The sequence below is a fragment of the Nestor notabilis genome, unplaced genomic scaffold (genome assembly GCF_000696875.1).
Source record: "Nestor notabilis isolate BGI_N333 unplaced genomic scaffold, ASM69687v1 scaffold8776, whole genome shotgun sequence".
Lineage (NCBI taxonomy): Eukaryota > Metazoa > Chordata > Aves > Psittaciformes > Psittacidae > Nestor > Nestor notabilis.
Window position 1 is genome coordinate 35185 of NW_009931444.1, and position 56851 is coordinate 92035.

At 43.8% G+C, this 56851-nt stretch overlaps 2 protein-coding genes across 2 annotated transcripts in view; one reads left to right on the forward strand and one right to left on the reverse strand.

Annotated features, from left to right (window-relative positions):
- LOC104406805 (transmembrane 4 L6 family member 1-like) overlaps positions 1-3008 on the reverse strand; it is a 10889-nt gene extending 7881 nt beyond the window's left edge. Inside the window, exon 1 of the mRNA XM_010015900.1 lies at positions 2833-3008. Within this exon, the coding sequence (XP_010014202.1) occupies positions 2833-3003 (171 nt within the window). The 5' untranslated portion in view covers positions 3004-3008. The remainder of the gene's footprint in view (positions 1-2832) is intronic.
- Positions 3009-19113: 16105 nt separating this feature from the next.
- On the forward strand, positions 19114-53189 carry LOC104406806 (hephaestin-like protein 1). The gene is made up of 20 exons (XM_010015901.1): positions 19114-19226; positions 29406-29650; positions 30430-30642; positions 32451-32630; positions 33610-33864; positions 34916-35084; positions 35831-35967; positions 36138-36269; positions 38887-39098; positions 39533-39683; positions 41033-41245; positions 42816-43029; positions 44787-44926; positions 45743-45883; positions 48981-49087; positions 49533-49755; positions 50493-50632; positions 51397-51556; positions 52831-52908; positions 52987-53189. The coding sequence occupies exons 4-20, from the start codon at positions 32507-32509 to the stop codon at positions 53187-53189; spliced, it is 2799 nt and encodes a 932-aa protein (XP_010014203.1). The 5' UTR covers positions 19114-19226; positions 29406-29650; positions 30430-30642; positions 32451-32506.
- The last annotated feature ends 3662 nt before the right edge of the window (positions 53190-56851 follow it).

Below are 56851 nucleotides of genomic sequence, written 5' to 3' on the forward strand. Positions count from 1 at the left end.
TGCCTCGCCTCTGCCCACCACTGCTGGTGGAGGCATTTCAAAGAGCAACTCAAGACAATGAGTACTTGTGAAAGTAGGAACCGGTCTCTATAATGAAAGAAGAAAATACCCCACCTGCCCACCCAAAGAAATTAACAAAAAAAGGTAAAAGCTGTAAAAACATCTATGTCTCCAACTGCACGTTGGGGAGATGTTGTCCTGTGTAGGGCAGGGAGAGCACAATGTCCGTGGTGGATGAAGCCCAGGGAATTTATGCGTGTAGTGACTCTCTCTGTTAGACTGTGTAGCACAGTGCTACGAAACCTGCTCAGATTTGTAGGCCCCATAATTTGTTTCAAAGGATTTGCTCTCTGTTGCCTTTTATACGCACCCCAGGGGCAGCCTGCAACACCACAGCTGGAGGCTGCAGATGTAGAACACTGAGGTTGAAAATTCATTCCTCTTCCTGGAAAGAAAAGAGCTCAGAAATACTGCAGGTGGCCCCCAAGGCAGCCTCAGCTCCAGCATGCCACTGTCTGGCACTCAGAAGGAGAGCTAATATCTCTGCCCATCAAACCAACACTCCCTATCCTCCAGGGCTATCTTTCTTCTTTGGAGGTTTCCCATCTAAGCTGCGAACACCTTTGTATCATCTATTAGCCTGGCTGAGGATGAAGGGTTTGTTTGGAAGTCTGGTTATAAACTCCTGCCTTTAGACGTGGGAATGAGAATTTGCTAGATTCGTCTGTTAGTAAAATGAGGGCTGTGCATGAGCCGCTGCTCAGTCAGGCATTTTCGAGTGTTGCTTCCCATGAGGAAAAGTGTTCCCATGACACACAGAGCCAGTCTTTACACCCTGAAGTAAAATGAGGGCTGTGCATGAGCTGCTGCTCAGTCAGGCATTTTCCAGTGTTGCTTCCCATGAGGAAAAGTGTTCCTATGACACACAGAGCCAGTCTTTACACCCTGAACTTTTAAATAAGGAAATGGAGAGGTTTTCACGTCATATAAATTTCCATTAGGGAAGCAGCAGAGGAGGAGGAAGGGTGGGGCTGGCTGCTCAGCCAGGGAGCGAGCCGAGCATCCAGGCTCTATCAGTCTGCAGACGAAGCTCCGAGGTGGAAGCAGGTTTTCTCACTCACCAAGCCAGGGCAGGCTGTTATGAAGTTTCCTCCACAGCCCTGGCTCTGGAGGCTGTTTCCTGGTTACAGGGAGATTCTCCAAAGCTGGGCAACCTGTTGGCATAACTTTCTGAGTTTCCTTTGAGGAGAAGCTGGGTGCATGGGGGAGAACATTGCAGCCTGCTCTGTCCAAATTGTGGAGTCAGGATACAGACCAGGCTCCAGTCACTGATCCTTACTTAGCTCCCTAGGAGGCCTGGAAGCCAACCTTCATTTTTCCATGCTTCCAGCACCTGGAAAATGGAGCTTCTCTTCACCTGTGGGCATTTGTCATGCCGTCTTCTGGAAAACACGCACACTCAACAGCATTGTTGGTGGATCAATAATTACTCCTCATGCTGTGTTTTGAAGGTCAATGCAAATTTTTCCTCCCCTCTCACTTGCTGTTCTCATTTTTGATGTATGAGGTGGTGGCCACAGGCAAGTCTGTGTGAAAGCCTTAAAAGAAGGCACGTTTTCAATGAGCCTGTGATGCTCTCATGCCCAACATCTGCCTCTCCTTTCATTGAACGCCAACGACTCCTGGGCTTGCAGTGATACGAATTTTCCACAGGTCTCTCCTGTAGTTCCACTTCTTCCTTCAGGCTTCCTTCACAAACTCATGCTTACATTCAAGCTCAGCATGAGTAATAGGCCCAAGCAGTAACTGGAAGATGAAGCAGGCAAGCTGCTGGTGGAGAACAATTTACTGAATGATCTTATACCATGTTTCTGCTTTGGGAAATATGACTCTGAACCACAACCACTGTAGCTTTTACATAGACTTGGGTGGTAGCTGCATCATAGGCTGACTGTGAATGAGATTTCCTTTTTTCTAGGCTAATTACTCTGAAATTCATTTTTTGGTGTGCAGGTAGCCAGCTCTATGCCAGTGTACCATCTGCCTGGGCTGCGTAACAGCCAGTACTTGTCATAGGCGTGTTACACTCTCAGCTTTTCATCTGCATTTAGGTGGGTAATTGGAAGAGCATAAAGGGAGCAGGCTTTCTAATGAACTGGAAAGGTCAGTGTTCCCAAACATGCTCCCTTCTAGTTATGGATATTCACATAAAAGCCATCTCTCCTAAGTGGTGGGATGGAGAACAGGTTACAGAAGAGAATAAACAAACCAGATCAAACCAAAAAGGAGGTAAGTGGGTGTGTGGGAACACAGGAAGCATTTGGGACGTAAGACATTTGCAGCTCCACATTTGTTGTGTTGACTGGGTCTCTAACAAACACCTACTGAAACATCAGTTTTGCCCTTAATGGGTTTTTTGTGAACTAAGTGATCATAGAAGCAGTTAGAGAAGTGATGAAGGATGCAGACAATAGTTAAAACTCCCTGCCTCCAGCTGAGCTTAGGACCTCAGGTTTGCTTTGACTCATGCAGGATGAACGCCCATGTCACCCTTCTCCACAGTGAGAAGTAAGTCCTATTGCTTCCTCCTGACTTGGAGTCTTCATATTTATTTCAAGAATACCTTGTATGCCTGTGATTAGAGACCTTTTCAGTCTTGAATGAACTTTGTCAGTCCTGCACCAAACTTCCCAGTTAAGCTGGTCACATGTTTATGCAAAACACATTTCTATGACTTTTCTTTTGTTAACAGAGTTTTTCTTAGCATTGATTTTAAAACAAAATAAAACAAAGCCAAATCCATAAGGAACAGTAAAAACGATTTTCTCTTACCAGTATCCCAGCTCCCAGAATGCCATGGAAAAACCAGACCAGATCGGTTATCTCACTGAGCTGCAGAACTTGTCCATTGGGGAAGTACAGGAGGATGTTGCAGACTATGGCACACGCTGCCAGTGGGAACAGGGTGATCCCAATGCACTTTGAACACTTCCCTGTACACATGGTAGCTCTCTCCTGAGGAAAGAAGCAGGGAGGATTGGGTTACTGCAGCACAGGGAGCACGGGATTTCAGCAGTTTCTGCTTGAATGAAAGAAGGATGAGTTTTGAAGCAAGAAATGTTCCAGTGAAGACACAGGTAATTGTGCTCTACAGAGCCTGTTAACCCTTCAGACACTTTATTTAAAATGGAATTACTAAAACCTGGAACATTTACTTGAATTTATTTATATTTGCTAGGACTAAACATGTGTTGATATGAAATAAACGGAGTTTCATTTTTGTTTTTAATGGACAATTGCCTGTCCCTTGCAAGAATCAGTAACAAAACCATGGCTGCATAAACTGATGTCCTGGCTAGCAGACTTGATGGTGGGACTAAGTGGAAGGGAAGGTGGATGCACTAGGTTGTCTAGGACCACTGCCTTGGGATGCTGATTTGGTACCTCCTGCACTGAAGGTCTAGAAGAGCAGGAGATGGCTGACAGGAATGCACAAAATGTTCAGCCTTGCCTTAGTGCTGGAGCAGGCAGGAGGAGCTTCACCAGGGCCTATTCTCTATTTCAGTCAAAAACACACTGTCAGCAAGACTTGGAGAAACTTTCATTACTGTTTCCTGTGTCATGCTTATTCTGCACATAAGGGTAGATAAGACTGCTGGTTACAGGACTGTTTGGCACCCACCCTCAAATATCTGAAAAACTAGAAACATGGCTAATCCTATTTGCTAAGGGCAGGTCACAAAGCCATCCCACCTCATTTTCAGAGATCTGCCACATTGTGTGAAGCAGCAGTTCATTGTTTCACAGCAGTAAGGTTCTTTTAGAATCAAAGAATCATCATAAATAAGAAATCATTGAAAGAGGTCTCTGCAGGTCTCCAATCCTAATGGGACTACTACCAACACTAGGTCACTGTGCCAGCCATGGCTTTGTGTAGCTTAGCTTTGAAACCCCCAAGGATGGAGCTACCACCACCTCTCAGGGTGATCTGTTGCAGACCTGCCTCAACCTCCTGGTGAAAAAGTCTTTCCTCATGTTCAGTTTGAACCTCCCAAGCTGTAACCACGGCTGTTGCTCCCATGCTCTCCAACCACTCCATCACCTCTGTCACTCCCTTCCAATTTGTTGTAGGCTGCTATTACAACCCTCTTCACCATAGTGAGCAACCTCAGCTCATACTGCACCCACACTATGACCTATAGCTGAAGAGAAAAGGCTGATGAGTACAGAAGTGGATCCACAGATACTTCTTCATATCAGGTTGGAATTTTCAGACTACTGGGTCAGAGATTATCGAACTTTCAGACTTCCCTTAGGTTTATGGCACAAACTGATCACAACTTCTTCATGATATTTTATCGTAATAAAAGCATCACTCCAGCTCAAGGCTTTCAAATGCATGAAAATATAAAATATCAATCTGTGTGCTTCTGTCCTCATAGAAAGCTGATGTTTTGTGACATAGAGGCTTTGCTCTCATTTGAGCAAGTTACAAGGAAGATGATCTGCACACACGCCATTTCAGTACCCACACATGTTACACACGCAGCCATGCACGCACACATGCCTACGTTTGCTATATGCAAAGAGTTTTTGTAATAACCAAGGCAGTGAACAGTGAAACATCCCTCAATTTAATCATGTGCATTGGCTAATCTTGAAAGTTGTGTGACAGAAGTTGGTGTTGAAAAGGTATTAAGTAGGCAAGGATTACAGAAATCAAGCAAGGTTGGGTTCCCAAGCGAAAAAGCCCAGGTGAAAGACAGTATGAAGACATTTGAGAAAGCCAGAGGTAGGCTGAAACTGGCTTCATTGACAAAACAAAGACAGCAAGAGGTGTGGTAAGTCATGAAGACAGACCATTGTCCTCAGACCTCTGTAACTCAGAGGGAAAGCAGAAAGACTTTAAGGATGCCGTATATTGCTGTAAGGTAGCTGAGACTGCCAGAGACTTGAGTTTGCCTTTCTATTGCAAAAAATTTGCATTGTTCTCTGCTGCTACAGGTTTAATAACAGCACTCTGCTTATGTGCCTTTTCTTCTGAGCACTTTACAATCACATTATGCTTTTTAATCCAGCTTTAAAACAAGCTAACTGGCATGAAGCTATTCCAGAAGGGAACATTTTTAACAGATGCTTCGTAATTTATGGTCATTACCTATTGTTTATATAGTGCTCAAAATTGGGCAGGGCATTTTGCAAGCCACTGGAAAAAGCCCCAGCTCAAACAGATAATAATCTAAGCAGACCAACAATGTGCAATTGAAAGATGAAGCAGGGAAGGAGTGGAGGGGAAATGGAAAGAAGATTGGCTATTTCACCCATTTTCTCTCATATATCCAATGTATTTGTGAACTTTTTACATTGACTTTTGCCTGTCCACTTTCCTGTCTCATTCCAGCTTTTGCTTTTCCATGTGCTTGCCCAATCTCACCTACATCCCCTCCCCAGAGAGAAGCAAACAAGCACAGGCACAGCCTGACCTCCTTCTACAAAAGCTAAGTCTTGTAGGTGAGTTATAAACTCTCTTCTGCATCTTTCATACATAGCCAGAGGGCCTTTTTCTCGCCCGGTGTGAAGCAGCATGACGCTGCTTTGGCTGGAAGAACTGGGGTTTACAGCCCATTCTCTCTGACCTATCTCAATACCACTTCAAACTGCAAGGAGAACTCACCTAAACATCAATCACCAGACCTAGTGAGCTCCTCTACCACCACAATCAATGCTGCTTTGCTACCTGTGTACATCAGAGGATCCGACAGTGTTATTACAGCTTAGGAAAACACTCTGAATTGCCACAAGCATTCAAAGCACTTTATTAATTCAGCAAACAAAAGCACTTTCTACAGCTTCGTTAAGCAAGGTGGCTAAAGAAAGCTTCAGATTTTTAACTAGAGTTTTGGAAAGTTTTGCTTTTCAGTGCTGAGGGAAGCATGTAAATATCTTTGCTTACCTTCTACACGGGTCTAAGTTGTCCTCCAAGTTCCAGAGTTCCCTGCAGCTGGCTTCAGGCTTTCCAGCTCTTCTCTCCTGGAGCGTGGCAGTCTGAGGGTGGCACAGCAATGTTTTCGAGTGATGGCCTCCTTTAAACAAATAGCTGTTGCTCTTCAGAGAATTAGGAAATACCCTAAATTATCCCTGGTTGGCCAGCTGGAGGTTGGCGTGTCACCCAGTGTTATCGATTACTTTCAGGCAGTGTTCCAGTGGTCAATGCCTTGGCCCCCTGGGACACACAGCTTGGAGAAGCGGAGACCTTTTTACTGCTGCAATCATTTCAGCCATGCGGTTTGACAGAAGAGGAAAGGCAGGAGATGGTAGTGGTGTAAGTGGCTGAAGCATGAAGTGGTGGCACGGCAAAGTCTGGCCATCGGTGTGGCATCATCTTCTGCACAATGGGGTTGTGGCTGTTAAAATGCAGCATTGCATTTGCTGCAAAGCATGGGAGCAGTGGGTGAAGAGAGTGGGGATGGGAAGGGAAGGGAAGAAAATTCTCACTAAGTGCAAAAAAGAGAGAGAAGGGCAGAATGGCTGGAGAGAAGGGAGAGGTGTGACCAAGGGAGGAAGCAAGGAAAGAAAAACACAGCTCCAAGGAGGTGAGAGTAGGAAGATGGAAGGGAAATGAAGATTTGCTCTGGCAGAGGAGAAGAGAAAAATAGAAGAGACACTAGGGATGGGCCAAGAAATTAAAAACTCAATGAAGAGCATGAAGAAACATTAAAATTAAACTGGGAGCCGACTCATACTGAGAAAAAGGGACTTTTGCAGAAAATATGATAGTAATAATCATTGAAATATGTCCAAACACAAAACAGTATAAACATATCTATTAGTTGGTAGGTTAGATTTGGCCCCAGTCATGCTGGGAATATGCTCAGATCCTTGTCTTCAAACGAAAACATAAACACCCCCCTCTGGAAGGCACCTGCTGTTGCCTTGTTCTCAACATCCAGAAGGAAGGATGACTTGACCACAAAAATATTAACGAAAGGGGCACATGACTGAAAGTAAAGATGCAAAATATTCCACTCTCCACTGTGCCATGTCTCATTTTCATTCTCTAATGTCACTACAAAAGATTGGTTGTACAGTCATGTATACATGACTTAGGATGTCCATGAAGCAGATGTAACCCTAGGTTGCATTTATTCCTAGTGAGAGAAATAGACACTTTATTATTGTTAGCATTAGTATTAAACACAATTCTCTTACTGTTTCAAGAATATCTTTAGAATTGCTCTCTACTGAGTAGAATCCATATTCAGTCTTTGATGAGATATGGACTAAAAACTGCTTGTTGTGAGGTACAAAAGGAATGCCAAAAAGAAGAGGAAAATGAAAGCCTGTGTTAACACCGTAGGGCCTGACAACCACTTGTTTTCCTGAAGTGATAGACACATCCTAAAGTAATTAAAAAGATCCCAAAAACCAAAACCCCAAGCTCTAAAGCACTTAGAAAAACTGAATTTTGTCTGTGAGGTGTTTAGTGGCTAAGCAGAGTGTGTATGATTGTGTACATCTGTTTTTCCCCCTGCAATATTGACTTTGACGGCAATGAAAGCATTTTGTGTTCCACTGATCAATGCCTCCTGATTGTATTGACTTACTGTACATCAGTTCTGGTCCTCCTTTTATCTCTATCCTTTTAGCCATAAACTCTTTATTAATTTTCCAGTTACACATAGTAGCACAGGTACCGAGAGTGGAAATGTAAATATGTGAAAAATCCTGTTCATTGTGCTAGAAATGAAAACTGTTCCAGCCCTACGATTTCCCTGGGTAGTGTACACGTGAGTTAGACACTGAAGAATTATAGCCCCATGCAGGTTTTTGAAGGGCATATCTGACTGCCCACTTACTCTATTAATAGATCTGCCCCATTTGGAATGGAGCTGCAGTACACTAACAAGAAAATGCCCTTTTTGCTGTTGGTATGATGTGTAAGAGGAGCCAGGCAGCTCTGCTCTCAGTTATAAAAGTACAAATGTTAAGTGGTTCCTCTGAAGTAAAAACTTTACTCCAAACACACAGTGACACTCCACTTGATTTAATTTATTCCCTGTTGGCACCGTGACTCGAATTACCTCTTGCTGCTGTTCCTTGTGACACTTTGCTGTTAATGTTTTCTTCAGCTGAGAGAAACAGAGGTTGATTCTCCTGAGGAAGAACCAGGAAGCAAACTGCTGTTAGGAGGCTTTTTCTGAGATGGGCTGGCTCTGGGAAGGTGCACGAGCATGGGCATTGCAGACAACCTGCCCCGCTGGCTCTCTGTGCTCCTGCAGCAAGTACCTGGGTTAACATGCCTGCCTGTATCCAGGAGTGTGCAGGTGCCCTGTTAAAGTACAAGCATCAAGTGGAACTGGTAGCAGCAGTGCTATTCAGGTTTTCCTTTATCCAGAGTATCACAGACCCGTGTAACACCAGCCAACAGAGAGCTGATTGCAAGGCAAGAGATCCCAGGAAGATGAGGAGCAGATCAAGGCAAATCGAACTTGACTCAGATCAGAGATAGCCATAACACCTAACATTGAATAATTAAGTGGTGCAGGTTATAGTGCTTATATTGAGAATATATATGAGTCTGAAGAGGCAGAAGTGAAGTTGAACTGGACCTCTTCTGAAATAGGCTCTGCACTCTTTGGGGATATATTAACTGCATGGTACCATCACACATGGGTGGCCCTAACACACAGAATATGCGGACATGCACTTCACAGCTTAAATGTCACATGGATGGATCCTTCCTACTCTTCAATTTTACCTCTTTTTCCAATTTTTTTCCTTCTTTCTTTTCCCTTGTCTCATCTATTAATGCATAACTCCCTTTCCTAGATACATAGACTCTCTCTGTTCTCCCTGAGATGACGTCCTGCTGAGCACAGATTTCCCCCTCTGATGGCAGCACACACATTATTGCCTCTGTGGACACTAGTACCACTACCAGGAGATATCCCTTTGCGAATAAACCTTGTGGTTATCAGTGACTCCATGAGCCTGGGGTACTCCAAGGCTGCACAGCCAATGCTTTGCAGAATCACCTTCTGGGATGAGGGGGAATGGTGCTGAAATAACACCCAGTGAGCTGTGCCCATCCAGCAAAGTATTATCCATTGCTTGTGTGCATCTATGTTCACCTAATTTATTGCAAAGCTCGTTTTATTTCATTACCTGAGTGTTTTGTCCAGGGACAGCACTGTGCCAGCCCCAGTGTTTTTTAAGATGTCAGTGAACCATGACCTGTGGCCAAAGGTTGTTTGTGTTCCTAACACAGAACACTGTCACTATCCAGTATTAAAATAATTACAGGTTTGTGCTTTCATTTTGCTGGTTTCGTGCAACACTTCATTCTGGTTTTGGCTGAAAGACATTTCTCATCCCTGGGTTTTGTCAGTGGGGTTTGTCCAAGTATGTGCTCAGGGTGCAGGTGAATTAGCAGCTAACAACAGTACCCACTGGAAAATGCCCCTGCTTACCCCACCAAAAGGGAGAACTGTTACTTCTGGTGCGACTTCTGCTCCCTTCCTAACCTGCCCTGAAGTGTCTGGGTCTCTCAGGAAGCCTTCAGTAATGAAGAGCAGATGTTGGAAACATACTAAAAAACAGAGGTTTCGTCAAAAATGGCTCACTGCATTTTTTGGAGCTGTTTGACAGGAAGGTTTTTGTAGTCCATGGTGGTGGGTTTGATTAGACTGGGAGACACGTGGCTTGGCCAGATAGCCTGTGAGAGATTAAAGCTGAGGCACCCGGAGCAGTGACTCCCACCAGGATGAAAGAGGAGGGCAAGAGCTGAGAGGTTAGAAGCAATCTTTGTGTTTTGTTATTTCAGGGGTCACTGTCCTCTCATTAGCCATCCCCAGATGGATCTGTGCCAGAAGAAAAACAAAAAGAAAATCAATACTAGTATGTGCATAGCTGTCATGTTCCAAACATGTACATAAGGCCAGGTTTGTAGCCAGAATTATTGCTTGCTAGTGAAAGTACTTCCTACTTGCTTTGCCTGCATCAGAGAAATATGTGGAAAAATTGGATAAGTCTTTGAAAATACATCTGGTCTTCAGATCCTAAGGTTTTTTACCAGCTGGTGCTGCCTGGTTGAAGAAAGGATAATCTATCCCCTTGCTGACCCTGAAGTTGTTAGTTTGAGCCCACTGCGGGACAGAACAGCGTTTTAAATCTCCACATACCTTATGTAGCAGAAGGACCCACGGCAATTAGGGCAATATTTCCCAATGTGGGAAGTGCCTTTGGAAATTTATTAGCCCTGCTTGGGTTTCTGGAAGGAATTGTCTGTGCGACTGCACACACAAGCACATCACCAAATTTTCCCCCAAATGAAGCAATCTCCTTCTTCAAACTGTTTATACTTTTCTGTTCCTATGTCCTGGGCATTTTCAAGGCTTTTTCTGAGTGTGAGGGGATGCTGGGAGGGTGGACTGTAGGTATTTTTGTTTGTTGTCTAAAATAAGGTACCAAAAGTGGACATAAATAAAGGTCCTTTCTGAAAAGGTGTGCACTGCCTGTCTCCATCCTTGGAGATATATAACGTCCATCCCTGCAGTGGTGGCTGCCAAGGAGTTCGGTCCCTGGTTCTTGTAGCACAACTGGCTTGAGTCTACAGCTCCTCCACATCTGGTATGAGGAAGACATCAAAAAGCTAGGCTTAAAAAGACAAACAAACTGTCCAGCATACGCTGCTGCCATCCCTCGCTGGTGCAACCCATTCTTTATGTTAGGGTGCAGGCATAAACTGAGCTAAGGGCAGGACGTGCATTAACTCTGCGATGACACCAGGTCTCCAGAGGATGGAAGAAAGGCAGAACCCGGGGAAGTGTTAAGAGGGAAGATACTCGGTGGAGGCAGGATCATAAAGCAGCGAGGTGAGACATGAGCCCACACACATCAAGTAAATGGAAACCTGGAGGGCGTCCTCTGGTAGGTACTGTGCAGCGCTGGGGCTTTGCGCCTGTCGTGTGCCCTGCCGGCAGCACAGGGAGGCAATGAAACATGAAGTCTGTGGCCATTAGAGGGAGCAAGGACGAAAGACGTGCCGGGTGGTGGCTTGCGTTAGGCAACATCATCCCACGATAAGCTCCCCCCAAAAAATAGAGTTAATATTCACATCTGGAATTTAATGAACTGGATGTTTTCCCTTGGGAAAAAGCAAACAAGAAAGCCAAGGTTTGATGCAGCAGTCAGAGGAAAGTTCGGTGATTGCTGGATTCATCCAGGACGTTGCAGATCCAGCTACAACCTCCTTCCACTGATGGGCTGAAACTGTCCCTTGAAGGAGGTGAGGGATGCAGATGCCTGACTGTTTGCTAGCCTGGTACTCGCTAGCACTTGAATCAGCCTCTGTGAACCTTCACACTCTGAAGATGTGAGTTGTGGTGAAGATGTGCTGATTGGCACATGTCACCCCATAACACTCCAACCCCACTACACCACTGGCTGTGGTCATGCTTCCCACCCCTTCCACTGAGCCACCACCAGCCCTTTTGCAGCCACACAGGAGATGCTTCAGCATCTGGCTGGGAGCCACTTGGGTTTCTTACTCCTCTACCCACCTGCCTGTCTAGCCAGGCATTAGATAAAGCAACAAATTACTGCAGAGCATCTCATCAATGCATGTGAACTCCTCTGTGGTGTGCGCCCAGCAGCTGATTGACAGCAACCTGTTACTGCCAGGGGTTTGTCTCACACATCCAAATACTTCAACACTTGTTCTTTGAGAACTTTGACTTTTTATCTACGAGTGAAACATTTTCAGTCCTTGTGGCTGCAGAGAAAAACTTGGAAGCTTGATCTGCTCAGAAATCAGAGGCTAAATAAGGAGAATTAGTATTTACTACCTTTGGTAAAAAACTATTCCTTTTTTTGAGAGCCTGACCTGTGATTTTTAAATACCTCAAGAATAGTGATATTGTGGCTTTTGTCTACCAGGGCACTTTTTAAAAGCAGTTGTTGCAAAAATAAACCCAAACCTGTGTGTGGGAAGTGAGTACATGCTTTGCTTTTCTCTGGGTTTGTGCTCCTTTCCTCGCTCTTTGTCTGTTTTATCTGGCTGGTAAGATTAGGATCACTGCAGGGCAGGGTGGGTCCCTGTCTGTGTATTTGCACTGTGTCTTGCCACTTGTAAAGGAAGCGAGTAATCATCACCCTTGCTCCTTTCATGTCTACTTGCACAATAGAAATAATGAATAGTAATAGCAATGCTTTGCCTATCTGCGGCTCCTTTCATCTGAAGACGTTGAAGTGCTTGACAAGCATTAGCTAAATTAGCTTCCAAATACCTGGAGAGGGAGTCAGGTATAATGATCCCCACTTTGCAGATGAGCACACACGAGGAGAAGCAAAGGTTAACTGAGTACTTACAGTTAGTCAGCTGAAACCATGTTTCCTCCACTGGAGGTTGCTCAGCACTTCTGAGGCTCAGGCTGTTTTCTCAGGTGGGGTCTGCTGCCCACTTTTTACTTCCAAAACATACAGACTGTGGATCTGTGTGATCTGCCCAAATCCTACAGAAGCTGAAGGAAGCATTTCAGGCGCTGTGATTCATGAAGTTTCCCATCCAAACTACTAACCTGGCCTGGGAAAGGAGGAAGCTCTGCTGACCCCATGCTGGCATCACTGTGAGCAGGCAAAGCAGGGTAACTTAGTCCTCATTTCAGAAATGTAAGTGGGCTCCAGTGCTGAAATACTCCAGCTTGGTCCCAAGAGTGGTGCAGCCACATTTGCATCATTCTGCCTTTTGCTTTGTAACCCTTTTGAAGGGGGATCTGCATCTGGGTCTTGTATGATGGTGTGGGCTTACCAGGCTGGATCCCTGCCACAGTGTTCACAAGCCATTATTTGTAAAGAAAGATGCCAAGAGCCTTGACCCATCCCTGGGGTCTTACAGTTACCTTGTCTCCTGTATGTCTCTGTTAAACCAAAGATGCTCACACCTCTCAGTATTGTACCTAGCAGGGGAAAGGAGAGACTGGACAAGAGCTTGACTAGGGACTATGTATGATTCAGTACAAACTCGGAATGATAGAATAAAGTCAATTTATGTTTTGGAAGACCACAGCAAGCTCTTAAAACAGTAGGTGGGTTGGTAGAAGGGAGAGGGGTTTTTCCACGGACTATGGAATTTCTAATTCTGTGGAAATTATTTTCCTTTTTAATACCAGACCTGAAAGGTTTCCATTCTAGGAATGGTACTCTGGCTGTAACACAAGCTTGCTCAACTAGGAAGCAACAAAAATCACTTAAGAGCAGTAGGGCTGCTTTTTATTGCAAAGCTTCACAGACACAGATGAAAGACACTGGAAGTGTTGGCAGCCACCTGCAGATCCCGTAAATCGCACCATTTCACCGTAGGCAATCATCCAAGCTTCTACAAGGTCATGGCATTTTCCCCACTTTCTCCTTTTCAGGCAGAGAAACTGGACAGAAGAAGTGGTCCGGGCAGCAGGTAACTTCTGTTATCTCCTGCACTGCACAAAACACCCTCCCATTTAGTGAGCAGACCCCAAGCCAAGTGTCACCTGCTTGCTGGGAATTTGCAGGTTTATAACACTGCTGGGTCTGGCTTGCCTGGCAGAGGTGAGTTTGCAGCACTTTGGAAGCTACCTGTGCAGATGCAATCACATCACTTCTTTCGTTTCTTCCTGTAATGCTCAATACCTTCCCTTCTGCTACCTGCTTTAAATAGTCCTGGTTAGTTTTCCAGTGCTAGGGTTTCTTACCACAGCTCCCTTATTTACCCATGGAGAAAATGGGGCAATGATCTCATAAGGAGGAAAGCAAAAAGGCCACATTTCCTCCAGAGTAAGTAAGTAGGTCAGTGCAGCAAGACATGATGGAAGAGGATTGCGTGATGCCCATAGGACAGCTGGAGGAGGCTGGGCAGGCAGTAGAGCTGCTCAGAGCAGAGCTGAGGTAGATCTTAGCACTGGTCCTCCTGCTAGCAGGCAGCAAAAGTGGGTGTAAAAGGGTTTTGCCATGCAACTGGGTCACAGCATCACTCCCACAAAGCAGAAGTCCATTGAGACCCTGGTGTCCACCACTCATGCTCAGAAGGGAGGTGCAGGGCTGTAGGTAGGAGGGCTGTCGCCTTGCTTCCAGTGCTGGATGGGGAGCCGGGAGACCAGGCTGTTTTACTGTCAGAGCACTTAGACATTACCTATCCTTTCTCTTTCCTTATTTGTATAATAGGGTTAATGAACACTCTCTGACCCATAGAGATGATGTAATGTTAGGCTCTTTCATGTTTGTTAGGTACTACAATAGGTAGCAACACTGAAACCCATAAATAATGTACCTTGAAGTTCTGTTGAGGTATTAGCCTTGTTTTAACAGTGCAGATATTACATGAGTTACCACATGCAAGCTTCTCCTCTTAATTAGGATCAAAACTTCCCTTTTTTTAGCTTTGCTTTAATGGCTTTTGTGGCTGAATGCATTTCACTTGCCCAGCCTATTTGGCAATTTAGTATAATCTCTTCAAACTTGCAGCTCCTTTCAGTACACTGTTAAATGCCTTCCTTCTCATTATTTACAACCTTTGAATTTAAGTGTCTTTATTTTCCAGTGTATAATTAGTTTCTCTAAAGTCTGAATTCAGCTATAGGATTGTCCTTTGTGTTGGTGTGGCATATAGGATTTTGGCTCAAGGCCATAATGGAAAAGAAAGGATCTGTGGGCTGCTGCTGTTATCGCAGGACCCCTCTTTTCCATTTCACACCTTGACTCAAGATTTGTCTACAACTGTCATGTACCAAAGTAGCTGTTCTGCAAGGAGAGTGTCTGCATAGAGATGTGCAGAGAAAATTATTCTGCTCTGATGATCTCCAGGCAACCACTGTGGTAAATGCCCAATTGTGACCCTGAGCAGGGTGCATGTATTGAGCTCAAATGGCTGGAAGGCAACGGTGGAGAGCCATGTGGGCTCTGACGTGGGAATCCGGAGGGCTGGGTTCAGTCTCCATCCTGCCACAAAGACTTCTGGGCAGATGTGAGTCAGTTCCACACCGGGCCACCTGTAATATGGGCTACAGCTGCCCTTCAACATCCTCACTGGTTGCAGATCCTTGTTATTCTTGGCATTATAGCAGCCTTCTTGTCTTTCCAACAGTTTCAGCACTCAGAGTTGGGCTGCTCCTGGGAAGTGCTGTGTATGGCAAGGAAGCCTTTCTCATCAAAGTCCTATCCAGAATTGCAAATAGATGCCTTGGAGAGCACCTGTTTTTTGAGATTTCCAACCTACCAGTGTGAACTCACAAGATCAAAGTAGTTCAGATACACCTTGTATGACTATCCAAGATTATAACATGAGGTTTACTTTCTGCTCAGAAAATGATTAGAAAGTGCAATAGAAATTGTTTTTCACAAATGTACAATGAGGCTTTTGCATTTAATATGTGTTTGTGGTTGAAGAATGTGGGAAAACTGAGAAGGAAGAGTATGGCTTGGTTAAAAGACTGGTGAGAAATTTATGAGGGTGTAACTCAGTTCCCAGGTTTACCACAGGCACTCTTTGTCACCTTGGGATGGTCACTACAGACAGAGCTCCATATTGGTGGCAACACCAGCTAAGGGTAATCTTATGCTGGAAACAGCCAGACTAATTGCCCAACCTGGACTGCAATGAACACACAAACCAACATAGCAGAGGGACCAGGAAGGAATGTCTATGAATGGGATCTCTACTGTTATCAAGAAGAAGCAGAGGGAACAGTGTAGTCAATCTTCTTGAACATCAGCTCGTGGTCTGCTCAATGGAGAATGCAAGGTGGGTTTCAGTAGTAGGCTGTCTGAATAAAGTCCTTATCTGTGAACTTATGTCACCTAATTTCAAGGAACTGCAGAAGATCAGCACATCTAGCATCTCTCTTCACTGACCTTATGACCAACACAAGGTTAACTTAGGTATTCTAGTTGGCCCAAGTCTGGGCTTAGTTGATTAACTTAAGATAATTATTGCAATCATTCCAGATGTGCTTAAAAAGAAAGCTCCACTGGTGATGTTTCAGGTCTCATTTACAAACTGGTGCTCAAGATGTTTGCTCTTCAGACCTGTGAACATGGCTCCTCATTACAAAACTTCGAAATGCAACCATGCACTAATTTTAGCCTTCAGAGGGACGGAAAGTCTCAGAGGAGCCAGTATCTAAGCCTTTTTCTGAAAGGATCCTGAACAAAGTGACACACTTAATCCCATTACCTCACTGCTGGAGGGGAGCTTCCCAGAAATTTTCCTTATGCAAGGGCAAAATAGCTGTTCTTTCATCTTTTTCTGAGTCATGCCCACAGCACCTCTCCGGAATGTAAATGTGCCTGGGTTAAATGATGTGACAAGGTGATTAAGTGTTAATGTGTGGATGCAAAGGGTATACAAGTTGCCAGATCTAGTAAATGCTGAAGCCAAGCTAAGGCGTTTACCAGACTTACAACACATTGCTGATATAGGGTGCTAATGCCCACAGATTATTCCTGTTACACAAATAAGTTTTACAGTAATAGACAAAGAAATTAACTTCCTATTTGAATTTTGGATTGTTATTCTAGCAAGAAAGCAACCAGGATCCAATCCTGGGCACAAGAGAAGCAATAGAAAAACTAGGACATAGCACTATTATTATTTAAATGACTATAGTGAAGTCAGGTGCCAGCTCAGAATTGGACACTCCCCCTTCCTGTTCCCCATTAGCTCAATGCATTTGAGTTATGTGAGTCCATGTATGTATCTATTTATGTTTAACATATAACAGAATTCTTTAGTTACAAAAAAGCAAACAGGCAGAAGGTCATAGCAGAACTGTCTGGATGAAACTTGCCCTGTACCTGGTCTTTAAATATCTCTAATTCTATGCAAATGGCTGATTTAGCAACTGAACTCTATACGATTTCATTCAAAGTGCATGTTACCCTCTAAATAAGCATATTTCCTATTCAAATGCAAAATCCTTACTACTTTATGACAATGAGTATTTGCATAACAGGCACCCAGTTCAGTAAACTTGGGTGCTTGAGTGACTGAGATGAAGTCTGTAGCTCACCTGGGCTTGGGACAGATAATCTGGGCAACAGAAATAATCACTACAGGAGGCTGCAGGGTCCCAGCGAGGACCTGTTAACCTCCAAGTGCCACCTTGGCCTTTCCACAGCCTCATAACCCACCAGCTGACCCATCGGTCCCACCACAGCTTCATGTTTGAGAGCTGTGCCTCTGCCTGTCCTGCAGTCATTGTCTTTCATTTTGCTTTCTTAATGATGCCTTTTAGAACCACAGTACTTTTAGCTGGCATCGTTTGAGTAACCAAATGACACAACAAAGCAATGGAAAAGGAAGATAATATTTAAACATCCATATTTTGGAAGAAAGAATACAGATTGACGTAAGAGGTTGTGCAGCATATGGTTTGCAGCAGAAAAATGAAGAGACGAGCAAGGTCTTCAAGGTTATCAGGAAGTCTGTGAGTGCTGCTTCTGAGTATCATAGAATCATAGAATCACAGAATGGTTTGGGTTGGAAAGGACCTTAAGATCATCTAGTTCCAACCCCCTGCCATGGACAGGAACACCTCACCCTAGACCATGTTGCCCAAGGCTCTGTCCAACCTGGCCTTGGACACTGCCAGGGATGGGGCATATACCTGACATACAGGAGCAGGATCTCTGTACATTGGTATTGTCCTATCACTTCTCCTTCTCAATGTTTGTCAATTAAATGATATTGGGCTGCTGTGAACCTCATCTACTTTTTGAGTTACTCTCTGTGTGGCTTCAGGCACCTGCACACAGTGAAGGAGAGAGGCGTTCAGCACAGCTGATTGTACATGTAGTTGTTGCTGTTGCTTGTTAGAGGGTGAACCTCATGCAACTGCTACATAAAACCACATTCACATCACTGAGGTCTTCACTGACGACATTAAAACTGTGGCTACCAAATTCATTTCTGAAGCCTCTTACATCCCTAGCCATGAGTAACCATTAGTTTCAACAGGAAGAAGTCAGATGGTTCTGGAGCTGAAAGGGGAATTTCACAACTATTGAAGCTCACAATGAGTCTCAAGAATAATGCTGTATTCCAGAACTGCAACTTCTTATGTCTTTAGTTGGTTAAAAATTAGTAAGAGTGCAGTAGGATTTTGCAAAGTGTCTTGTCACCTCAGAGATTTCTTTGGGGATGTTTCCTAAGTGGTTTAGAATATCCTATCAGGTCATAGTCATATAGTTTTGCATTTGGCTTTGCCAAAATGGTAATAGAGATGTCCTCTTGGAGGAAGTTAAGCTGTAAAGGGAGGGACTGATTTTCTAGAGAGCTACGTGGGCACACTAATTACCATGGTTAATAAAAGGGTCATCTTTGTGTGCCTCAATTCTTAAGTGTCCAACTGGAAAGACTTTACAAGGGCTCTAATTTCCAGAAATGTTTGTAAAGAAGGGCCTCATTTTGGGCACTTGAAAACTGAATATGTTCAGATCACTTGCAGTGTTAATAAATGGGTCAGAAAATCCCCCTTGAAGAGGTACTGGCAATTTCTTTCTCTCTCTCTGATAATGCTGGATTATAAGCTAGTGTTACATCATTAAAAATACCCCAATGAAGGCAGCAAGATGCTAGCTTCAGAAATGTCAGACATCATAAAAGAGTTACAATAAAAATTAAAAAAAAGATTTTGGCAGGAATGGCAAAAATACAAAAAAACCCTACAAACAACCAACCCAACCCTGCCCCCGTATGCCACACCACCTAGGCTGGAAAAAGAATAACAAAAGAGCATCCAAACTTCCAAAAAACACCAACTGGCTCCAGCCTGACAGGTGAGTGAGCAATTTACACATTCACCGAAGGATTGGCAAAGGTCCTGCCATGACAGCAACCTCCTCCCTAGCCCTGCTCTGCATAGGCAGGCTCTCTACCTATCCCAGTCCTAACCTGCTGAAAAGGAGGAGCTTTGCCCTGTCCATTCCTTATTTATAACTTGTCGAGAGCTGGGAGGGAGGGGTGAGCTCTCTGTGGTGCATCCTGCTGCTGCCTGCCCGCTGCCAGACTTGCAATCACAGCTACAAATGCCTCCCGCCCAGCGTGGTGGCTGCCTTTGTGCTCTTGGATTCCTCTGCCTGTTTGCAGTGGTGGAAGCAAAGACGAGAACTTACTACCTCGGGATTGTGGAAGAGTACTGGGACTATGCACCATCTGGGAAAAATCTGATCACAGGAGAAAACCTCTTGGAGGACAAGTAAGTCTCTGATAAATTGGAGATGTGTTGACAGCTCCGAAGAAAATTGACTGATGTGGTTAATGTTGCTGTAAATGTCTTAAGATGGCATCTTTCTTGGTTTTCTTCAGATGATGTTGTCATAAGTGAGTTTTCAGCTTCAAGGCAAGAGTAGACTGGTTGACTTCTCTTCCACCATGGTTGATTAAACAAAGTGATTGTGTGTACTGAAAGTGACATTAAGGATTTGATATTTAAAAGAAAAAAAGTGAGATAGTGGGCTCCGTGCGTTTCATGGAGATGCAGGTGTTTTTGGGACTTGCTGTCCACAGGCAAATTGCAACTTTGCCATAATCAAGCACAGCTCTTTGCAATAAGACATAGAAGTCTGTTCAAGTGGCAAAAGAGTTTAGGTTTTCTCCCTGTGAGATGATAAAAGCTGGGGATTTGGTATAACTTTGTAAAATTCAGATGTGTGTAGTACCTACGAATGAGACACAGGTAGATGGGCCACATATCCCTGCAATGTATGCAGCTGTGGAGACCTCCGTTTAGGGAATCTATTTAGGTAAGTGCTTGAATATACAAGAGTGAATGGTTATACTGAAGTCCCAGCAATCAGCTGTGCTGAAACTGATGTGCACAGGTAAGCACAGTGATGAATTGAGCCTTGACCAGTGAAAAACATGAGTCTGTTCTTGTGCTTGCACTGCTGGGGTTGGTGGCATGTCCCTCACACACCAGGAGAGCTGGCCTGGATATTGGGATGGGGATGTCACAAACCCTTGGTGCTGCTCTACAACATGAGCTTCAAACACGTATAGGAGTGGTTTTAAGATGTCATTGATATCTTTGACATATAGAGATAGTTTGGGGGTACTTCCTCTGAGTCTAGGCTTGGGGTTGGGGTGGGAGCTATGAGTGACCGAGGAGGTCCTGGAGTCCCTAGCAGGTCTGGAGGCACTCTGGGAGCTGGATGCTGTGTCCTGGCAGTTAGAAGTGAAAATGTCCTTTCTCATTTTTTCGGAAATCCCAGGAAATGCCAGACTTTTCTCTGGTGAGCAGTAATTTAAGAATCATTCTCAGTTGGACGTTATAAAGGAGATTATTTGCCACAAGTGGGAGGCAAGAAAGAGTTTTATTTTTCAACACTTCTTTATGCTTCTGGTTTTAACAAGTAGATGTCCCAGGTAGCATCCAAGTCAATAGATGTTACATTTATAGGTAGAATCCAGGCTAATAATTGTTCCTAGCCTATGAAAATAAGCTTTACTGGAAAGGTTGTTCTTCAGTTGTGTTAAACACTTGAATTTATCACTTCCCTACGCTTTTTAGCAAAGGATTAATTTTTCCATTCCCTAAATAGAGAGGGAAGTTTCTCACTAAACTAGTGAGAGGGAAGACCCCTCACTAAAAATAACTCAGCTCTAAGTGAAGAGCAGCTACTTGTAAATCCACCCCAATATTACAGAGAGATAGGTATCTGTTCTGAAAATTGTACTTTAAAAGCTGTCTGCACTTTGTGCCCCCTGAATATCAAGTGGCGCATTTACCTTAAAGTCTGTGACATAAATGTGATCCCTTTTACGTGGTATGACAGGGAGGGAAGATAGTTTATGTCTTCAGTCATCATTGTAATGTAGTAATTACAAAATGTTAATTCCAAAGGGTTTACCCACAGAGGATTTTAATGTGGACTCTACATTCAAAGCTGGGGAGCTGTTTGCAAAGCTGGGGAGCTGCTTGCAATGAGCTCCCTAAATGCAGGATAATCAAATGATTCTTGTAACTAGTTTAGTCCATTTCCAAACTGTATTGAGCTGAGACAGAATAAAGTGCTATATTCTGGAATAACAGTGTGTCTGTATAAACATGAGGACTAAATAGTGAACTGGTAATAGCTATTTTGACTATTCAGCTCTTTAGGATAACCTCTAATGTAAATTTAAAGCATTATACTAATGGGTTACTTTTCAGCTAATTAATTGGTTTATACGGATAGTATCAAAAACACAGTTCCATAAACAAACTTAAGGATCGGTTCCTAGGTAGGGACAGGAATGCATTTTGAGCCAGCTGTGTCCTGCAAGCAGCCACGCTCATGCTCATTGAAGCTAGCACTTCTCACCTGGTGGTGCATCCTCACAGCACCCATCTGATGGGGCACTATCCCAGTTTTATCAATAGGGAAGTGAAGATAAAGAGGTTGCAGACAAACTGTTCATCTTTGAAAGAGTCAGTGCATACACATAAAGGAATGCTCCCTTTGATTCCAGCTAGTCCACAGAGATATAATCAAAACCACCCATTCTTCAACACTTAATAGAAATGCTGAATTAGCAAGTGTGTAATGGAAAGCGTTACGTTACCTGGATCGGATAGTGAGGTTTAAGAGGTGATTTTCAATGTTGCTGTGCCAAAGTCAATAATACTTTCCTCAGCCTATTAAAACCTATAGTTTTTAGCAGTAAAGAGGAGAAAGGAGACTTCAGTAACTGAGGCATGGGGCTGGAAATCAGGTGAGCTGATTCTGGTACCAGGCATAGCTACACTGCTTAGTTCCCACTGTGCTGGTGCTGAGTGAGCTGCCTCCAGAGCCAGGAGCCGTAGAGCTGCATCAGCACCTCCCTGGGTGTGAGCTGAAAAGGCTGCCAGAGCTGATTAATGCAGCCCTTCGTTAACACAACTATTCTGCTTGGATGCTAATTTTTATTAGTCCTGGTGTTGCTGCTGTGCTCAAGGGCCAGCCTGCTGCTTGCACAGAGTTAGTATCTTACCGGGCATCGGTGTTTCTTATGTAAAGAGAGTAATGAGTCTGTTCGACTCTGCCATTTGTCTTGTTTACTTGAAGCCTCAAGCTGTTCCACTAATGCTTGTAATTTGGAGTGTTATGAATGAAACCAAAGCATTTCACTCTCGGTTTATCCTTCAGAAATTAAACTGACATTCTCTGTAGCACACAGGAATTTGGAAATCACAGATCTAAATTACAGCCACTGAGGCCAGGTGAACTGGGAAGGTGTTCAGCATGCCCTCCCACCTGATATTAACTGGAGAAAGACTTGGCTTCATTAAAGCATAGTGGACTGGACACACAGGGTGCAAGGTGCTGTCAGTGTTGCTGGACCTGCTGCAGATCCCTATGAGATTTTGTAGGTTAGGGCATGAATACTGCTGCAGTCAGAGGGTGAGCTCAGACATTGCCTGCTCCCTTTAATGGTCACATTAGCAATGGCCTTTCAAGAGAAGAATACACCTAGGCTTGTGGCTTGACGTACAGCAGTATTTTTCTCCCTGCTGTGGCTCAGCCCTCAGGATTAGAGTTTGATTGACAATCCCTTTAAATCAATTTGGTACTAGCAATAGGACAATGGGTAATGGGTTTGAACTAAAACAGAGGAAGTTCAGGTTAGGTATAAGGAAGAAGCTCTTTACTGTGAGGGTGGTGAGGCACTGGAACAGGCTGCCCAAAGATATGGTAAATGCTCCGTCTCTGACAGTGTTCAAGGGCAGGCTGGACAGAGCCTAGGGCAGTACGTTCTAGTGTGAGGTGCCCCTTCGCATGTCAGACTGTTGGAACTAGATGATCTTAAGGTCCTTTCAGGTGCGTTCTAGTGTGAGGTGCCCCTTCACATGTCAGAGGGTTGGAACTAGATGATCTTAAGGTCCTTTCCAACCCAAACCATTCTGTGATTCTATGCTATAACAGCTCACCCCTTTTTTTTAGACCACCAATGTTGCATTTATCTGGGCCAAGTCTTGCATCCACCAACAGTAACGGGTGGTTTTTGTTACCACAACATCAAACACAGTTTGTACAGTTTGCCTATGAGGAGATCCCACCCAGATAAATGACAGTGAAACTGTCGTCACAAGTACTAAACTAATGGCCAAGTCATCATGCGGCCAAACGACCCAATTGCATCAGCAGAGATGAGCACTGTGGGAAGGGTCAACATCAAAAGGAAATTCAAGGTAAAATCCTGGCTCTAATAAAGCCTGAGAGGAGTTTTGTTGTTGACTTCATGGGAAGCAGAAGTTTATTCTGGGAAAGAAACCATTATAACCACACTTAACTGGCGACACCTCAGAGCTTTGTCTTAGGTTTTATGGGTTTGATTGACTCTTCCGTGGCTCATGTGGGTCAGAAATGGCCTAAAACACCCTTTGAGGACATCGTGTCTCTTTTTTTCAGGGACAGACAACTTACTTTGGTGTTTGATGCTCTGTGGTCAGGGCATCATCTGCAAGTGTGAGTTGACACCACTGGTTCCCTTCCACTGGTCCCCTTCCACTGGTCATCCCTCTAGCATAGATATTGGCCATCACAGGGAGTCATGGTTTGGCAGAAGGTTACCCTGAACAGTCTACATCACCCAGGGTTAAAATGATTGGGGCAGACTGGAGCCGTGGGCACAGTTCTGGCTTGCTTCAGCCACTGGAGAAATGGGGAACTTTGAAGAAAAAACCCTGATATAAACCCAGCCATAAAGTATGGTTGGGAGACAGGTGCCCCCACCGTGCCCATGGCAGGTGGGTTGAAACTAGATGATCTTAAGGGCCTTTACAACCCAGACCATTCTATGATTCTATGTGAAGAGGGTAGAGCATAAGGAAGGTTTCACCACTAACAGATTTTAGGGAACAAACCCATAAAGGTAGTTCTTTAAATGGTTGTCTGTGTAAAATCTATGGCACTTTGGTAGAACATTGGTAATAGAAGAAAGTTTGCATTTGCCTACAGTTGCACCCAGGAGCATACAGTGACTATTGGGCACGTATAATCGAAGGAGAAAATTCGGGACTCCATATCCGGTAGTTATTTGAAGTACTTTTCCTGGTGATTACAGTGGCAAACAAACTCAGCAGGCTTTGAAATGGTATTGGTGGGAGATCTGGCTCCAGTCTACTGAGGAGTTTGGCCATGCATAATGTGTAGCTCTTGCCATTTCTTACCGCACACTACTACAGTAGTTACTACTACTCTTAACATAGTACTCGTGTAAGCACCTCTTGAAAAAATAACCTCTATTAGGTTGTAGCTCTGTTTCTTAAGATCAAAGGTAACATAAACACAGTTAAAATGTCGGCAAAATACTTTTCCTGTGTGATAAAAGAAATATGTGTAGAAATTACACTTAGCTCATGGTTCAACCCTGAGATGGCAAATTATCTGCATGTCCAGTCTTGATGTGAAGCAGAATCTACATGACACTCTTGTTTTACTCTTTCTCTCATTTGGAAGAGTTGTAGTGTTCATCATTGCAGGGACATGAATGTCTATAATTATGTTCGTACTTATTTTAAGGAATTAGAGTTAATTCTCTGTTAATAACTTCCTGTCCCACTCATGTACACTGCCAACTTTTCTTGGATCTTAAGAACTGCTGAGAGTGGTCAACTGGAAAAATGAGATCAAGCACAGAAATAAAAGGCAGGATTTGCATGGCTTTCTTAGTCTGAACAAGATGTTTTATGTCCTGATTCACAGCCTGTATACCTCTATATGTAACCTCAAGACTGGCTTGACTAGAGGAGATGGAGGGAATTCAGGAAGCTTGCATGGGTACAGCTCCAGAGGATGGAGAATTCCCTTTTCCTATAAGAGATGGACTAGCTGATCATCACAACTTTCTGTACATGAAGCACGGGCTGACAACCGCATTGGAGGGAGATAGACAAGACTTAGGAGAGCAGCTTTTACATCGGCACAAGATCAAAAAGATGGAAGAGGTTCAGGCAGCAGTATCACAAAGCCACCAGGAGGATGAAGCAGTTTGAAGTGAGCAGAGATGCATGGGGAAGCAGACAGAAGGTTTGTCTTGTGGCAGGAGAGAAATGACAGATAAAAGATGTTTTGACAGGGAGTATCCAGTAGAATAGGCCAATTGTGATCACTGGAAGAAAGAGACAAAGGCAGATTCACAGAACATCTATTAAACTGGATGTTTAAACATCCATATATTACAGCAGTTAGAGAAATCCCTGCTGCAGTAACATATTGGAAAGTCAGTGGGTGGAAAAGAATGAACCAGGAGATGCATTTGAAGGGGATGTTTAACTCAGTGGTTGAGAACATGAAGTGTTTCCCAAGGAAGTAGACATCATCAAAAGAAGACAGGGAATGGTGTTTGAGAGCTGTTGTCAAAGATAGGAGATGAAAGGTCAGTAGGACACTATCCTGAAGACAAGAAAATCTCCAGGGGACTCAGGAGATGGGTGGAAGGAACTGTGGGGTGGGTGATGCACTGGTATGAACGGCACTGGCAGCAGAGACTTCATGGAGCACTGAGAAGAAGCTCTCATTGAAAGACAGAAGAAGGATGGGGGGAAAAGCTCTGTGGTCCAGTGATGGAGAGCAGGGGCCATGGCACTGGGGCTGTGCCAGCTGCCTCCAGCACATCTCTGGCTGCACTGTAGCGGTGGAGAGACATAGCAGCCCCACAGTGTGGCTACATGCTCATGATCCAGGCATCTGGGAGTGCAGAGGAGAGGTCGCTTGTACCCATGCATCCTTTCTACCCTGCTCTGGTGAGACCCCACTTGGAGTGCTGTGCCCAGCTCTGGAGTCCTCAGTACAGGAGAGATAATGGACCTGTTGGAAAGGGTCCGGAAGAGGGCCACAAAAATTATCAGGGGGATGGAACATCTCTCCTATGAGGAAAGGTGAGAGAGTTGGGGCTGTTCAGCCTGGAGAAGAGAAGGCTTCAAGGAGACCTTATTGCGGCCTTTCAGTTCTAAAAAGGGGCCCATAAGAAAAATGGGGACAGACTTTTTTGCAGGGCTGTTATGATAGGATGATAGGTTTTAAGCTAAAAGAGGGAGATTCGGGCTGGAAGTGAGGAAAAAATCTTTACGACGCGGGTGGTAAAACTCTGCCACAGGTTGCCCAGGGAGGTGGTGGATGCACCATCCCTGGAGACACTCCAGACCAGGCTGGATGCGGTTCTAGGTAACTGATCTAGTTGAAGATGTCCCTGCTCATTGCAGGGGGGTTGGAACTAGATCACCTTTGAAGGTCCCTTCCAACCTAAACTGTTCTGTGATTCTGTGAGCTCCTAGGGCTGATGACACTAGCTCCAACGTGGGCAGTCTTTCTGCAACGGACTTTGAGCACTGCAATGTGCAGCACAACTACACTTGTAAAGAGGCAAAGAGCTACTGCCTACTTGCAAGGCTGTGGTGGGCACCCAAGTCTTCCTGGATGAAATGGGGCAGTCTGGACACCTAGAGTAAGACTCACAGCACAGTGTGCTCTGTTACTGGGTACCGAGGGCAACCTAAAGGATGTGCCGAAAATACATGTCTGTATAGACAGAAGAACTGGGCTCTACCTCTCCTGGACAGAAGGAGGAGTGAGACTGAAGTGTCTGCAACCCAAGAAACTCCCAAACATCAGGGAATTTTGGGTAGGAAACTTCTGTCCTTTGGAGAGTGTGGATAAAGGAGGAACAGAAGTTATGAAAGAACCTGAGTCTGTAACAAGGGCATCAGTGGCATGTATGATTTCTCTCCCAGAGTTCATTGGTTGTTTTCTTTTGGACAATGATTAAGCAAACCCCATAATTAACCAGGGCTAAGAGGCCAGGTTGCTCCTTTCATGCTGTGATCCGTTTCTGGCTCCATGACTCTTGTGTTGCTTGATGCCCTGCGCAGAAAAACATCACCTACACTGTGACTGGCTGCACCTGATACCCATTGCTCTGACAGTGGGCTCTGCAGCTCTGAATGAGTGGAGGATTTGAATGGGCTTCCTTTCAGAAAGCTGGCACTAAAAAGACTTCTTTTCCTGACTCCTAGATGGCTTTAAGTAGAAGACAGGCACAGATCTAGACAATAGAGAAGCTACAGGATGTCTTAGGCAATGAGAAAGTCTCCAGTGCCTAAAACTACAGGGGTTTTTGTGCGTTTTCTTGAACCTCAAAACCTAACTGGATTTTGTAATCCCTAATCAATGCATTTAAAGGATTTAGACTCATGTCAAGCATCTGACAAAGCCTGATCAAGAAGTGCATTTTTCTGGGGTACAGTTCTCCTGCAGGAGAGGCTGTATCCTGAGGGTGTAAAGTTGTGGGAGAGTGTGCAATGTTGTCTGGCCAGAAAGCCAAGGGCATAAGGGCACTGTTGTCATGAGGAAAGCATGGTGCCACTGCAGCACCTCATTTACAGTACTTGGTGGCTGATGAAATGGGAAAAATTCTGCTGAAAAAACATCTCCTGAAAATAAGTACTTTCTGGAGAGAAAAAAAAATAGGGGAAAAAATCTATTTTATTTATTTTCCTACAGAAAATTTCTTTTAAAACATTTTAAAAATCAATTTCTAATTCGAATTAGGGCATAGCCACATGAAGGCATCGCCATGAGGTAAGGAAGCATGTGCATTTACACTGCACTACTGCTGATGCCACCTACTACTTTGTGGTAGTACTCTTGTAGCAGCTCTTCCCCCTAGGTGTTGGAAGGTATCTTCTCTTGGTGGGCATGGTGTGACTCGCCAGGTCTTGCTACATATGCAGACAGTTACTACAGACCTGCTAATTCACTGAAAATCCAGACTTCTTGGCAACTCAGTCCTTAACCACGCTTTTCAGGTGTATTTATCTGACACGTTATTCTGTGAAGCAACAGACTGAGAAGCTTCTGTCCCTTGCCCTCCATCCTAGCCAACTTATTCTGCTGCAGCAGTATCATTGGCAATGTCTCTATTTGTACAAAGCACATTTTTCAATGAAAAAGCATTCTTTTTGGAGGCTTTTGTATCGCTTCAGGGACTGGCTTAGACAGTGGTCATGGAGGTCACAGATGGGGGATGTTGTGAGTTGTGGCTTGAAAAGGGAGAGTAATGGATCTTATGGTGAAGAAATTATAGTAGATTATAGTTCATCTCATATGACATCCAGCGTGTAGGTTGCTGGCACTGCACAAAAGCACCTACATATAACTGGTTCAATCAGATGAATTGGCCAGTCAGATAAACTCACTTTAAACACAAAATTGCTGTATTTCTGCCTGTGATACTTCAGGAAAATTCTAGCTCAGCTTTTTTATGAGTTTATTAGGAAACATGAAAGTTCAAACAGTCTTCAGGGGATGCAGAAACTCATGGAGTAGACAACTACGGTGAAATTTGTCATTCTATCCACTGCTGGTTGTGTAACAAAGGGGTTCATTTCCACCTTCTTTGTGGAAGGAAGGGCATGAAGAATGTGTATCGTACTTGTCAGCTGTAACTTGGAGAGAAGTAAAAGAAGATTTTATATCATAACAGAAGGGATGAGCCTGGCTTGGCAGTGTGATGTTACAGTTAAAAGGGAAAAACTAATTTCCATCTGTGTAAGAAACATTTACTGGGAGCACCTCTGCCTTTAGTTGGAATATTACTTGCCTATTGTGTGAAGCTCTTGTGTTCAGACTTCAAAAGATATAGAGAAATAATGGAAGACTTTCAGAAAAGAGCTTCAGGAAAGATTTGTGGCATGAAGAATGTCAGTGTACTTGGTTTGTGCAGAAGGGTAGAAAGCAATTTAGTCAATTAATTAAAACTTATGCAAGTGCCTGCATAGAAAAGAAGTTCTTGATGGTATGTGGTTTCTTTGATCTGAGAGAGGGCTTGATGGGAACCAGTGGTTGAAGTGTGGAGCTAGATGATATTAGACTACAAATGCAATTCAGGATTTGAAGGGAGCAGGTATTTAATAGCCATAATATGTCAACCACTGACCTTATGGTGGGTTCTCCATCATTTGGAGTTGCTCTAAGCAGACTCTGGAATGTAGAAATGATGTATTTAATGCAAAATATTTCCTGCCACTCCTCTGGGGTGTCAAACTAGTTGCTTGGAATTGTTCTTATTTGGTTTTCTCTTCCTTCTGAACAGTCATGCTTTCAGATGTTAGGTTTCAAACCTTCAAAACAGGCAGAATCTGCTAAAACTGTATAGAAAGGCCTGAGTGGCTGATCCTCACGTGAGGACTTGTAGTAACCATGCTAAAGACCAGAACTGCAAGAGAGATGACTGTTACTGCACAGAAAGGGACTTGGACCCTGCCTAGCACTCTCCAGGTTTATTCCTCAGGTTTTATTCCACCAGCTATGCGATACACCCCTGGGAACTATTTATGTGCACTGCAAGCACCAGTTATTTGATCAGGTCTTAAATGAGGTTTTGGTCTCTAAGTTATTTTCCCTTCCCACACTAGGTTTGCAAGTGTGTATGCGACAAGAGGAGCCAACCGGATAGGACGTGTGTACAAAAAGGCTGTTTTTAGGCAATTCACAGATGACTCTTACTCCCAGGAGATCCCCAAAGCAGCATGGCTGGGGTTTCTTGGGCCAGTCCTGAAAGCAGAAGAAGAGGATGTCTTTATCGTCCATCTAAAAAACTTTGGTTCCCGCCCATACTCTGTGCATCCACATGGGGTCTTCTATGACAAGGACTCTGAAGGTAAAAGCTGGTTTGCCTTTTCCTCTCCTTTCCCCCCGGAGTAGCTAATATCACACCTAAAAGTTGTCCAAGTATTTATTGTTCTGCCCACTGACATCAGAGGACTTTAGATCATCCTCTCATAAACTCATTAGTAATTGCAGCTGATGACTAAAACCAGGAACAGCCTCGTCTCTTAAAACTTTTTGCCACAAACCTTCAACGCCTGGGCTAAATCCAGTACTGGAACAGGTTAGGTGGGGCTTTTTTCCTGAATTATTTTCCTGAATAATAAGTCACCAAAGCACCTTTCCTCCTCCCTTCTACTTCTAGTCTGTTTGAGTAGATGGAGTTCTTGTAAGTAAATGTTTTCCTACCAGTGGGGCTGTAACAGGCATGATGTAATTTTCAGATTCTCAAACCTGTGCGTGTCTGTTTTGGTTCAAGGACTGTATGGATTTGCTTACATTCATTACTCTCATCAGTTTTCTGTGAAAAGATATACAGTGTTAGCTGACAAAATCTGTAGATGACTGATGAGAGTAAAGAATCAAATAAAAAATTAGGGACAATGTATTTTTAGAGTTTTGTCTACTGACAAACAATATATTTTAATTCTTAACATTTTTTGATGGTATTATGAAAACTTCTGGTATTTTTCACAATTTCTCAGTGTTTCTGTTTGTGAGTGCTGTTATTATTTTACAAATCTGTGATAAAATAGAAGAAATTACACATTTATTTAAGGAAAACAGTTAAGGGGGGGCCTAAAAGCTTCCTTTTTCCTTTTAATGTATTAGGAGCACTTTACCCTGATGGAACCGGTGGTAAAAGCAAAGAGGACGACTTTGTTGTTCCCGGTGGAAATTACACTTACACATGGCCAGTAAGGAAAGATTATTCCCCAACTTTGGCAGACTCAAACTGCTTGACTTGGATTTACCATTCTCACATTGACACACCAAGAGATATTGCATCTGGTTTAATTGGGCCACTGCTGGTTTGTAAAAAAGGTACTGAGCTAGAAACAGTGACAAAGCAGCCCCTCTGCCAAGCTTGGCATCTTAACAGTCATTTTTGCTTACAGGTATAAACCTGATGGTCTAGAGTCTATCCCTACATAGCCCATAAAAAGGGGCAAGGAATAGCTGGGCCATTCCAGGAGCATCCCAGGGTAGGTATTGTAGCTCTGGGACAACCCCCTTCCTGCTCCCCTTTGGCTTCACAAGACATTTGCCTCGGCTGGTGGAGGGACTGCAGCATGCTCTGTGGCCAGCCAGTCATGGCCGAGACCAAAAATAAATGGTCCCAAACTGAGATCATTGCAGGACAAGCAAAGGACTCATTGACCAGGAAATGAAAACAAGGCTGGGCAGGTGACTTTGGCATTGGCATTTACATATTTGAAACCCCAATGTTCTTCGTCATTTTTCCCCCATACAGATTATATATCTATTTTTGTTCAGGAGTTGTTTGTTACAACCATATGGGGATGTGCACCGAACTGCTGAGGTGGCAGCCTGTCCCGTGTACTTTATAGCCTGCTGATTTTGCACTGGAGCCAACAGGGACCATGTACTACCTCTCTCCCCTCTATCAGTTCAGCCATCCCTTTCTCCCCCTGGGCATGTGTAACTCTGCCACCTCTTTTCAGTACTTCCCACAGTACAAAATCAGCCCTGATTTTATATACAGAACATGTAAGTGAAGCAGGTCTTGTACATGGAAAAGAGAAATACTTCAATGTGGGAAGGATAGGCCTGGTCTCCAGCTTAACTCACACAATTAAAATGTCTCAGACTTACATTCTCCCAGAGAGCTTTTGAATTCTGCAGAGCTGCCTGAGTATATGAAACTGAGCCAATGACTGCAATAATACATGAAACCAGGAGATAGCACATTCAGAACAGTCCTAGCCTGAAAGGCCAGGTTATCTGCATGTTTGCTCTTGAATGCATCAAGGTGGATATCTGCATGATGCTACTGCTGTAGCCCTCTGTCCAGAGGTGGTGTGTGGCTCCTTACAGGACTGACAGCAAGGCTCTGGGGCTCCCTTCAGTAGGAGACAGGGGAAGCAAAGCTTTTCTTGGGTTCAGAGGTAGACTGAATGATTGGATGAAGTCTAAACCTGTCAGTGAGTATTAATAGGCTGATCAATATTGCCACTCCTTTAGTCTCAGGTTGTTCTCCGAATGGTCACTCAGATAATGATACTGAACTTAGCCTGGACAGATTATTTTCATTCTGCCTTCAGCCTTCTTAAATTTGACTATCTACTCCTAGATAATTGTCCAGGCTCTGTTGCTAGTCCATGGATGGCGAGCCACATTTAAATGGCCATTCCGAGGGTATGGTTCACCAGTCACTTCAATGCAATGGAAATGCAACAGAACTTGCCTCTCCTCAATTCCTGGTCAAAATAAAAAGTCACTGGTTTCTGGCCCTATCAGTCAGGCCCATGACCTGGCTTACTGTGTAGACACAGAGCTGTTAACACTGACTGAAGAGCAGGGTTGGGTGCAGTGGGACATAGATGGGGAAAATGGGACCACAGATATTGGCAGATACTAGTGCTTATGTCAAATTAAAGTGATCCTGAAATATCAGCTTAACTTAGACAAGATGAACTTGCCTTCTGGAGGCACTCATCTGTTCAAAGTCTGTTGGGGGGCGAGCAAAATTAGGTGAGTTTCAAAATTAGGTGCCTATAGATCATGGGCAGAGCACTGTATTTCCTCAAGTGCTCCAAAATTATTGTCACTTTTAAATTCTATCCTCTCCAAGGCTTTTTTTATCACTTTCCTTTTCGTTTATGATTTAGGAACTGCAGATGAGACCTCAATAGAAGGGACTGGTGCTGCTAACGCTTTTGCCCTGATGTTTAGCATTGTAGATGAAAACTTCAGCTGGTATCTCGATGAGAATATAAACACGTTCTGCTTAGAACCAGCCACAGTTGACAAAGAGGATGAAGGTTTCCAGACCAGCAACCGAATGCACGGTGAGCAGGACTCTTGAGCAAATGGTGACCTACAGCAGTGACCAGGCTCTTTTCACTTCAGTAGGACTGTCTGTCCCTTGTGATGCCTCTCCTTTACCTGTATCAGCAGGTAAATGGGGTCAGGATGTGGAAGAAGTGCTGATAAAAAGCCTCTGCATAAATACAGCACAATGCACTGATTTACAGATTTGGCTTTCGTGCCCAGCTCTGCCATTTGTTTAGCATTTTATCTTGGGCAGCAGATTTAAGCGATTTGGTCACTGATCAGCTGTGAAAAGAGAAAAGCAATCTGCAGAGCACTTGGAGATGTGTGTATTGGAAGAGCCCAGCATTTCTCAAAGGACCCTGTGGGTGGTGAGCTGGCTGGTACAACCACTCCTTAGATATCCGTTGGCCTATAGTACGTTGTGCCATTTGGAGATCTGGTGTAAGAAGTTAAATCCAGACATTTCTCTGTATTTTGGGTGTTCCATGGAACCTAGGAGCTAAAACATTTTGCAAAGAATGAGTCTAATTCTCCTAGTGTCCTGATAAGCTGTCAGGTGGAAGCTGAGGAAGAGACAGCTGACTAGACTGATTCGACTGATATCATAATTTTCAAATCTAAATTGCTTAAGCCTGGCATATAATGGCTTATTTGTGACTCAGAATAAGAGGAAACAGATTTCAGACATGTTAAGTAGCTGCAGAACAAGTTGACTTCATTATCAGGCCTTTTTGGTGATGACTTGGCCTTTGTAAGTGTTGATATCACCCAGGAAGTTTTTCACAGATCCAACCAGAGAATTTTGGCCATTTGATCACCCAGAGCTGTAAACTGGATGTTCAAAATGATCAAGGAGCCTGTGAGGGCCTTGAAAGTGTGGACATTGAGACAGTTTCTTTCCTGGGCCAGCAAAGGATCATCCTTACAAATGGGGTCAGAGGCACTTGGCACTTCTCTTTCACCTCTCATAAAGTCTCATACTTTTGTTTTTAGCTATTAATGGTTATATTTATGGCAATCTCCCCGGCTTGGAGATGTGTGCTGACACTTCCATGTCCTGGCACTTGTTTGGCATGGGAAGCGAGATAGATATCCACGCTGCGTATTTCTATGGCCACACGTTCATCAGCAGAGACCAGAGGGCAGATGTCATTGGTCTGTTCCCAGCAACATTCATCACAGCGGAGATGACTCCTGGGAACCCCGGGAGGTGGCTGATAACGTGCCAGGTTAACGAGCACTTACGAGGTATGCTGCTATAGATCTCCCTGATCCTTCCAGAAGTTCCAGCCTTTATTATGCTTGGAAAAGAAAACTGAGAGATGTTTCCAGGATTTCACACCTTTTTTTTGGTGACTAACTGAACACTTTGGAAGTACTTCACCAGATAAACATCATGAATATGAGTTTAGTCGCCAGTGGAAATTACACATGGTGGGACAAATCTTCAGCTAGTATGAATAACTTAGCTGTGTAATTCACAAGAGGAAGGCTTGCTAGACCCAGTGCTGATGCCATGTTTTCTATGAGCAATGAGAGGACCCTTCATCATCATTTTTTGTTGTAAATAAGAAATACATAAAGAAACACATAAAAATAAAATAAAACCAATACCACATAAAAAGCACATAAAGAAAATTATGGCAGCTGAACACTTCATTGCTTTTTCCTTTACAGAAATCAGACAAAAATGGGCAGGGTTTTCAGAAACCTTAACATGAAGGAGTTTGATGATGATGTGATATTTGTGTGGTGTGATAGGCCAAAAGCACATATCATAAACTAGGTCTTACAACAGCACTATAAAGTTATCGTATCAGAGATGAGCTGGGAGAATCTTTGCTTCTGAGAACTTGCACATTGGTTTCAGTGGGATTTTCATTAGGCAAAACAGACTTGATTTTGGCAACCAACAGATCTTTTCAGTGTGGTAATAACCAGCCTCTATTTCAGTGAAAGTCAAGGGGAGGTGATGCCATTTTGCACACTTCATGAGGCACTCTGACTCCCAAAATCATTCTACCATCCTTACCCAGATTAAAGAATTGAGTAGATAAGCCAACTAAAGACTGTCATTGATGTCAGTGGGTTTCACCTGTGGCATAAAGTACCACCGTGCAAGAGAAGGGTATTAACATCTGTCCCAGTGTAGGCAGAGGATGTCTTTAAAAACAGATTACCCTAGTAATTGTTTCCAATCCATGTAGCTTCTAGAGAGTTTTGATTGTGCATTTGTACCCATGAGGTCACTAGCTCTGCAGTTGGCCAAGGACTGTCTCCAGACTCTTTCTCCTCCCAGGTGGCATGGAGGCACTGTACGATGTTCAGATCTGCCACAAAAACCTGTCTCGGCCCTCGCCACTCAGTCACAAGAGGAGATACTATATCGCTGCTGAAGAAGTGCTCTGGAATTATGGACCTGACGGTTACGATAAATTCACTGGGCAGGGTTTGAATGCCACTGGCAGGTAAGCTTTCTAGTCCTCTCCTGCTGCACTTTAGTTTCAGGAGTCAGGGTGAGACTTCCCCAGTGATTCACCAGGGCTAGGTCCTGCACTGTTATTAACTTTAATTGAAAGGGGCAGGGAGGAATGGATTTCAACAACCGTGCCAGGAAGTTAGATTCCTAACTGCAGTGCTTGGAGTTGCCTTCTGGAAGCACTTATCTTGATCCATTAAGTCCAGGGAGAAAGTGAGCCCTTTGTGCCTTTGTGAGGTACATGAAGTTCAACAGAGTTAATGAGTGTACATTGAAACTCCTTAGGCAGTTTTCACACTTACACTAGGTGTATCTCTGGAAGTGCCATAATGGCAGATTTTGCCCCCCTTTTACTACTAACGAAGATGATTTGTGTTACAGTATCTCCCAAGAAAGCTAACAAGGATTAGAAACATTGTACACAGTTAATGGCACAGGTCTTGCCCTAAGGTACTTAGAGGTAAGTTAGCATAGACATCTCCCTAAGTAAACTGGGGTTAAACACATGAAAGTCTAATGCACAATAAATGTCCATTTGTCAACTAATTTATAAATGTAATTCAAATCAGTAATTTGAATTACTGAATTTCTAGCACCCTTTGCTAGAAAAGTGTATGCTAACTAGCAGCTTGGGGGCGTCATTTGTCTTCTGTCTGGAGTCACAGCTCTATCTGAAATTAAGGCTTCTGCCTGAACCTCAGATTATTTAACCAATCCAATTTGTTAATTCCACAGTGAATCTGCAATATATTTCACACAAGGGACTGACAGAATAGGAGGGCAATACTGGAAAGTGCGCTACGTGGAATATACCGATGCAACGTTCAGTAAGAAGGTTTGGTCAGAGGACATGAAGCACCTGGGAATACTTGGTACAGTGAATATTTCCCCCTTCTGTCATTATGTTGGGTTTGAATGAAGGTCCACTTAAATCCAGAGGGGAACTTCACGCACGCAGCTGCCAATCAGCCCTCTCTTGTTTAGATGGAAATGTATTAGAAGGTAGCTCTTCTAACATGTTCTCTCACTCTTGTCTTTTAAGGCCCTGTTATAAAAGCTGAAGTGGGAGATACAGTGCTGGTTACTTTTGCCAACAAAGCCAGAAGAAGCTATAGCATTATGGCCCATGGTGTAAGCTTCAGCAAGCTGTCAGAAGGAGCTCCATATGTAGATGGTAAGTTTTGACTGTACAGCTCTAGCATCACATCCAGAATACCCGGGTCTAAAGATCATCTCTTGCTCTGCAGGTTTGCCCTTTTTGTAGATGCTAAGGCGCAGAAGGGGTGATTTGATTAATATGTACTTACCTCACATGTCACAACCCATGGGCTGGTTCTTCCCCCTGGACATATGCCAGAAAGGAGTCTAAAAGGTCCATGTTAAGCAAAAGTCACAGGCTGAATCCAGTTGATATTAATTCTAATCTAATATCGCTCCAGTGCAGTCAGTGGATCTCCTCTGGACATGCTCCAGAATTATGAAGCTTCAAATCTGGCCCGTGCTGAGTCTTTGGCTACAGCCATCCATACGGTCTGGGTTGCTTTACTCCTGGTTCTCTAATCCAGGCTGGGCATCGCCCTTGCTTCACTATCAGAATAGTCAGTGTTGGATGCAGCTTTTATCTGATTGACCTGGAATGTGAAGCAACGATAATCCATATTAATGCTCATAAATACGTAAACACTGAAATAGAGCATTTACCAAAGTTTTCCTCTCATTTGTGTAAGGACAGGATCTTCATCAAAATGTTAAATGTCATGTTTAATTGGTAGGCAACTTTTTCAGTCAGAAACAAACCCTTTAGAGGGTGAGAAGTCCCGTTTACTTTGAACATGTAGGAGAAGTGTTCTGTCACCATCAACTACGAGAGAAGCCTAGAGTTTGGGTGAGTGACTAAGATTTAGATGCCTCGAGCCAGGTGAGCTGAATCCCATCCATAGTGCTACAGAGAGCTATTGTAGCTACACAGAGCTACAGAGAGCTATTGTGGTCTCTGAAAAAGGTTTTGCTGCGTTTGTAGCACTGAAAGGAAAGGTAGGTCTCCTGTTGTCTACATTGCTTTGTTTCCACTATAACACATCAGAAAGAAATGCATGGAGCATAATCCCTCTTTGAGAACTGTGCTAAGATAATTAGGTCAACATGTAAGACTCATAACATCATGCAATAAAATCAATACAAAAGACTTTATTAAATTTGTTGTCTCCAGTTTCCGACCTTGCAACACAACAGATGTGCCAGCAGGCCCCAATGCATCATGAAACTGGTTTTTGTTAAGTCTTGAAATTATCTGCATACATCCTAATGCCACCCATGTCAGATGTAGCTCCCTGGTGGAAGTGTGGCTTCCCTCTGCTTGCAGTCCTGTTGTGCTTTCGTTTAACACTCCCCAGTAATAGCACCCATCAACACTGCACGCTTTTGGGAGGAGCAAAATCAAACCAAATCCTACAGTTTGGCAGCAGTGTGCACTGAACACCTCTGGGTCTTTACTGGAACCTGACTCCAGATTCATCAACAATCTTCTGTCCCTTCTTCTCTTCTTGTAACCCTTGTGTCCTGGATTTCATACACATTCATATACATATTTCATCATGTACATGTAGAGACCCTACAAGGGCTGTAGGTTTACACTGAAGGTAAGTGATTTTTCAAAGGCTGCACATTGACTGAGTGAGCTTATTCATGTGAAAATAGTGCACATAAATGTACCTACTGACATCTACAGATGTTTGCAGACACCTTTTTTTAACTGTGCTCTCAGAAAATACTCTTCCATGTTGCATTTGACACTTGTCCAGTCTCTGATAGCTTTCAACTCCAAATCAATGCTCTCCTTATTGAGCACTGTTGCAGGATGGATCCAGTAGTATCAGATATGGTCAAAGCAATACTCTTCTTTGTATTGTGTTTTTCAGCAAATAGTATGTGTTCATATTTAATACTGCTATTTTCATCCATGACTACATTTTCAAGAGATTTCTCTTAGAGTATTAGGAGTATTAGATCAGTAAATGCTGCTGCTGCCAGACACATCTAACAGTGCTGAGAAAATCCAGTCCATGGATGCCTAAGCATTAAACAAAATTCCTGATCTGATCTTCCTCGTAGCAAGGACCAGAAAGGTGATTTGGCATTTCTTTTTCTACAAAGGGTGCAGGGCTGACCCCTTTTCTCAATTCTCCTTTCAAGTCCCTTTTGTAAGTCCTCTCTGAGCGGATGTAGACAGTGGCTAAATTTACATGCGTGGTGCTACATCTGTGCATGGCAGCAGACAATGGCCCAAATCCTTAAACAGCAGCTTCCAAAAAAAGTAATAGCAAGCGCCCTGTGAAGGCTCTGACAGAGGTTCCTGGGCACTGCTACAAAATCAAAAAGAAATGATCACCAGGATCAGAATTGGTTTGAATTTCTAAAGAGCCACAGTTGCAGCTCTGCTCACTGATGCAGTTGCTTTGCTGGTGCTCAATGAAAAGCCAGCGTCTGTGCTTGTGCCACAGATGGACCTCACAATAGGGTAGGTAAGATGCAAAATTTAGAGCAAGCCAGACAGCACTAGAAGGTGTCTGGGTGAAGCAGTTAAACTTGTTCAATGAGTAAATGGGCTTGGTTGTCCCTATGGCACAGGACTCCAGTGAGATGTCCCCAAGGCGTAAGTGCCCAGAGTACGGGATGGTGCCCAAGCTGTGGCTGCAAGGGGGAGCTTGTCCACATAGATCAGCAGCTATGTCTGACTCCCAGCTAACGCTTGTATTCCGGAAGACAAAACCGTCTCAATTTCCTCTCTGCAGGCTATATGAAGCCAGGAGCCCACGTTAAGCCAGGTGAAACCTTCACATACAAATGGAGGGTGCCTGAAAATGGAGGTCCAACAGAGAGTGACCCCCCATGCCTGACCTATCTGTACTACTCAGCAACCGATGCTGTCAAGGACACTAACTCTGGCCTCGTGGGGCCTTTATTGGTCTGTCGGAAGAACACGCTGAATCCCGATGGGACACAGGTGCCCAACATGGACATGTGCTTGTCCCTAAAAGCAGGGTGGTGCACTGGAGTGGGGCGGGATCCCATATGGGCCAATTTGCCCAGCTCAGTTTTAAGAGATGAAACAAACGGCATTCCCCAGGGTAAAAGCTGGCCTAAGGGGATGGTTAGGAGGAGGAAACTGTAATTCCCCAGTATTCTGGCTCATCCTTAGGTTTTCCATTTTTTCCGTGTACTGATTGGCAATGAATGCATCTTTCCACCCTAATTAAGTAATGGACACTTTATTTATCCTTCTGGCTGATGGAAGAGTGCCAATCCCTGTCTCTACAAGGACATAGTAAGAAGGTGGCTGCAATTTTTTGGGGAAAGAAAGCTTTGTTAAAAAAAGAATTACTTGGGTAATTCTGCACAGGTTGATTTTTAATGTCTTGGCTTCCTTCTTGGCTACAGAAAGGAATAGACAGAGAATTTTACCTCCTCTTTTCAATCTTCGATGAGAATGACAGTTGGTATCTGAATAAGAATATCGAAGCCTTTACTGGAGACCCTTCAAAAGTAGACGAAAATGATGCAGATTTCAAGGAATCCAACAAAATGCACGGTATGAAATATCTAATGTTTGTTAATGATACCTTTTCTTCAGTCATATTAGGAAGATGAGTTGGCAGGTTTTACCATCAATCACAGCCAACTGCGGTGCACTGGAGGGTGAGGTGGAAAGCTGTCAGTCAGCTTATGGCCAGCTCCTTGGATGCTCTTGGACTGCATCCTGAAACCCCAGTCACATTAGCAATGAATACATCCACCTACCAACTACACCTGCAGAAAGCGAACAGTGTACTTTTAGGTGCAACACTTGGCTCTATAAAAAGGAGTCATACCGGAGGCGGGCATCAGCTGCAGAAGAAGCCAATGTTCACTAGTGCTGTGAATTTCACTATTGGCCTTGGCACTGACTTGGGCAATGAAGGTCCACCTGCTCTGCTCTGCCAGCTCCCACTTGGGTACTGACCACGTTTGAAAGAGGGGAATGGCCAGTAGTATTTTAAACTATCACTTCTGGATGTAAGTATTTGACTTCAGGATGGACCTCCTCTAAGTTATTCCTGACACAACAGATTTCAACAAATCCCATAACTTCTCTTTGCTTTAGTTTTCTGAAGAGCACTGAGAGTATATATTGTTAGAGAACCTTGGGGCTTTCTGGACCCATCTGTTTTATTCTTCTGTTATTAGGTAATATCTCATACCAAAGTTTTCTTCTGCCATGATATCTTTTACTCAGTGATCACAGAGAGCATTTGAGGATTAGGGAGTTTAGCCTTTCTTGTGAAAGAAAGGTACATTTTGGAAGTAAAAGTGGAAATAAAAGGTCAAAATCATATAAGAATGTTCTGTCAGAACTGAATTTGTAATGTGGACTCTTTATGGCCTACTCCATGGCCTTAATGATTTGGTTATACATTCTCCAGGCTGAAAGGAGGTACATAATTTATACACTTCATTGTGTATGTGAGGCATTCTCAGAAGCTTGGAGGAGAAATGTTACATCACTGCAAAGGGCTATTACAGGTTTACAGGCTGAAAAAAAAAAAGTAGAAGTTCAGAGTTTATAGGAATGTCATTATGAGATTATTTTGGTGTCATCCAGTGCTACCTCTGCTTCACAAAATGCCCCTTTAATTAATGCTGTGACTTGCTGAGTCATGAAGTGAATCATGATCCCTGGAAGTGTTCAAAAACCATGTAGAGGAGGCTCTTAGCAGCATGGTCTAGTGGTAGTCTTGGCAGTCCTGGGGGAATGGTTGAACTTGGTGATCTTAAAGGTCTTTTCCAACCTAACTGATTCTATGGTTCTATGAGTCTCTTGTCAGGAAGGTGGTAGGAGGCTCTGTGATGAGTTTCCAAAGACCTGCTCCCAATCAGGCTCTTTCCTGCTCTCTCCTTCAGCTGTCAATGGATACTTGTTTGGTAACCTGCCAGGCCTGACCATGTGCAAGGACGACAAGGTCTCCTGGCACCTCATCGGGCTGGGCAGTCACTACGACATGCACGGGGTTCAGTTTCAAGGAAACACCATTGACCTGAGAGGGACGACGAGGGACGGGCTGGCCTTGTTTCCTCACTTATCATGGACAGCGCTGATGCAGCCAGACCGTGTGGGTACGTTCAGGAGCTTACCTTGGTGGTGTGGCATGCGCAGAAATCAGGCAGCCAAAAGGACAGTCGGCGGGATACTCTGCTTTGCACAAGGGAGCCTGAAAGCACGGAGACCATGGGGACCAGGCTGGGCTGCTTTACTGGGAAGGTGCTATAAATCAAATATGTATATGCACCAAAGAGCACAGGCTCTGATGACCTTGGGATAGGCAGAGCAGCAGGCAGAGAGATAGCTAATGAGATGTTCACAGAATTCCCATAACTCTTGAAACAGGCTATTTTAGCAAATATAAAATTCACTGCTGTGTAGATAGGGATCTAAGGGGTTTTAGGACTTCAATAGTAGTTTTTCAATAATATTCTTTAGGATCTCCTTCAGAAGCATATACATTAAGGAGACTTGTAATGCTCATGTATATATGGTATTTTCTTCAACCTCAGAGGGAACCACCAGATAAGCTTCATGACAAAGAGTGAAATCCTACTTTTCTTTACGTTAGTGCAACCCTCTTTAAATCAACAGTCATCACTGTAGCACAAGGCTGAGCCCGAGGGCCATCCTTGGCCAGAGCACCTGATGGATACATCTGCATTGTGCACATGCCAGGTTAGACCTCTGGCACTGGCATCTTTTTCATGTGCATATCCCATACATTTCCCCCATCTGTCAAGTACCTGCACTACAGAACTCCCACTAAACAATATATTCTAGGAGATTTTTACATTTTGCCAGCCAGCCTTCTGTAGGCAGTAAGGGGAATGGAGAATTATCAGATCTCGACAATCATCGACATGTGATTTTCTCTAACTGCTTGTTATTTTACCTTTTCCATCACTTTTGCCCTAGAAGCATAAAGGCCAACAGCATCCTGGCTGGTAATAGAAAGAATGTGGCCATCAGGGCCAGGGCTGTGATTGTCCCATTGTACGGGGCACTGGTGAGGCCGCACCTTGAATACTAAGTTCAGTTCTGGGCCCCTCACTACAAGAGAGACATCGAGGTGCTGGAGTGAGTCCAGAGAAGAGAATGGAGCTGGTGTAGGTTCTAGAGCACCAGTCTGATGAGAAGACAGTCCTGAGAAGACAATACTCAGGGGAGACCTTATTGCTACCTGAAAGGAGGTTGTGGGGAGGTGAATGTCAGTCTTTTCTCCCAAGTAACAAGTTATAGAACACGAGGAAACAGCTTCAAGTTGCACCAGGGGAGATTTAGGTTGGATATTAGGAACAATCTCTTCCCCAGGAGGGTTGTCAAGCATTGGAACAGGCTGCCCAGGGAAGTGGTGCAGTCGCCATCCCTGGAGGTATTTTAAAGACTTGTAGATGTGGTGTACAGGGACATGGTTTAGTGGTGGACTTTACAGTGCTGGCTTAACAGTTGAACTTGACGATCTTAAACATAAACAATTCTATGATTTTATAAAAGCATCCTCATGCTTGACTTTCCATATGGCATCACAGATGCGGTTTGTCTGGGGACAGATCAGAGATGTACAAGGCACAGGAACTGATTCGCCAAGCTGCTTTTCAAAGCGTTTTAAACCACCTAACTCTCACATGCTTTCCTTTCCAGGTACATTCAAAGTGGTTTGCAGGACTTTTGATCACTTCGTTGGTGGGATGAAACATCTGTATGAGGTCAGCAGCTGCCGTAACACCACCCGAGCCCAGCAGCAGAGTGGAACCATGAGGCTCTACTACATCGCTGCAGAGGAGGTGGAGTGGGACTATGCCTCAAATAAGAGCTCAGTACCGAATATTTACAACATCAGCAGCAATGAGGAAAGGTACCCAAAACAAAAATTGCTTGTGGGCATGGGGCAGACTCATAATGGAGGGGAAATCTGGAAGCATCCTTTCGTGAAGCCAGCCTGGTACTTTTTAGGAGGCAGTCTTTGCTGAACAAATAAGGGAAAATGTATTTGCAAAGTGACAAACTTTCAGACTAGACTAGTTCATAGGCAGCATTGTCAAATGTTTTCATCTCAGAGTGCCTTGTATTGCTGTTGAACCTAAAAGGCTTCCAAGTTCCTAAATCCACGTGTGTTTTCCAGCCCTGGCTCAGCCCTACAATGATGCCACCCAAGTCCCTCACTCTTCCCAGTCTCCCCATGCCAGTGCTCTGTTTTTTGTAGTGAAAAAACCCAGGCACACATTCCAGATGTGAGCTCCTGAAAGAATTTCAGATTCATTAGGGAAGTGCTGAGCCTGCTTCACTGCAGTGTGGTACTCCCTGGAAAAATTACTGGAAAAATCAGCTGTTCTGTAACTACTGCAGGTGAATCACCTCTGTGCTGCACTGTGCTAAGGAATACAAAGCATGTGCAGGAGACGATACACATTCCAGGTCATACTGCAGAGGGAGGTCTCTGAGACCACTTTGGTGAAAACAAAAAGGAACAAAGAACATATTTCAAAACTAGACCTTAGGAAAGTGGCCGGAAAATTGCACCCTGTAAAGAGGAAGAGTATGACAAGTGGTAGAAAATGTAAGAGTCACAGGTGATGAAGTGTGTTTAAAGAAAATATTAACTCCAGTACTGTCAAAGGCTGTTGTTTCACATACAGTAAATTACTACAGTAAGCTCTCAGTACAGTAAGCAGTGTTCCTGGGGCATTCTTGTGCTTTTATTTTGTATGTCCCTGCTTATTTACGTGTCCCTGCTCATGGCAGGGGGGTTGGAACTAGATGATCTTAAGGTCCTTTCCAACCCAAACCATTCTATGAGTCTATGATTCTATGATTCTATGTTGTGAGCCAGCCTCACAGCTCCTCTGCCAGGGGCACCTTGGAGATGAGCAGCCAGGAGGCAGAGCTGCTCTTAGGAGAAGGTGAATGCTCTCCTCCACAGCTGGTGGTGAGTGTCCTCTGCTGGCAAGTCAGCCCTCTGGGATCCCATGGGAGCAGCAACAACCTGTGGGTGACTGCTCAAACCTGGAGGGCACAAAAAAAGCACCTTCTGCCGGGCGCAGAAGGGAAAAGACCTTTCCCACTTCATGCTGGGAAAGCATCCAGCCCTGCGCAGTGCACACCAGAACGAGACAGGGGAAAGAAGTCCGCTCTTAGATGAAGGCATTTGCTTTTGCAAGGTTAGGCTTCAGTTATCATATTCCTGTGGCTGACTAATAGTCAAGATAGATAGCGAAAGCAGCCATCATGATAAGAGGATTCAGTTTTGCAGGGACACGCAGTATCTTTTATTGGAGCAGAGAATGCAGCTGGAGAGAGCTGCCAAACCCTCTCTTCGCTTGAAATTCATCTCTGTTCTGAAAGGTCTGGTGAAGGATTTGTGTTCCCAAAAGTTTGTGGTGCATGCAACGTATCGTCAGCTTTACCTGTTTGAAAAGGCTGTGTATTTAGTAAGGATCATCACTGTTACTGTTTGCTGTTTAAAATCTCTTGCAGCACCCAGGGCTTTACACCGATCAGCACGCTGGATCAAGCCATATATTCTTATCAAATCTACTGTGAATAACACAACAGTTACTAGCCTTTAGACATGTGAGATTTAATGGGTTTAATTTTTTACTTTTAATTTTGCAGCTATGGGCATATTTTCTTGAATCAAGCAGAAGATCAGATCGGTTCAAAATACAAGAAGGTGGTTTACAGAGAGTACACAAACGGCAACTTCACACAGCACAAAGTGAGGACAGAGGAGGAGGAACACTTGGAAATCCTGGGCAAGTAGCTCTCATGGCTCATAGACTGAGCCTGATAAGTGAGAGGGTTGCTTTCCAAAAACTTAGTTTATCCAGCTTTGTTAACACGGGAAACAAGGAACACTGATGCCTATCCAGGCTATCAGTGATTTTACACCCAGTTTGTATAACTGCTGAGTGTAAAGACTCTTTCCAAATTAGAGAGTTCATTCTCAAACATGAATAAGGAGTTTCCCAAGGTGTACTAAGAGGGAGGATGTCAAAATGGCAATTCCAGGATTCACCTTAACTTCAGAACTCTTGTAGGCAGATGAAGTCAATATTAAGGGGCTGGATTTGTATCTGAAATTGGGCAAGAAAAGATTTTACATATGTCATAAAATAACCATCAGCTCATGTTTTTTTATGGGGTGAGAAGTGGGCAACAACTGGCCATAAAGTAGCCAACACTCTCTAGGAATGTATTTGACATATCCCTTTTTGAGGTACAAAACTAAAAACATAGGGTTTTTAAGAAAAAAGCTGTTAACAGCTCAAGAAATAAAATTTTGAAAGATACAAAAAACATCCACTAGAGTTTTCCTTAAAAACAAGGTAACCAAAGACCTGTGTCCAGAGCAAACAATTCTCATCGACCAGAAAGAAGGGAAAATTATTTGTACAGATGAAGCGTTTCATCAGCTGGGATAACAGACAGGTTTTGATGGCTTTGCTGAAAGAACAGAAGAGCCCGAGGGTTTTGGGAAAGACCTTGGCTCCTCTCCTAGGCCAAGGTATGGAAAGTTTGTTACATTCAGAAAAGAGCATTAATCACTAGCATCCTCTGGTTTAATTTAGGGCCGTTACTCCACGCTGAGGTTGGTGACTCTGTACTGGTTGTATTTAAGAACAAAGCCAGCAGGCCTTATTCGATAACCGCACATGGAATAGAAGAGGTGGGTTGTGAAGAGCAACCTGAGACACCAATTACACTCCCTGGTAAGGCTGCTCTTTTTTTTTCCCTTTCAGCTACAAAGACTGCATATGAAAGTGTTTTAACACATGAATGATAATCCCTCTTTCACGCTTATGCATACCTATACACTCTTCCAGACATAACACATTAGCTTTTATTCAGATATGATTCTGTATTGTTATACATGTAGGTTCTTGATCAAGTGAGCATGTTCAGGCAGAGAATGAACCTTTGTTCCTATCAGAGGCAGAAACAGGAATGTAATATCACTGGACAACCTCCAAAAAAAGGCAGAAAGAGGCCCATAATCATGGCAAGAGAAGTGTAAGCCAGAGCTGCATTTGGCTCCACTGACACTCTAACAGTGATTTGAAAACTGAGGAACTCAGTGGTAGAGTTGCAGCTGGCAATATGAACTCTGCTTCTCTCTTGAGCTACACAGAATCAGCATTTGCATTCAGAGCTGACGCATAAAATGCAAAATGTAGCTGTCATGTGAACTAAAAGTCTTTGAAAAAGTGTATCAAATATGCTTCAGTTTCCAGTGAGGAAAATAGTGGAAACTAGTTCTTATTGCACTGAAATTTTTCATATTGAAAAATACCTCTTAAAATGTTTATACTTCAATTTTTATTTTGGGTTTTATATCCTAGTATGAAGTCAGACTCAAACCCAGGCATCAGAGTCAAGCCAAAATGTACATACCTTTGCTTTCCATTACTCACACATTCATTTTCTCTCAATATTTGTGAGCTTCGGTGTGAAATTAAATGAAAAGAAACTCTGATGGAGTAAGCCTCTTTGAAAGCTGAAATTTCTTTCCTGTAAACAGCTGTATTTGTACAGCACGATCACACAGAAATTCATGAGCCAACATCTGCCTGACTGGAGTTTGATGAATGAATACCTGGGGTTAATATACGGGGGGAAAAAAGAAAGAAAATGAGCTGATTTATATGATTCCCTTGTTTTATTATGTGCCCCATGATGCTGTCAATGTTTCACTGACAGCTGAGGTATAACACCAGGAACACTATTGTCATGTCTCCTACGTCCACATGGGAGCAGGCTTGGGATAAGTTAGTTTGAGGAAAGGTGTCTGCATCTGCCAGCCAAAGGAAAGCACTCTTCAGAAAGATCTAAGGACAGACTTTTCCTTAGGAGTTTGAAAGCACCGGTTAACACGGAAAGTAAGTCCCTCTAAACAAGAGTAGTTCCTGGGAACATCAGTCCCCACCATCCTCACCTAGAAATCCTGTCTGTGTCTCCCTAGATCAGGCTGGACTGCTCACTCCAAGCTTCCCAGAGCCCATCTAGTTCTAGTAAATCCTGAAGCAGTCGTCAGTCAGATTTATGTCCTGCTAATCTGTGCTCCCAAGAGCACTTCCATCTCCTAGACAGATTGTGAGTGGCATGGTAGAGATGCAGAGAGCAGATCCATAGCAGCCAAAATAGCTCTCAGCTGCCACAGCTTTTCCTCTCCCTGTCCATTCCTCCATTTATTCAGCAGCAAAAAGGGAGAAAACGTCAATTGCCCTCTTGTTTATCAGTCTTTTCAGGGGTTATGCTTCATTTGAACTTCAAAGACAGGTCTTTGATGCCATCTGAAGTGTCTCAGGTTTTAACCAGAATGGAGATTTTTCCATCTACAGTAACCAAATGTCCTGAAGTGAGGAGTAAAAAGCAAGGAAGTGGAAAAGGACCATAGGCAGGCTATCTTCTCACATCATTCCCTCTGAAAAGGGATGATGACATGGAGGTTACATACAGGTGGATAACAAACTCTTCCCTACTGTACATCTCCATGGCATGAATATCTCTGAGACTGGGGGTTTCTGTCCTATTAGTGTTGTCTCCTGAAAGCCTTTCTAATCTCCACTGAGTGTATAAACCATGCTGTAATGAACAGAAGGTGCTTGTCCTGTAAGATTAAATGGTATTGCAACATTTACATGAGACTCATCTCATATAGTACGATAATTGAGAGTCACCATTTCTTTTTTTGTAGTCATTGCTGTACAATAAACCCCACTATTGCATGACCCATCAAAACAGGCTCAGTGACACAAAATCAGGCTCAGTCACTTCGCAACCATTTAAGCTCGAAAATTCTCCTTTGACCTGATGCCTATAGCTGTTGACAGCTGTTGGGTTATGGCTGTATTAAGGCCATGGCCAAGAGTTCTGTCATTTCTTTGTGTTTCCCTGACTCATAGCATGTGCCCATCTGTTTTTGGCTTTTTTCACCCTGAAAGACTTTTGTGCCAGAGACTGCCTGGTTCAACATTTCTACACCGCTTAAAAGAGCAAGGTGCTGACCAAATCTTGGTCTCCTATCGTTGCCAGCAGTACCAGCAAGAAACCAGCAGGGAAACACAAGCACAGGCAGCTCATCCAAACATAGATGTGTTCAGTGTGGAGAACTGATCCTCACCCAGATGGATCATTTCCCCATCAGATTGTTCTGGGTTTTTTAAATCAGACGTCAGGGGACCTCTGCTCAGGGAGGACATAGCAGGGGTGATGGCTTTTGGGAAGGGACAGGGACTCTCTGGTGACTGATGGAGAGCAGGGGCTCAGCTGGAAGAGAAAAGAACCCCTCTGTTTGCCCCAGTCAGTGGGTTGGTACATACTCAGCTCTCCTCTCCTGGCCCAGAGCCGATACACTGCTGCAGCACCACCTGCAAAATCCCAGGGGCAGCTGCCACATCCTTGTGCCCTTTTCAGCTGAGAAGGTCCAACAAACATTTTCCAGAGCTTGGCTCCAACATCTTCAACTGACCTTAAGCATCAGCATCCAAGATCATTGGTCTGCTACAAGTTTTGTCTAAGGAGAAAGATGAAGAGTCCTATTTCCAGACTTCCTTCTGCAGGGCGCCACTGTTGCCAGAATCATTTGCACATTCCCTTTTCTGGAGCTATCTGACTTCCTTTACACCACTGGAACCTCAGTGGCCTCCTGGAAGGCAGCATCACATCTATACCCTGTTGCTGCATGCTTCCATAGATAGTTTTGATTCAGATCATGTTTTGATGAGGCGGGTAGCAGGTCTCAGTTACATACTATTCAAAGCTTCTAATACCCAGCTGCTTGTGGTAAAATTGTTCTCTCTTTTTCAGGGGAAATAAATACCTACAGGTGGAACGTCCCAGAACGATCTGGCCCTGGTAAAACAGATCCAAACTGTATCACTTGGGTTTATTATTCAACAGCGAATTTTGTGAAGGTAACCAAGCAATGGTCATTAAAGATTACATTCCTTTGGTTAAAGCATCCTAGCTTGCATGTTTATGAAAGGATCCTGCTTCACATTTATGCAAGGACCACAGGCAAGAGGAATGATTTACAGAGATAGATGCTTTGTCCTCTTTGACAGCAGTTGCACATGCCTGGGTAATTTAATCCATGGAATTCCCCAGGCATACACCAATGCAATGTGATTCCCTCTTTAAAGAATACTTGAAAGGATGCTGGGTGAAGGCAAAACATCACTTTGGTACATTAATTTAGGGACATGTAGAGAAAGATATCTCTAATCAGAGTAAGAAGTTATTTTTTCTCATCTGGTAGAAAAATGGAATTTCATCTTTATTTAATCTGTAGTTAATCTGTGTCTATTTCATAACTGGATGAACTGGAAATTTATAATGCATGTATTTATTTTCTTTCAGGACACATACAGCGGTCTGATTGGGCCTCTTGTAGTTTGCAGAAAAGGAGTTCTAGATGAAAGAGGTCTAAGGAAAGACATTGACCGTGAATTTACTCTTCTGTTTATGGTGTTTGATGAAAATGAATCCTGGTATTTGAAAGACAATATTGAAACATACCTTCATAAGAATCCTGAAGGTTTTAATGCCACTAAGAACTTTATAGAAGGCAACAGCAAACATGGTACGTAGGACTCGGTGGCAGCAGCCAAAGGACACAGGTTTCTTTTTCACAGCCTTTGTAGGAAGACATCTGACTGAGCCTGCACTTACCCAACCACATCACAACTTCGGAAACTGTAACTCTAGAAACAAAAAAGATTTCATAGGCCCCAGCCTACATATTTTTCTAACAAGATAATTTAATCTTATACTCTTGGGAAGAGGCTGCCCTTCCATGTTTCCCTTGTCACTTGGGAGCTGTGCTCCTTGTGGGCTTGATCTGTAGGATGACATTTCAAAGCTGTAGCTGTAGCAGTAACCAGCTCAGGAGCCAGGCAGAACAGACTGGACAGGGGCAGGAACAGCCCTGGCAAAGCAGATTTCTCTGTCTACAGATGGTACCCATTTTAGACAACAACTCTGTTCCCTCTTTTTCCATGTAGCTTCTCAGCATAAATCCTGTTTGTTCAGGAGTTTGATCTCAACCAGTGAAAAACCTATCTGATGCTTTTCAAGACAGAAATATAGTTGCTGCTGTGCACTTAGATGATCTGGAAACTGGAACAAAAACTGTGACTGTCTCCCTGCCATGGCAGTGGTCACCATGGAAAGCCCTTGCCATGGTCACACATGCCTACCCCCTCTCCGCCTGGGTACCCCGTCTCCCCAGAGATAAAGTACAAAGGGTGCTGAAGTGAAGGTTATCATCACCCATACCACTGGCAGTTATTAACCAGTCCTATTTTGTCATTCTTGCAGCCATCAATGGGAAGATTTATAACAGTCTTCTGGGTCTAACAATGAATGAAGGTGATAGGACCAACTGGTATTTGATAGGAATGGGTGATGAAGTGGATATACATACAGTTCACTTCCATGCGCAGACCTTCATCTTCAAGGTTGGTAAAATTCATCAAAGTAAAACCTTTATATTGTGATGGGAAATTTCTGGAAAAAGAAAAAGTCCAGGTTCTAGCCTGGTTTTGCAGCTTGGGTGCAGAGTGTGAAGGAAATACAAAATGAGTAAGATCCTTGCAAAGCTTCTATTACTCCAAGCCTGTTATGAAACATGAATAAATGTCACTGTTAGAGGACATGGTTAGATGAGTTGAAATACATGTTTACTCATGCGTATAAGGAAGACACAGGGGGGAAATTAGTTATGCCTGCTTAGAGAACAGTGTCATGTTGTGACAGCTTGCCACTGGCAGGTCTACCTAAAAAAAAACCTGTATCTTTCAAAGAAATACCTGGGCTCAACCAGCACTCGAAGTCCTCTGGGGGGGGTCTTCTCTTGTTAATTATATATTTAAAAATATAACAATAATAATATATAGGCTTATTATAATATATTAATCTATATCATGCTATATATTAATAAATAGCCATATTATTATAACGTATTGATATATTATATAACATATAACAATATGTTAATATATTGTATAATGTATGAATAGTAATTATTTATTAGTAGTAGTAGTAGCATTAAAAATAAGAGGTGTCTACAGACCTCAGTTTCCCTGGATGAGGCTCACTAGAAATGTATAACAAGAACCATTTGATCTGCCCTGAGGAGCTGAAAGTCTAACTGGAATATTCCAGTGCCCATGAGGGATATTTGAGGAATGACTCTCACGATGCTGGTTTTGCCTTGCCACAGACAGATAAGGACCACAGAGGAGACGTATACGACCTTTTTCCTGGGACATTCCAGACAATTGATCTTGTAGCAGAAAACCCTGGAACGTGGCTTCTGCACTGCCATGTAGCCGACCATATCCATGCTGGCATGGAGACAACCTACACCATCAATAAATCAGGTGCAGTGCCAGAAATATGTCCCACAACTCAGAGGTGGTATTGCAGCAGATCTTATAGAAGGCAGGGAGGAAATGAGGGCTAATGTCACTGCTGCACCCTGCACACTGGTACATTACTGCCATAGCCAGTTAGCATCATCTAGGGACAGTACAAACAGCCGTAATGACATGGCAAAATCTTTGCTGTGCTCTGCAACTTAAACACAGTTGGTGCTTCACTAGAGCCCTTCTAGGACAGTGGCAGCCTGCTTAGTCATCCACAGCTGGGGCAGAAAACAACTGCAAAGCTGTTGTGTCCTGCTGCCACGTGGCGTGCAGGAGGGCCTGCAGGCTGGCATGGGGCTGGTTCCTCCCTGCAATAACTGCTGTCTCCCAGAGCTATCTGAGTTCTTCCTGCACAGGCAGAGATCAGCTGAGATACAAGATGCTCCAGAACATGATTTTTCATCCTGTCCAAGAATAGGAGTTCTTTTGACTAAGGGAAGTTGGCAAATTTTTGAGTGGTGCTGGTCCCTTCCACCACTTCTGAGTGAACCCAGAAGAGCTTTGTGGGCCTCTCTACATCACATAATTTCATTAAACATCTGGATCCAACATCTCCCATCTGGGTCTCCACTGTGGTTTCTACACTCCTCTGCAGGGATTGCAACAGTGCCACCTTGCACATCTTGTACCTGTAACCCTGTAGCAGCAGGATAACAAATGTAGTGCTAAATGTAGCCAAAATACTCCTTCCTTGGATAAGGTGAATTTATTCTATACCACATATTCATGCAGGCTGTGAAACTTCAAATGAACGAGCAAGTGCAGAACTGAAACACAGAGTCAGGGAGTGGTTTGGATTGGAAAGGACCTTAAAGAGCATTTAGTTCAATACCCCCTCACACTAGAGCAGGTTGGTCCAAGCCCCTGTGTCCAACCTGGCCTTGAACACTGCCAGGGATGGGGCAGCCACAGCTTCTCTGGGCACCCTGTGCCAGCGCCTCAGCACCCTCACAGGGAAGAACTTCTCCCTTTAATCTAAATCTACCCTTTTTCAGTTTAAAGCCATTATCCCTTGTCCTATCACTACAGTAAGTAGTGAAGTAACAGAGATGCCTATAGAGAAGAGGAACATTGCCCATGGAGCTGCAATAGCTGTGCTGATCTAATCATGATTTCTCTACAGATCAGCAATGTAGCAATAATTAAATAAAATCAGCACCACTTTAACAAATGAGAACAAAGCATATATTAAGGTTTTAGGCTTAACTGTCCTTCCTCTCTCTGCACAGAGAGGAAGGCTACTTCAGAAGAACTCACAACTGGAGCATACGATACAACTACTGCAAAAAATAGAACCACTGCAGAAGGTAAGGATTTCTTTAAATGTCATTTAAAACTTTTCAGATTCATGTGCGGATTCTCATCAACTAATTCTCTTTTAACAGATTATGACAGCAAAGGGGGTAACTTTTTTGGCAAAACCCTGAGTCCTGGAGAAGCCAGCCTGATCCTTGCAGCCTTTTTCTTCACTGGACTTATTCTGCTCTCAACAGCATTAATTGTCTTCTGCCTCATTAGCCGCCAAGGAAGCAGGATCCATTACACAGCTCTGCATGACAAAAGTGCATATCTAACAGATTCCCTGTAAATCCCCGCTTTTAGCATCATTCACAGAGCTGCACTGGATTTCATGACATGCTGCTAATAAAACTGGAGCAAGACACATGCTGACAGTCCTACCACATCACCAGTGCTCTTAAGAGTGAACACAATGGTTCAGTTCCAAGAACGACATACCACTTACCACCATTCCACTCCTCTGGAGCTCAGTTGAGCTTTGCCCAAGATCAGATTTGGCAGCCGAGCAGAGCAGCACAACTCTTGGCATCCACACTGGCTGCACAGGATTTCCATGGGAGTCAGGAGCGGGCAGCACAGCGTCCATGTGCTCTGTGCAGAAACACGGGGTTCAGGCTAGGCAATAAATACCACCAGGGACTGTTTTAAGTGTTCTGGCTTCTGACAGAGCAGTCACAGTGCAAATCTGGAAGGGACAGCAGTTTCCCAAAGTCTGGCTCAATGAATTCACTGACATTCAAGTGATTCTCCTTTTTTCCCCTGTTAAAGAAGGAAATTGTGCACTGGGGACAGATTTTTAAAGGCATTTAGGGACCTACCAATATATTTTAGCACTTGATGCCATTCAGCAGTGACTCTGCTGTTAGTTTCCAATAGTTGTTGTTAATGCTTTTAAAAATCTAGCCCTGAGAAACTTCCGAGAAAGTAGTTGACTTTGTAATTGCTGCTCATCGTGGTCCTGATTCTGCACCTCTTCTTTGCACTGAGTAGCTTCTCACTCCCTACCTGCAATGAAGCCATCAGGAGGCTGACTTTTGTGCTCTGTGAGGAAGACAGGCAAAATCAGGCCATATTTAGTGATACTTGAATGTTCATAGCTCATTTTTAGTTAGATAGTGCTCATCCTTGCCTGCTCACATCAGCTACAGCTCTTGCAGAGGAACTCCAGAACAAACACATCTGTGAAGCTGTTTATTCAAATTTGATTTTGAATTTAAGTTCAAGTCACTGGTTTTGTTGTTTGGGGTTTTTTTTAATTTTATTTTTCCACTTCTGTATTTTGAAGTCTTGTTCAAACATAGGAAACTTTACTGACCGTCACTGTCATTGCAGCTTAATGGTGTCCTGGATTGATGTCCTGTTAACCAATATGTTGAAGTTTCATGGATGTTTCTCAGTTATTTCTTGATTCTTTGTTTTCGCTGGTCATTTAAGAGCACACACGTGAGGTAGAACTGCAGGACTGAGCCCAAATAGAAGTTACACTGTAGCAACAAACACTTCCAGACTCCTCCTCTGAATCTTCTCTTTCAGTTGACAAAACCAGGTACTCTAAACCCTTTCATCTTTTTGTTTTGTAAGCATTAAAATTAAGGTCTCCTGTTCTGTGCAAAACCAGTCTGATTGTGCAGAACATTAGTTCTCTGTAGACATCCAAATTAAAGCCTTTCGCTTAAACATACACTTTAATAAAGGAAATTATTTGGTACTTTTCTTTTAGAGTAGCTAATGTGTCTGATGGTTTAGAAACAGAATCATAAGTATCTATAAGTGAGTACAACGATGACAAAACGTGGTTATTTGTATGAACCTTCTGTCACAGTTCATTTCATCTGACATGTTTCTCAGCTGGATGGTGGCTGTGAAACAAGAATGAAGAGTCCAAAGTTCCTCAGGGCCTCAGGACGTCAGTGCTGCTAGCCCAGGTGGCACAGCCTGCCACAGAGAGCCTGAAGCATCAGAGAAAGCATCAAGCATTGAGTTCACCATTGCCTGCCTGGTGCAGGCAGCCCACGGCCAACTGTGCCCCAACACCCGCACTGAGGGGCAGTGTGTGTGGGGCTGAAGTACTGGCAGAAACAGAGTAAAGCATCAAAAGGACAAACCAAACATGTCACCAGGGCAGGCAGCTCTCCACAGAGTGTGGCAGGCCATCAAGTATCAAAAATCTGGATTGGGAACTTGGGTGCTGTAGGAAACTGTCCTAGCACCAAATGGAAGATGAACAGTGCAAGATTAACATTTAAAAACATTCCAGAAGGAAAAGCAGCTCTGACGCCCGCACAACACAAGCTGGCCGAAACCATTCCAAAAAAAGAACAGAAAAGTGGTCAAAGGAACAAAACATATCATGGAAGAATTCATACGTCATATTTTCTTAAAGAAAATTGTGCCTCAACAAAGTTTCTGGAGGTCTTAAGGTACAGATAAGAAACCTGGGTGCATGTAGCCTGCTCGCATTTCATAGAATCATAGAATCACAGAATAGTTGAGGTTGGAAAGGACCTTAAGATCATCCAGTTCCAACCCCTCTGCCATGGGCAGGGCTGCCTCACACTAGACCATGTCACCCATGGCTCTGTCCAGCCTGGCTCTGAACACTGCCAGGGATGGAGCATTCACAACTTCCTTGGGCAACCCATTCCAGTGCCTCACCACCCTCACTGTGAAGAACTTCTTCCTTATATCTAATCTAAACTTCCCCTGTTTAAGTTTAAACCCATTACCCCTTGTCCTACCACTGCAGTCCCTGATGAAAAGTCCTGCTCTGACATCCAGGACATAAGACATTTGAGAAGTTCCTTAGTAAAAGTTTCTTAAGGAAATGAAATCACCTTAGGATGAGAGGAAGGGTGCATGGTGGTTACATAACTGCTTAAAAACCAGGAAAAAGTGGCTGGATTTCATGTTGGAAGTCACTCATGGGGTTCTGCAAGGACCCTTGCCCTCCACCATTTTCTGTAAGTGGTGTGAAAATGGGTGACCAAGGTAAGTGACAATCGTAAGTATGTGTAGCATGAAAAATGAATGCAAAAAGATTAAAGTCAGTACCGATACATTTACAGCAGTACTTTTGGAAAGAAACAATCCTAGCCCCCTGCATCATACTGTCTGAGCATCTCAGAAATGACAATGTGAGCCCCAGTGTTTTTAGTGGGCAGAAAAACAACTGAACTAGGAATTTGTAGGAATTAAGAACAGAACAAATCAGAAAACAGCTTAGTACCATTACATAAATGTATGGGGCACAAGCCCTGGCCCCATCCAGGAGAGGACACAGGAGGACAAAAACAGCAGTGAAAGAAGGATGGGAATCAGTGTTGCAGAACAGTTTCCATATGAGGAATTATTTCCTTGGATTACGGCTTGGAAAAACAGAAAGGACAATTGAAAGCAGATAGAATGTGGTTTTATAAAGGGAGAGTTGAGTGGAGAAGGGAACAATTTGTCCTCTTTGGCAGAGGTAGCATGAGCCAGGGGAGTGCTATATGCAAAGCAGAGCACAGGAGGTGGCTCTTTCCGGGGTGGGCAGCCAAATCCTGCTGTGAGGGGGGATAAGGATGCGCCGAGCCTAAAGAGGTTCAGTAAGCAACTGGAAACATATAAAGGGGGCAAATGAATTAAGGGTTATTAAAGGTGAAGGCACCCCACAAAAAGTGACTTAAGATGTGGCGGTGGTGGCTGAACACTCCGGGTGGGGAAAATGCGGCAGCACACGGTGCTAGGCAGGGTGAGGGCTTGGAGCATCTGCCAGAGGGAGAGCCGGGGCTGTTCAGCGTGGGGAAGGGGCGGCTCGGGGGCATGTGCCGATGGAGAGCAGCGCGGACGGAGCCGGGCTCTTCCCAGCGGCGCCCAGCGGGAGGGCCGGAGGCGGTGGGTGCAAAGTGCAGTACGAGAAGCCTCCACCCATGGGGACAAGGGGGTGCACGACCCCCTCAGCTCCTCCATCCC

Coding starts and splice junctions, on each gene's coding strand:
- LOC104406806 (XM_010015901.1), top strand. CDS start 32,507: ATGTTTAGCATTGTAGATGAAAACTTCAGCTGGTATCTCGATGAGAAT. Junction 35,085..35,830: donor GGTTTGAATGCCACTGGCAG/GTAAGCTTTCTA, acceptor TTAATTCCACAG/TGAATCTGCAATATATTTCA. Junction 52,909..52,986: donor AAATAGAACCACTGCAGAAG/GTAAGGATTTCT, acceptor CTCTTTTAACAG/ATTATGACAGCAAAGGGGGT.